The sequence below is a fragment of the Pelobates fuscus genome, chromosome 4 (genome assembly GCF_036172605.1).
Source record: "Pelobates fuscus isolate aPelFus1 chromosome 4, aPelFus1.pri, whole genome shotgun sequence".
Classification (NCBI taxonomy): Eukaryota; Metazoa; Chordata; class Amphibia; order Anura; family Pelobatidae; genus Pelobates; species Pelobates fuscus.
Genome location: NC_086320.1, coordinates 375,388,012 through 375,460,100, shown reverse-complemented (window position 1 = coordinate 375,460,100; position 72,089 = coordinate 375,388,012). Strand labels below are relative to the sequence as shown.

Genomic DNA, 72,089 nt, shown 5'->3' with positions numbered 1-72,089 from the left:
TGATAAAAGACAGCCGACTGACTTTGGTTTTTTTTTTTTTTTTCTTTGGATGAGAAGGCATTATAACATCGGCCCAGTACCCTCCCTGAAGGGAAATAAGACTGAGAAGGGAGTTGCAGCACTTGCAGGGGGGAAGGAAGGAAGGAAATCCTGATAAGAATAAAAAAAGGGAAAAGAAGAAAAAAGTGTCCCACTTAACTGAGGGGAAAAAAGGACTAGAGAAATGACGACAAGGAAAACGGCAGAGCAAAGACAAGACCCAAAGCTTCCCCCAAAAAAAGACCGTGAAAAGAAGGAAAAGCAAGAAAGGAGACTTTCACATTTTTTCAATGCAACAGGAGACAAAAGCTCAATAGAAAACTCCTCGGTATCAACGCCAAGCAAAATGATATTAAGTAAGCCAATGGGAGACCCTAATGAGAACGACCCACAGGAATGCTCAGAAGAACAAATGATAACCCCAGCGTATTTAAAAGAGTGTTTAAATCTACAGTTGGAACAAATAAAACTAGAAATGCAGGGGAGTTTTGCAAACTTAAAGCAAGACATAGCATCAATGGGTCAAAAGGTCACAGTCAACGAACAAAAAATAGAAAACCTGGAATTCCTCCTTCAGAAGCAAAAAGAGACCATGGAGAAACAACAAGCGATGTTAAACGATCTACAGGAGAGATCTACTAACTTGGAGGATAGAGGAAGAAGAAACAATCTAAGAATAAGAAATATCTCGGAATCTATTTCACAAGAAAATTTGGGAAATTACCTTATGGAGTTTTTTAAAGCTCTTAAAATTCATATTGATGATGAAATGGATTTCCTTGAGAGATCACATCGCCTATATAAACCAAGAACACTTCCGGATGATCTTCCAAGAGACATAATTATCGCCTGTCATTCTTACTCCTTCAGAGAAAAAATTCTAAAAGCAGCAAGACAAACAGAAAGAGAACAAGGAAAATTTAAGGACATAAAGGTTTTCCCAGATCTCTCTTTCCAGACAAGGAAAGCGAGGAAACTCTTTTTTCCAGCTACTTTACGTTTAAGAGAAAAAAATTTAAAATATAGATGGGGATTTCCCACCAAACTTATAGTCTCCAAAGACGGGATCACGCATACATTTGATTCACTTGAAAATGCAACTAATTGGTTGGAAAATATAGTTTAATTAGGGAGAGAATTGAAATCAGTTGGTAGACAAGGTCAATTCAGGATGGAGTTTGAAATGGTTTTTGTGAATCACAATGGGAAAAGAGTGCATAGGGTATGGGGGAAAAAGAACACAATATGGGGGAAAATTAAGTGGAAATTAAGTTAAAAGACACATTAATAATGACACTTATTCCTCACGGAGAATATATTAAAGTATTTAGGAATGGTTAATTTTGTAGGACGGAGTTGCACTTTAACAAAAAAGGGGAATAAGTGGGGGGAAAGGAAGGAAAGGAAAGGGAAAGGGAGGGGAAAAAAAAAAACTAAGAGAGAGTAACTAGGGATAGGCAGAGTAATAGATAAAATCACATTTACACAAGAGGATTAATTTTTGACGTGAGAACAAGGGGGGTAAAATTAATATGAATTAAATGGAAGAGACACTCACGTAACACTGGGCTAATTTAAAAGAGGAAGAGGCTATCCACAAGAATTTATTATTGAATAATATTAAAAATAAAATTTAGAGTACAAATATAGACAAGGGGTCCACAAGAAGATAAATTAGAATCGTAATTACATCTAGATAGTAGTAATAGTACTTTTTGTTAAGGGTGGTAGGGAACACGACAGAGGGTGGAGACTAAAGTGCGGGAGAGACTGATTTATAGATGGGGAATCCCAATCGGGAAGAACTAAAAATCGTGTAAAGTTTGTCTATCAGAGGGAAGTTGGGGTCACTGTTGAAGCATTTTAGAAGGTGGGAAAACGAAGTAGTATACGGGGACGATTACAGTTCAGCTCTTAATTTTTCCTTGTCTAGGAGTCATCCTGATGAGGACTAGATTCCATTCAGGTTTTTTTTCCTTTTTGGTTCTAAACCCAGAGGTTATTACCCAGGGTTATCAGTATGAATGCCCCTCAGATATGAGGGGAAGAGGTATGAATGGTGCTGTATGTGTGGTAGGGGCAGGGGCATGTTATCAGATAAGGATTGTTATTAAATTCAGCTCCAATAAGAATATAAACAATGGACTTGGGGCAGTGTACAAGAGGATAAAAAGAGAGAATGGTTAAATTTTTATCGTTAAATGCTCAGGGTTTAAACTCTCCCAATAAGAGAGCGATCTTGTTCGACTATATTAAGAAAGAAAAAGCTCAAATAATTTTCTTACAGGAGACGCATTGGAGAAGAGAGGATTGGATAAGATTTATCCCTCAAGGGTTTCCAATAGTGGCATGTGCCTCATTAGACAAGCAGAGGAAAAGAGGGGTAGCCATTATGTTAACTGAGGATATTGATGCTAAAATTATTTACCAAGAAAAAGATGAGGAAGCCAGATTTATTATAATGATAATTAAAATTCAAACAGAAATCTATACACTAGTTAATGTTTATGCGCCTAATAACCCCTCAAATAAGTACTTTTATGATCTTCTGGACAAAGTAGAAAAAATAAAACAGGGAAAATTACTTCTATCGGGGGATTTTAACCGTATATTAGATGTAAATCTTGACAGGAAATCATTAAATCCCGCTGGGCAAAATAAAGCTGCAATAGCTCAGGCAGCACAATTCCAAAAGATAATTAAAAAATATGGCCTACTGGATATTTGGCGGGTGTTCCATCCACTCCAGAGGGATTATACATGCTTCTCCAGATCATATCTCTCATATTCGAGAATTGATCTAATATTGGGCAATGACGCCCTGGCCAATAGCACTAATAAAGTCCTTATAGACGAAGTTACATGGTCAGACCATAACGCTATGATTTTGGAGGTGGATATAGGGAATAACAGGGAAAGAAGAACAAACTGGAGATTAAATGACAACATTCTCTCTAGTAAAGAAAATAGAAAATATATTGAGGAGATGTCAGATAAGTTTTTTCTCGAAAATGAGACTGGAGAGGTGTCGACCCCAGTGATATGGAACACATATAAATGTGTCATAAGAGGGTACTTAATTAAACTAGGTACAATCGAAAAAAAAAAAAAGGGGAAACCTCTGAGGGATCTTTATGTGGATTACTATAAACTATCCAGTGAAAACAAAATCTCTCCAACACAAGAGATCAGTGTAAAAATGCTGTCAGTGCAAAGCCGTATAAATGAACTATTATGGGAGGAGAAAACAAAAACTTTACATTCCTTAAAGATAGATTGGTATTATAAGAGCAATAGGGCAGACAGGCTGCTTACAAATAAATAAAAAAATAAAAAAATAATGAGGAGGATTTATAAAATCGAGACGGGTAAAGAAACGTTATTATGCCCCAAAAAGATAGGGTTAGCCTTTAATAATTATTATAGCCGATTATATAACTTAGACCCGGTGGGACAACAACTCCCCTCATCAGAATACTTTATAAAAAGGAAAATGCCAAAAATAACTAGAGAACATCTGAATGAGATAAATAAACCAATAACCTCAGAGGACATTATAGTAGCAATAAATAAGTTACAGATGAATAAAGCCCCTGGCCCTGATGGCTATTCAAATAAATTTTATAAGATATTTAGGGACACTCTATCGGTACGCCTCGCAGGGGTATTTAATTCGATAGTGGAAAATCGGGCTTTTCCCAGTGAGATGCTTCAAGCCAATATAGTCCCAATTCTGAAGCCAGATAAAGATCCAGCCAAATTAGAGAACTATCGACCTATATCTCTTCTGAATGGGGATGTAAAAATCTATGCCTCAATCATAGCAGACCGTTTAAAAATCTGCATTCCTGCTTTGATTCACCAAGACCAGGCTGGATTTATCTCTGGCAGAGCAGCCTCAGGCGGACTTAGGAGAATCTTGGATGTGCATGAAGTAGCGATCAAGAAGAAGGTCTCCCTCCTGACCCTGTCATTGGATGCTGAAAAAGCGTTTGACAGGGTCAGATGGGATTTTCTGGGAGATACACTGAAGTCGTTTGGTATAGTTGGGGCAGTATACGACGCCATAATGGCGTTATATGCAGCTCCCTCTGCCAGGACAATAGGTCCAGGAATAGAAGCAGACTGGTTTAACATTAAGAATGGTACTAGGCAGGGCTGCCCTCTGTCCCCGCTACTCTATGTCTTAACCATTGAGCCTCTGGCAGAAGATATAAGGCAGAACGCGCAGATTAAGGGTTTTTTGTTTAACAATATAGAGCATAAGATTAACCTATATGCGGACGATGTTCTGCTTATGTTGCAGAACCCTAGAACATCAGTCCCGAAATTGATAAAAATATTAGACCAATACAGTAAATATTCAAACTATAAAATTAACACTAATAAGACTACAATAATGGCAACAAATCTAGTAAAAGAGGACAAGGAATATATAAAAACATCTTATGATTTCATCTGGACAAAGAGATATATTTCGTTTCTTGGCATTAAAATACCAAGAAACATAAATAAAGTTATAGAGGTCAATTTTCTCCCTCTCATAAAAAATACTAATAAGATTCTAAAAGAATGGGTTAGCAGAGAGATTTCCTGGATCGGGCGTATAAATACCATCCGTTCATATATTTTGCCTAAGTGGAATTATCTATTTAGAATGGTACCAATACAGGTTCCAAATCCTTGGTTAAAAATGATACAGGCAGCTTTTTCGAAATTTATTTGGAAGGGAAAAAAACCGAGAATAAGCCTCCAGCTACTATCCAAGAAAAGAAAAGATGGGGGTCTAGCTGCCCCAAATATAATAGAATATCATAACGCCTGTATGTTGGCACACACGGTTAATACCCTAAGTACAGACCAAAAGGATCAAGCTTGGTACCAAATTGAGCAATCATTAGTAGAGATAAGTAGTCTGTCTGCTCTGTTCTGGTCAACTAGGAAAAAGGGGGAAAAAAAAAAATTAGTCCGTCCAGAAAACTCAAAGATTATTGATAGCATTTGGAGATTCTGGAATAAAACTAAGAAAAAATGCAAAATAGAATATAGATTATTCCCATTTTTACCTATAGAGGTGATTAAAAGTAACATTGATGACATTAATATTAATGGATGGACACAAAAGGGAATTAAGTATATACAAGAGCTTATTGACACAAAGGAAATAAAGCCATTTAACCAGTTACAATCAGAGTTTGGGATAGACAACAAGGAGATATTTACATATCTAAGAATTAAGTATTATCTGGCGAAATTTTTGGATTTCCAGCACAGTAGAAATATTAGTTCCCTTAAAAAGATTATGGAAAACTATAGCACTAAAGGTCACATCTCCAGATGCTATGAATTTTTAAGGGATTTACAGAAATCCTCGGACTGGAAAGCTAGGATTAAGTGGGAAAAAGATCTACATATTGGGATCCCTGAACAAGACATGATAAATGCCATAGTTAAAGTTAACAAATCGGTACATTGCTTAAATATAGTAGAAAACTTTTATAAACTCCTAAACAGATGGTATATGGTCCCAGTAAAATTGGCTAAAATGTATAAAGATCAGAAATCGGTATGTTGGCGATGTGAGGAAGGCTTGGGAGATTATCTCCATATCTGGTGGAACTGTAAATCTTTAAGTAACATATGGAAGTGTGTATCCCATCAGATTCAAAGTATGGGTCAGAAAGATATACCCTTTACACCACAAAGTTTTCTGCTGCATTTGGGATGGCCTGCTATGCCAAATGAGTTAAGTAAGCTGATAACGCACATTTTACTGGCAGTCAAGATAACAATAGCCAGATATTGGAAAAGTAATAAGGTATTAGAGTGGAGAGAAATTAAAACACAAGCTATATACCAATGCAAAATGGAAACGGGGATAATTCAAGGTAATTCTGTAGGTCTGAAGGAACCCAGCAAATGGGAAAAGTTAGTTGAGAAGTTTACTGCTAGTAAGGATAAGGTATAACGCAGAGTCTTCTAAACCTGCCCCGAAGAGTGTGTATGTTCCCGGAGGAATACCAGCTTTACCGTACTTAATAAAGAGGGTTGAGAACAACCGAAAGGCATTTGCCTGATTCCTCCGGCGGTGTGGATGAGCATGGGATGAGTTTTTATTAACTTCAATCTTTATTTTGGTGTTAAATGGGGACATGGTTTCCCAAACTAGTTTAACAATGGTAAAACTGCTAAATTTTGTTCGTTTTATCCTATTACTACGTTTTTTTAGTAAATTTTTGTAGGGAAACATACCCATCGATACAAAGAATAGAAATTGAGGTTATTGTATGTCTTGATAATTGTAATATAAAATTTTTTGAAGAAATAAAAATATATATAAAAAAAAAAAAAGGAAGAAACACACAACACTATGTGTGGTGAAAAAGAGGCACAGCACACCAACATCAAAACCTCATCCCAAATGTGAAGTATGGTGGTGGGGGCATCAAGGGTTGGGGCTGCTTTGCTGCGTCTGGGCCTGGACGGATTGCTATCATCGAAGGAAAAATTAATTCCCAAGTTTATCAAGACATTTTGCAGGAGGACTTAAGGCCATCTGTCTACCGGCTGAAGCTCAACAGAAGATGGGTGTTGCAACAGGGCAATGACCCAAAGTATAGACGTAAATCAACAACAGAGTGGCTTAAACAGAAGAAAATACACCTTCTGAAGTGGCCCAGTCAGAGTCCTGACCTCAAGCCGATTGAGATGCTGTGGCATGACCTCAAGAAAGCGATTCACACCAGACATCCCAAGAATATTGCTTAACCGAAACAGTTCTGTAAAGAGGAATAGTCAAGAATTACTCCTGACCATTGTGCACGTCTGATCTGCAACTACAGGAAACGTTTGGTTAAAGTTATTGCTGCCAAAGGAGGTTCAACCAGTTATTAAATCCAAGGGTTCACATACTTTTTCCACCTGCACTGTGAATGTTTACATGGTGTGTTCAATAAAAACATGGCAACATTTCATTCTGTGTGTGTTATTAGTTTAAGCAGACTGTGATTGTCTATTGTTGTGACTTAGATGATGATCAGATCTCATTTTATGACCAATTTGTGCAGAAATCCATATCATTCCAAAGGGTTCACATACTTTTTCTTGCAACTGTATATATATATATATATATATATATATATATATATATATATATATATATATATATATATATAAAAGTATATGCAAAATTTATGGAGATGCAATGGTTTTAGAAAATACACTGCTGGACTCAATGTAAAAAACATTCATTATATAAAATTGATATTTTAATAAAATATTTTATAAAAAATAAAATGTTCAAAATTGGATGCAGTGGTGTAGTAGCATTGAGGGTTCACGTAGGTGTGTGTTTGTGTTTCAGTGGTGTAGTAGCATTAACCGTAAAAGCAACACATGCGAAAACCGTATTATTATTTATTATATTAATGTAAATCCTCAATTCCTGTGTTTGTTTTATTTATTATTTAATTTAATATTGTCTCAGATGTATTGTACCTTTGTCTTTCTACTTTTACCAACTGTTACAATGTACAGCACTGCGGAATGCTCTGGTGCTTTATAAATAAAGTATAGTAATAATAAATATTTATCTGGAGCTTATTCACTTAACACCAAGACTTAGTAAATTTAAAGTCCAATTGCAAAATGCAAGGAAAACTCTCCAACTATTCTCTGCTATCAGATTTGTTACTTTATCCTAATTTTTAGAATTCATTGATTAGTGAATGATCCCTATCTGTCGTCCCCTCAACTACGAACTATACTTCCATAAAGATATATTGGTTCTGCAATTGGCAGTTCAGCCCAATTACTTTTATCTGTTTTGTCACAACATTTCTTGAATAAATTGCCAAACATATTTTCCACTAATACTTAAAGAATTGTTTTGAATTAAAACTTTATTTCCAGTCATTTGATGTTTTTTGCCCATTGCTTTTAATGCTGAGCTGGAATAACCGTTTAGTAGGAAACATTACATTTTTAGCTATTTTGCCCTTAAATTTGTTATTACCTTGTCATTTTCCCTAATTCCCAGTTTAGTGAACCATATTGTTTCCGGAAGTCCTCCTTTATTTTCTTCTTAGACGTATTCTTCTTTCTCCTCTGGCTTTGTCCCGGTAGATTTTAAAACCAGTCTGACTCGCCTGTCAGCGTCCGTAAGAAATATAGTCTTGTGGGTTTTAATATATGCTATGCATGCTTCTGGAAAATATTAAAATCAAAAGTTGTGACATTTAGACAGGTTCAAAGCTTGTTTTGGGGGTGGCCGTATAAGGGCCTGGCAATACTCCCTGAACATTTTAATAGAATTTAAGAGAGTTTAATTTGCACATGCAAAAAACCCCACTTTTTTTCTCTCTCTCTTTATTTTAAGCCATAGATAGAAATATATTTTCCGTACAACTTTTAAGAGCAAGTATTATAGTGTATTCTATAAAAAAATGCTGCAATGTTGGTTTGTCGCATGTTTCCAGCACGCAGTGCTTATAGTACCGTTTATGGTTGGTAACCTTCTCTTTAGTTTGGCAGACTAACTGATGATTATTTGATTGTAATGTGATTTAATAAACACCAAGTCCACTTAGCAGCGACACCAGAGATATTGGTCAGCTGGAAAAAAGTGTTGCCACAGGAAAGACGTCATGTTATGATATAGAAAGATTGCTTTTGGTCATGATAAAAGTACTACTGGACATCATAGAACACTGACATAATTCTGGCCCTGGACATCATAGAACACTGACATAATACTGAACCTGGACATCATAGAACGCTGACATAATACTGGACATGGACATCATAGAACACTGACATAATGCTGAACCTGGACATCATAGAACGCTGACATAACACTGGACATGGACATCATATAACACTGACATAATGCTGAACCTGGACATCATAGAACGCTGACATAATACTGGACATGGACATCATAGAACACTGACATAATGCTGAACCTGGACATCATAGAACGCTGACATAACACTGGACATGGACATCATATAACACTGACATAATGCTGAACCTGGACATCATAGAACGCTGACATAATACTGGACATGGACATCATAGAACACTGACATAATGCTGAACCTGGACATCATAGAACGCTGACATAATACTGGACATGGACATCATAGAACACTGACATAATGCTGAACCTGGACATCATAGAATACTGACATAATGCTGGACCTGGTCATCATAGAACACTGACATAATGCTGACCTGGACATCATAGAACGCTGACATAATGCTGGACCTGGACATCATAGAACACTGACATAATGCTGGACCTGGACATCATAGAACACTGACATAATGCATGACCTGGACATCATAGAACACTGACATAATGCTGGACCTAGACATCATAGAACGCTGACATAATACTGGACATGGACATCATAGAACACTGACATAATGCTGAACCTGGACATCATAGAACGCTGACATAACACTGGACATGGACATCATATAACACTGACATAATGCTGAACCTGGACATCATAGAACGCTGACATAATACTGGACATGGACATCATAGAACACTGACATAATGCTGAACCTGGACATCATAGAACGCTGACATAATACTGGACATGGACATCATAGAACACTGACATAATGCTGAACCTGGACATCATAGAATACTGACATAATGCTGGACCTGGACATCATAGAACACTGACATAATGCTGGACCTGGACATCATAGAACACTGACATAATGCTGACCTGGACATCATAGAACGCTGACATAATGCTGGACCTGGACATCATAGAACACTGACATAATGCTGGACCTGGACATCATAGAACACTGACATAATGCATGACCTGGACATCATAGAACACTGACATAATGCTGGACCTAGACATCATAGAACGCTGACATAATACTGGACATGGACATCATAGAACAATGACATAATGCTGAACCTGGACATCATAGAACGCTGACATAATACTGGACATGGACATCATAGAACACTGACATAATGCTGAACCTGGACATCATAGAATACTGACATAATGCTGGACCTGGTCATCATAGAACACTGACATAATGCTGACCTGGACATCATAGAACGCTGACATAATGCTGGACCTGGACATCATAGAACACTGACATAATGGTGGACCTGGACATCATAGAACACTGACATAATGCATGACCTGGACATCATAGAACACTGACATAATGCTGGACCTAGACATCATAGAACACTGACATAATGCTGGACCTGGACATCATAGAACACTGACATAATGCGAGACCTGGACATCATAGAACACTGACATAAAGCTGGACCTGGACATCATAGAACACTGACATAATGCATTACCTGGACATCATAGAACACTGACATAATGCTGGACCTAGACATCATAGAACACTGACATAATGCTGGACCTGGACATCATAGAACACTGACATAATGCGAGACCTGGACATCATAGAACACTGACATAATGCTGGACCTAGACATCATAGAACACTGACATAATGCTGGACCTGGACATCATAGAACACTGACATAATGCGAGACCTGGACATCATAGAACACTGACATAATGCGAGACCTGGACATCATAGAACACTGACATAATGCTGGACCTAGACATCATAGAACACTGACATAATGCCGGACCTGGACATCATAGAACACTGACATAATGCTGGACCTGGACATCATAGAACACTGACATAAAGCTGGACCTGGACATCATAGAACACTGACATAATGCATGACCTGGACATCATAGAACACTGACATAAAGCTGGACCTGGACATCATAGAACACTGACATAATGCATGACCTGAACATCATAGAACACTGACATAATGCTGGACCTAGACATCATAGAACACTGACATAATGCTGGACCTGGACATCATAGAACACTGACATAATGCGAGACCTGGACATCATAGAACACTGACATAATGCTGGACCTAGACATCATAGAACACTGACATAATGCTGGACCTGGACATCATAGAACACTGACATAATGCTGGACCTGGACATCATAGAACACTGACATAATGCGAGACCTGGACATCATAGAACACTGACATAATGCTGGACCTAGACATCATAGAACACTGACATAATGCCGGACCTGGACATCATAAAACACTGATATAATGCTGGACCTGGACATCATAGAACACTGACATAAAGCTTGACCTGGACATCATAGAACACTGACATAATGCATGACCTGGACATCATAGAACACTGACATAATGCTGGACCTAGACATCATAGAACACTGACATAATGCCGGACCTGGACATCATAGAACACTGACATAATGCTGGACCTGGACATCATAGAACACTGACATAAAGCTGGACCTGGACATCATAGAACACTGACATAATGCATGACCTGGACATCATAGAACACTGACATAATGTAACGAGTATATACCCCTACACGCAGGATCCAGCCAAACAGAAGACAGCACAGAGGAGAGATACGTCTACCGGACCTTAGAGTGGCCGGACTCGACGTAATAGGAGAAGTACAGAGTCAGGAACGATCCGAGGTCAAGGGCACAAAGAGACAGCGTAAACGAGAACTAGCCGGGGTCTGGTACACAGGAATCAGCAAGCCGGCAAACAGTACAGACAAGGAGAAAGCGAAAACGAAGTCAGAATACAAAGCCAAGGTCAAATACGGAGAAACACAACTGAACACAACAAGCACTAAAGGGAACTGTAGCAGAAACCACGATAGGGCAACGAACTAAGGGAAAAGGGTAAGTATAAGTAGCCTTAAAACTAATGTGATTGGCTCCTGTCACTTCCACACCCCCAAAAGGTAAGTGTATGGGTTGATTGGCATGACAGGAGCCAATGGGAGCCTTTTTGCAATTTAGGCTCCCACTGTCTCTTTAAGAGCGCGCCCGAGACTCGCGGCGCGCTCTTAGCTGCAGGCGGGACATGTGACCGCAACTCGCGGTCACTGCCCGTCTTCCTGTTAAGAGAGTCGGATGAGCCGCGCGCGGCTCGTGCAGCCGCAGGACCGCGCGCGGCTTGAGGAGAGGACCGCGGCCGGCCCCCGGATAAGGTAAGTAACGCTACACATAATGCTGGACCTAGACATCATAGACATCATAGAACACTGACATAATGATAAAGGAAGAATTTAGAGTATACAGTATGTATCGTATACGTGTCTCTGTAACAGTAGCTCTAGGACTTCAGTAGTGGCCTATTTGCTTGTCTAACATATTTCATGGAACTGTGGCAGCCAAGATTCTCAGCTTGATTACTTTCAATAAAGTATCCATGAATTATGAAATGTTTTCAGGGATAGGTTTTAGAATGAGCAAATAAAAAGCTCCTTGTGATATTAAGCTTTGATGACAGAGGAGGTTGTGGTCGGGTCTGTGGGTAATTATGCAGTGTCTACATCCTGGATTGTGTCCTGTATGATTTAGACAGTTTGTTTGTACAGACGCTCTGAGATGAGATCTTGACGCCATGTTCTTCTCCAGAAATGCACAGAACAGGTCATGAATTTATTACAGCAAGGCGTTTACCTAGACAACACTTTTAAACCAAGGAAATTAATGTAAACTATAAATATACCCAGCCCATGAGACAGTAATTGTGATATTCGTTGGTTCGCCATCTTCTTCCAGAAAACCCAGAACTCGTTGCTGGTACTTACTATGTAAACACTGTATTCCCAGGTCTATCGTGCACAGTCAGGATATTTCCTTTAATAATGCTGCAAAATAAACCTCAAAATTGGGGATATTTTTTTCCAGCTCAACCATATTGTTTTAAATTTCATAATCTGAGCTGAACTCTTCACAGTTAATTGTTTATTGAATAACTTCTAGAAACACATGACCATATCCAGTTCAAAATATTAACACATTAATTGAGAAACGTTCTCACAGTGAAATAGATAACTATATAACAAATTTTGCCATTCATGGCTAGTATTTTCGCCAGCTGTAATAGTTGGCAGCCCTGCGTGATGTATCTAGAATGTAGCTCGAACACTTGTTGGCTACAGCTGACACAGTGTCAGATTGTGCAAACGTAGCACAGTGTCCAGTGTCACTATAAGGTGTGTCAGAGGGACTTGGAGAGACCCAGCATTCCGACCAGGCGATACTAATAACATAATACTCACTCTGACTCCTCTACACTATTCTCACCTTGTACACAGATTAAGAATTTCATATTCTCATTAACGTGACACTCCACTGCAGCCAGCAGCAGTTTATAGAGATAATCCATCAAAATAGGAACTAAAGAACCATGTGAACACATGCCGAACAAGTTTCCTCTGAATAGCCATTTTGGTCTGAATATCTGACATTTTTTTTGAAGGATGAGGAAGTGGCTGGGCTTTTTCAATGGACATCTCCAGTACATATCTGCTGAGTAGAGGTGCATGATCTATGTAATTTAACAATCACTAGTAGTTTCATTCTTGAAAAGACATCAATGACATTACTACAGAAATAAATAGAAGCCGCAAAGTGCACATATTGTACAATTACTGTGTAGAAAGGAGGAACATGATTTCATCAGAATGCAGGGGGACAGGGACAGGAGAGCTTTTCTGTAAGGAAGTTCTTTTAAACTGGAGTAGCATTGATAAATAGCATTTTCTTTAAAGGAATACTCAAGCAGCCATAACTCCAACAGCTCTCTGTAGTTGTTTTGGTGCAAAGAGTGCCCTGGTGCCTCAATTGCATGTAGCCAAGCCAACTTAGACTCTTTTGACTAATTATCTGGGGTCTGCTCGGAACTGCACCCCACCTCCACTACTTCAGACGGAGAGCCAGAAACTCCTATATAAGAACTTCCATTAGCTCTCATTAGATATATATTCTCAGTGCACTGTGTAGGCTAGGTTATAGTTATACTGGGTGGGTTTATATTATTAAAGGGACACTCCAGGCTCCCACACACGTTAGGTGCACTGTGTAGGTTAGGTAACAGTTATTTACACTGGGTGGGGTTATATAATTAAAGGGACACTCCAGACTCCCACACGTTAGGTGCACTGTGTAGGCTAGGTTATAGTTATACTGGGTGGGTTTATATTATTAAAGGGACACTCCAGGCTCCCACACGTTAGGTGCACTGTGTAGGTTAGGTTACAGTTAGTTATGCTGGTGGGTTTATATTATTAAAGGGACACTCCAGGCTCCCACACACATTAGATGCACTGTGTAGGTTAGGTTACAGTTAGTTATACTGGGTGGGTTTATATTATTAAAGGGACACTCCAGGCTCCCACACACGTTAGATGCACTGTGTAGGTTAGGTTATAGTTATACTGGGTGGGTTTATATTATTAAAGGGACACTCCAGGCTCCCACACACGTTAGGTGCACTGTGTAGGCTAGGTTATAGTTATACTGGGTGGGTTTATATTATTAAAGGGACACTCCAGGCTCCCACACGTTAGGTGCACTGTGTAGGTTAGGTTACAGTTAGTTATGCTGGTGGGTTTATATTATTAAAGGGACACTCCAGGCTCCCACATACATTATATGCACTGTGTTGGTTAGGTTATAGTTATACTGGGTGGGTTTATATTATTAAAGGGACACTCCAGGCTCCCACACGTTAGATGCACTGTGTAGGTTAGGTTACAGTTAGTTATACTGGGTGGGTTTATAGCATTAAAGGGACACTCCAGGCTCCCACACACGTTAGGTGCACTGTGTAGGTTAGGTTACAGTTAGTTATACTGGGTGGGTTTATATTATTAAAGGGACACTCCAGGCTCCCACACACATTAGATGCACTGTGTAGGTTAGGTTACAGTTAGTTATACTGGGTGGGTTTATATTATTAAAGGGACACTCCAGGCTCCCACACACATTAGATGCACTGTGTAGGTTAGGTTACAGTTAGTTATACTGGGTGGGTTTATATTATTAAAGGGACACTCCAGGCTCCCACACACGTTAGGTGCACTGTGAAGGTTAGGTAACAGTTATTTACATTGGGTGGGTTTATATAATTAAAGGGACACTCCAGACTCCCACACGTTAGGTGCACTGTGTAGGTTAGGTTATAGTTATACTGGGTGGGTTTATATTATTAAAGGGACACTCCAGGCTCCCACATACATTATATGCACTGTGTTGGTTAGGTTATAGTTATACTGGGTGGGTTTATATTATTAAAGGGACACTCCAGGCTCCCACACGTTAGATGCACTGTGTAGGTTAGGTTACAGTTAGTTATACTGGGTGGGTTTATATTATTAAAGGGACACTCCAGGCTCCCACACACATTAGATGCACTGTGTAGGTTAGGTTACAGTTAGTTATACTGGGTGGGTTTATATTATTAAAGGGACACTCCAGGCTCCCACACACTTTAGGTGCACTGTGTAGGTTAGGTAACAGTTATTTACATTGGGTGGGTTTATATAATTAAAGGGACACTCCAGACTCCCACACGTTAGGTGCACTGTGTAGGTTAGGTTATAGTTATACTGGGTGGGTTTATATTATTAAAGGGACACTCCAGGCTCCCACATACATTATATGCACTGTGTTGGTTAGGTTATAGTTATACTGGGTGGGTTTATATTATTAAAGGGACACTCCAGGCTCCCACACGTTAGATGCACTGTGTAGGTTAGGTTACAGTTAGTTATACTGGGTGGGTTTATAGCATTAAAGGGACACTCCAGGCTCCCACACGTTAGGTTAGGTTACAGTTAGATATACTGGGTGGGTTTATATTATTAAAGGGACACTCCAGGCTCACACACACGTTAGATGCACTGTGTAGGTTAGGTTACAGTTAGTTATACTGGGTGGGTTTATATTATTAAAGGGACACTCCAGGCTCCCACACGTTAGATGCACTGTGTAGGTTAGGTTACAGTTAGTTATACTGGGTGGGTTTATATTATTAAAGGGACACTCCAGGCTCCCACACACGTTAGGTGCACTGTGTAGGTTAGGTTACAGTTAGTTATACTGGGTGGGTTTATAGCATTAAAGGGACACTCCAGGCTCCCACACGTTAGGTGCACTGTGTAGGTTAGGTTACAGTTAGTTATACTGGGTGGGTTTATATTATTAAAGGGACACTCCAGGCTCCCACACATGTTAGATACACTGTGTAGGTTAGGTTACAGTTAGTTATACTGGGTGGGTTTATATTATTAAAGGGACACTCCAGGCTCCCACACACTTTAGGTGCACTGTGTAGGTTAGGTTACAGTTAGTTATACTGGGTGGGTTTATATTATTAAAGGGACACTCCAGGCTCCCACACACATTAGATGCACTGTGTAGGTTAAGTTACAGTTAGTTATACTGGGTGGGTTTATATTATTAAAGGGACACTCCAGGCTCCCACACACTTTAGGTGCACTGTGTAGGTTAGGTAACAGTTATTTACATTGGGTGGGTTTATATAATTAAAGGGACACTCCAGACTCCCACACGTTAGGTGCACTGTGTAGGTTAGGTTACAGTTAGTTATACTGGGTGGGTTTATATTATTAAAGGGACACTCCAGGCTCCCACACACGTTAGGTGCACTGTGTAGGTTAGGTTACAGTTAGATATACTGGGTGGGTTTATATTATTAAAGGGACACTCCAGGCTCACACACACGTTAGATGCACTGTGTAGGTTAGGTTACAGTTAGTTATACTGGGTGGGTTTATATTATTAAAGGGACACTCCAGGCTCCCACACGTTAGATGCACTGTGTAGGTTAGGTTACAGTTAGTTATACTGGGTGGGTTTATATTAATAAAGGGACACTCCAGGCTCCCACACACGTTAGGTGCACTGTGTAGGTTAGGTTACAGTTAGCAGAGGCGGCTCTCTAATTAGGCGGTTTAGGCGGCCGCCTAAGGCCTCGCGCTGGCGGGGGCCTCGCGGCCGCCTAAACCGCCTGTTGGCAGAGTGTGTCAGGTCCTCGGTCAGTGACCGAGGACCTGACACCAGGAGGGGGCCCGGCGGCTTGCCCGTTATGCCGCCGGGTGCGAGGCCCCTCCTGGCTGCCCGGCCACCATCGCAGACACTGGTCTGCAGCTCCGCAGTGTGCAGAGCTGCAGACCATGTGACTCGCGAGAATTGGCCAATCAGAGCGTTGCCGCGGGTTACCACGGCAACGCTCTGAAATCTCGCGAGATTACACGGTCTGCAGCTCTGAGGAGCTGCAGACCGTGAGCAGTGGCCACCGGACCACCAGGGAGCCCACTGGACCACCAGGGAAAGGTAGGCTCTCCCACCCCCAGCTTCACCCCCCACCCCCCACCACCATCACCCCCACCACCCTCAGCCTCACCCCCACTACCACCATCACCCCCCACCACCATCACCCCCACCACCCTCAGCCTCACCCCTCCCCACCATCACCCCCCACCACCATCACCCCCACCACCCTCAGCCTCACCCCCACTACCACCATCACCCCCCACCACCATCACCCCCACCACCCTCAGCCTCACCCCCACTACCACCATCACCCCCCACCACCATCACCCCCACCACCCTCAGCCTCATCCCTCCCCACCATCACCCCCCACCACCATCACCCCCACCACCCTCAGCCTCACCCCCACCACCCTCAGCCTCACCCCCACCACCCTCAGCCTCACCCCCCCACCACCATCACCCCCACCACCCTCAGCTTCACCCCCCACCACCATCACTCCCACCACCCTCACCCCCACCACCATAACCCCCACCACCCTCAGCCTCACCCCCACTACCACCATCACCCCCCACCACCATCACCCCCACCACCCTCAGCCTCACCCCTCCCCACCATCACCCCCACCACCCTCAGCCTCACCCCCACTACCACCATCACCCCCCACCACCATCACCCCCACCACCCTCAGCCTCACCCCCACTACCACCATCACCCCCCACCACCATCACCCCCACCACCCTCAGCCTCACCCCTCCCCACCATCACCCCCCACCACCATCACCCCCACCACCCTCAGCCTCACCCCCACCACCCTCAGCCTCACCCCCCCACTACCATCACCCCCACCACCCTCAGCTTCACCCCCCACCACCATCACTCCCACCACCCTCACCCCCACCACCATAACCCCCACCACCCTCAGCCTCACCCCCCACCACCATCACCCCCCACCACCCTCAGCCTCACTCCCCACCACCATCACCCTCAGCTTTACCCCCCACCACCATCACCCCCACCACCCTCAGCCTCACCCCCACCACCATCACCCCTCCTCAGCCTCACCCCCACCACCATCACCCCTCCTCACCATCACCCCCCACCACCCTCAGCCTCACCCCCCACCACCCTCAGCCTCACCCCCACCACCATCACCCACCATCACCACCCTCAGCCTCACCACCATCACCCCCCACCACCCTCACCATCACCCCTCCCCACCATCACCCCTCCCCACCATCACCCCTCCCCACCCTCACCCCCACCACCCTCAGCTTCCCCCCACCACCCTCACCCCTCACCACCATCAGCCTCACCCCCCACCACCATCACCCCTCACCATCACCCCTCCCCACCATCACCCCCCACCACCCTCAGCCTCACCCTCACCACCCTCAGCTACACCCACCACCACAGTCACCATCACCCCCACCACCCTCAGCTTCACCCCCACCACCATCACCCCTCCCCACCCTCAGCCTCACCCCCACCACCCTCAGCCTCACCATCCCCCATAACCCCTCCCCACCCTCAGCCTCACCCCCACCACCCTCAGCCTCACCATCCCCCATAACCCCTCCCCACCTTCAGCCTCACCCCCACCACCCTCACCATTATCCCTTCACCCTCAGCCTCACCCCCACCACCCTCAGCCTCACCATCCCCCATAACCCCCCACCACCCTCAGCATCACCCCTCACCCCCCTCAGCTTCACCCCTCTCAGCATCACCCCTCTCAGCATCACCCCTCTCAGCATCACCCCTCTCAGCATCACCCCCTCAGCATCACCCCCCTCAGCATCACCCCCCACCACCCTCAGCATCACCACCCTCAGCATCGCCCCTCACCACCCTCAGCATCGCCCCTCACCACCCTCAGCATCGCCCCTCACCACCCTCAGCATTAATCCCCACCACCCTCAGCATCACCACCCTCAGCATAACCCTCTGTCACCACCCTCAGCCTCCCCCCACTCACCATCACCCCCTCCTTCTCACATCACCCCCTCCTTCTCACATCACCCCCCTCTCACTCTCACATTACCCACTCTCACATCACCCCCCTCTCACTCTCACATTACCCACTCTCACATTACCCTCTCACTCTCACATTACCCCCCCACTCTCACATTACCTCACTCTCACATTACCCCCTCTCACTCTCACATTACCCCCCTCTCACTCTCACATTACCCCCCTCTCACTCTCACATTACCCCCCTCTCACTCTCACATTACCCCCTCTCACTCTCACATTACCCCCCTCACTCTCACATTACCCCCTCTCACTCTCACATTACCCCCTCTCACTCTCACATTACCCCCTCTCACTCTCACATTACCCCCCTCTCACTCTCACATTACCCCCCTCTCACTCTCACATTACCCCCTCTCACTCTCACATTACTCCCTCTCACTCTCACATTACTATCACCCCCCGCTCCCTCTCACATTACCATCACCCCCCGCTCCCTCTCACATTACCATCACCCCCCGCTCCCTCTCACATTACCATCACCCCCCGCTCCCTCTCACATTACCATCAACCCCCTGCTCCCTTTCACCATCACACCCCCCGCTCCCTCTCACCATCACACCCCCCGCTCCCTCTCACCATCACACCCCCCGCTCCCTCTCACCATCACACCCCCCCGCTCCCTCTCACCATCACACCCCCCCGCTCCCTCTCACCATCACACCCCCCCGCTCCTTCTCACCATCACACCCCCCCGCTCCCTCTCACCATCACACCCCCCGCTCCCTCTCACCATCAGCTACCCCATACACATAGGGTCTCAGACAAAAACGCAAACATGCTCACAGAGACATACATTCGAACACACAAGGATACTCTCTGTCAGACACACTCTCAGGCACATACACAGGTAGACAGTGCATCAATGTGTATATGTGACACTTTTTTGTTAGTGGGGCCTCATGTTTGCGTTTCGCCTAAGGCCTCATAAAGTCTAGAGCCGCCTCTGACAGTTAGTTATACTGGGTGGGTTTATAGCATTAAAGGGACACTCCAGGCTCCCACACGTTAGGTGCACTGTGTAGGTTAGGTTACAGTTAGTTATACTGGGTGGGTTTATATTATTAAAGGGACACTCCAGGCTCCCACTCGTCAGGTGTAATGCACGGATTAGGTTAAAATATATAATTACAATAATTCTGAAAATGTTCTTTCTCGCTCCTAATTACCTCTTTGTACTCCGGTACGATTCTTTAGGAGAAAGTAAGAACTGTGCAATCCTCAGATACCCTGGCCATGTTATTGAAACACTGAACGGAACATGTAATTTTTTAAAATGTACTGTTTTTGCATCTTTCTTTTCAATGCATTGTGTAAATAATGCTTAAACAATAGCAGACAAATAAATATAAAAGGCAGGTCAACTCTGGCCCGGACTGCTCCGTTTAATATGTAATGCTTTGAAGATTTATAAAACGCTGAAATAGTAGTTTTTTCTTTATTGTGTGAGTGAGGGACAGTTTTGCGGTGCTGATAGTTGTCTGCATCATGCCTTCACATCATTACCGGACATACATTAGGAGGCGAGGAGCATAATATCTCTTGTCATTAACCTTGAATTGTGTACAATATATCATACTTTTATGGTTATAATATCGGGTATAAATGATCTATTTATTTTATCACGCGTTGTGTCACCTGCTGTATTTGAGATGTGTAAACTACAATGCATTTTAATTAAACCATGCTTCCAGTTTCGATACTCTGGTATTTAATTTAAAATGTACTTTAAATTCACATTGAATTAAATCACACAGAATTTACATTTTAGTACATAATTCTGCTGGTGTTACAAGGCGTGTGAGTGTCTGCAATATGGTCACTATAAATGAGCAATAACGTTTACGTAAGATATCTTTGCTATAAATGGCTGTGCTGAATTTACCAGTTTGTAATATATCTGGTTATCGTGCTTTTTATTTCATTCCATATTTAGTGTGCTGGTTTTTATTCAAGATGCTATATGTTGGCAAGGAGATGCTGGTAATTGGTAAAACGCTTGGAAATAACTTTCAGGGTTATGTAATAAATGGAGAGTTCAAGTGAATGCAAAGTTTAAGTCCAGAGCAGCCGAACTGAATTCATAGCTGATCTACAGAATATTTCCAGCTCGGCTATTTTGATCTTAAACTTGGATTTCACTTTGAATTCTCACTTTAGTGAATAATCCTGAATTCATTTTGTACTGACTGTTTCTTTTTATAAGGGATATAGGTACATCATTTATCAGGGATACTATGTGCTGTTACCAAGGCGACCACCGAGCTTATTTCATTTAATAAATGCACGTTTCGGAGCTGTAATCAATCAAATTTATTTTAACACAACCGGAAATATAGATATGCCATTATTTCTTAAAAAAAGATATTGAGGGCAACTAAAAACCTAATAACCCCTGGCTGTAATGAGTAAAATGTATATTGCTGTCTTCTTATAGTACAGACGATGTACTAACATTCCTATAATAATATATTGTTCCCTCAGCTTTGGACCAAGCTCCAATCCTCAGCCACATAGCATCCAGCTGCAAGCAGTGTTGCCCTTTGAAGACTACACTGGGTGTCACTGCCGCTTTAAGAGCAGTGCTGGGAGCTGAGCATGCTCAGAGTGCCAGGCCTGCATTGTGCTGGGATCCAGGCAGGGAGAAGCTGTCCATCAGGGCCATCACCAGCTCAGCCTCAGGACCTAGGACCTCACTGAATCTGTCTGTGCTGTGAGACAGTGTATCAATCATCTGATACAATGCATGCTGGGAGAGCAGCTCACACTGGCTGACCAGGTATACACTGTATCCCCAGCTGCTGAGAACTACAGCCCCCTTCATGCCATGCCACCCCCAAAGGCTGGCAAAGCATCATGGGAGATGCAGTCCTACAACAGATGGGGATCTCCCTTTTAGTCAGAGAGCTGATACACTCTATAGACATAGTAACATATGGCTGTATTTATCTATGGGGTATTAGCACATGTATCAGCCTGCAGGGAGGGAGCTGATAAAGGGACAGTCAGGAGAGGAATCACATCATTTCCTGTCATTTACAAACACAAAGAATTAGACTCCCTGCAATGGGGGAGAAGTCCAGGAAAGGCTTCTTGTTTCTGCCTATCTGAGGGTATAGATGGGGGGTTGACTGCTGGTATTAAAACGGGTCATGTTATCAGGGCAGTCATGGGCAACCTCTGGGCACCTGGCTGGAGGTGATGGGAGTTGCAGTCCACTGAAGTGAAATGAAACTATTTCTTATTTCTTCTTATTTTTTTCTATTTCTGCACTGTGTGCCAAGTATTGGGTAACACAGAGGTTCCCAATTAATTGTTCCCGTTGAACCCTTTGACGTAATGTGCTAACAACGTGTAACCCCCCAAATTGTTTGGCGCCCTAGCGCAGATAGTCAGGGCCGGTACAAGGATTTTTGCCACCCTAGGCAAAAACAAATCATTTGCCGATCCCACCCCCTACCCCGCATGTAGTGACATCACAATGTCCTACCCACATGATTCGGACATGTCATGACATCACGTATGTCCCATCCCTGAGGGACTGATTCTACAGCAGTCTGGACCACTGGCCAGTATTAAGGCTCTTTGCTTGTTCTGCCTGGGCAGCTCATTTGCCCAGACTCCAGTAGAGCCGCCACATGCTGCGCATATGCATGCGCAGCCCATTTTATTAGGGTGTGCACCAGGAAATTATTTCCTTGTGTTATTTTCTTATTGCTAGGTAAGTACCGTAAACATTTATTACAATGTTGGGTGGATGTTTGGTGTGGGTGTGTATCTTGTGCAGGGTTGCTGAACATGTTGTAGCTATGTGTGATGTGTATGTTGTGGCATTCTGTGCGTGTTGTATAACGCTGTGTAATGTGTGGGTAGCTGTGAGTGGTATTTGTAGCAGTGTGAGTAGCTGTGAGTGTCTGCGTGTGGGTAGCTGTGAGTGGTATTTGTAGCAGTGTGAGTAGCTGTGAGTGTCTGCCTGTGAGTAGCTGTGAGTGTCTGCGTGTGAGTAACTGTGAATGGTATTTGTAGCAGTGTGAGTAGCTGTGAGTGTCTGCGTGTGAGTAGCTGTGAGTGTCTGCGTGTGAGTAGCTGTGAGTGGTATTTGTAGCAGTGTGAATAGCTGTGAGTGTCTGCGTGTGAGTAGCTGTGAGTGGTATTTGTAGCAGTGTGAGTAGCTGTGAGTGTCTGTGTGTGAGTAGCTGTGAGTGTCTGCGTGTGAGTAGCGGTGAGTGGTATTTGTAGCAGTGTGAGTAGCTGTGAGTGGTATTTGTAGCAGTGTGAGTAGCTGTGAGTGTCTGCTTGTGGGTAGCTGTGAGTGGTATTTGTAGCAGTGTGCGTAGCTGTGAGTTTGGGCGGCGATGTACAGAAAATGTATGTGGGAAGTAGGGAAATTTCCATTTAGTACAGTGGCAGTATTGGAGGTCTGTGGCAGTATTGGGTAGTTAGGACCTGTAGTGGGGGGTCATGGGTTGTAGTGGGGTGCTAGTAGCATTGAGTGGTAAGGGACAATAGTAGGGGTTAGGGGCAATAGTGTGAGGTTAGAACCTGTAGTGGGGGGGGGTTAGGGGCAGTAATGAGGGTTTGTGGCAGTATTGGGTTAGGGGCAGAAGTAGGGGGTTGTGGCAGTATTGGGGGGGGGGGGGTTATGATCTATAATAGGGTGTTTGGGGCACTAGTGGGGGGTTAGGACTTTAAGGGATGTAGGGAGTTGAAAAGGGGATATGGGGAAGATTTTAAAATATATATTTTTTATCCAAAAATTAAACAAGAAAATTTAATTTTTCTCCCCCCTCCCTGAAACTTACCTTGGCCAAGGAGGGGAAATCAGGCTCCCTGTTTGTCCGGTGGGAAATGCAACTCCTTTCAGGAGGCGACAGGAAATGCATCAGAGCGTTGCCGCGGTAACCCACGGTAATGCTCTAATATAGCTTTGGCGGGCGGGGCGATACAGTGCCGGGCGGCTCAATACATTGACGCTCCCTCAATCGTTCTTTTCTGAGCGGCGTCGGTGCCTCTCTTATCAGTGCCGCGCGGCACAAACACATACACACACACACACACACTCATTGACAAACACACATACACACACTCACTGAGAAACACATACACTCTCAGTGACAAACACACATACATACACACTGACAAGCACATATGCACTCTCACTGACAAGAACACATGCACTCTCACTGACAAGCACACATTCACTCTCACTGACAAGCACACATGCACACTCACTGACAAACACACATACACACCCACTCACTGACAAACACACATGCAAACTCCTTAACAGACACACACACACACACACAATTATTATAATTTTTGTAAAATTTCTCTCCACCCCGCCTCTCTACCTTTTGGGAGTGCTGGCATGGATTCTCTATTTCTCTGGGGTCTTCTGGGCATGCAGTCCCTGGGGTTATTGTGGGGCTGCTGGGCTGAGCGTCTGGCGTGCGGTCCCTGGCATCCAGTGGAGCTGCTCGGCTGAGCGGCTGGCGTGCTGTCCCTGGGGTCCAGTGGGGCTGGCATGCGAGTGTACAGTGCTGGCGGCGAGGGAGCAGTGATCTTCCTGTTCAGCTCCCTCGCGCGCCTCTTAGTGATGCCGAAGTGATGTCATATTCCGGCTCCAGCATCACTGCGGTGTGAGCTGAGCAGGGGAGAGTGCTCCCTCGCCACCCATCTCAAGGATCAGTGGTGGCCATTTTTCCTCCCGAAATTGCGGTGAAACCCGATTTGTGTTCTTGCGGATCCCCAGGGTTCTGCAGAACACCGATTGGGAAACGCTGGGGTAACACAACCAATCTGTTATAATTCATCTTTTATCAGGGATACTTTGTGTTGTTACCAAGGCGACCGCATATCTTCATTCATGTAATAAATGCATGCTTCAGGACTGTAATCAGTCAAATGTACAATAAAAGCAAAGTAATATACATTATTTTAGAAACATCCCTGAATCAGTGATGTCTGGGGTTAGCACACAAAAAGTTATGGACTTCAATTCCCATAATGCTCCTGGTAAGCTTAGAACTGACAGCCTAAAATTGTGATGAATTTGGAAGCCTATATTACAATTTGAATGAAAGTTGCATTTATTTGTCCGAAATGATGGATCAGTTTTATTCCCACTAAAAGACTTCACTAAATACTAAATACGCCCACTCGTTTTAGTGACTTGGAGGTGAGACTAGGAGGCAGTAAGATCTGTTCTCAGAGTACATGTCACATTAGCAAAGTCCACTTGTATCTTCCACTCTTTAAACCTTTGACACACAGATACAATCAAACAGTTCATAAAAGTGCTGATAGGATTTGTAACACCGATCTAATACTTATTGGAAGGTAGTCATTAATTACAGAAGTTCTCTTGTTAATTATAATGTATGACTACAGGTAAAATTGTTTTTGGGGGTATTTTTTTTTTTTTTGTGTGCCAAATTTGATAAATCAATCATGTTGTTTTTTTTCCTTAATGTTCGTTACCTTTCTTATTTTTCTTTTATAGATTATGTCTATTTTGTTGTAATTATTACCATCCTTTTCGTTCCAGAAGAGATTTTATGATGAAACATTGAAGTGTAGAGGATTATGATCTTGCACTATTCACAAATTGGATGCCACGAGTCACAACCTGAGAAGCTCCTGAATTTGGTATCGTTTTAAAATACGTTTTTATTGTACTGTAATAGTTTGGAATCCTTTGTCTGTCAATTTCTAGAGATACATTTAAACTGGTCTGGATGTTTAGTGAATCTGAAAAAACACAGTTCGAATAAGTAATATATAATAATATATTAAAATTACTTTATTAAATGAGCGCTCTAAGTACTAAAACCACAACAAATCAATGTCATGTTTATGTTGCAAATAGACTTTAGGCTCTAACCCACATTTTTTGTCAAATTTTTGGATCAGTTTGAGAAAAGCAGGACATTTACCAGCGCCGTAGCCTGTTCCCTCTACAGCATTGATAATAGAGAATTGTTTTGTTTTGTGAATATTAATTCTGTCCAAACTCTATGCAGAGTTCTGAGAACTGCTTAACCCCTTAAGGACCAAACTTCTGGAATAAAAGGGAATCATGACATGTCACGCATGTCATGTGTCCTTAAGGGGTTAAAGGGGCACTATAGTCACCGAAACAACTACAGCTCATTGTATTTGTTCTGGTGAATAGAATCATTCCCTTCAGGCTTTTTACAGTAAACACTATTTTCATTACATTAGAGCCTGGAGATACCTCCACTGGCTTCTCCCCATTTGGCTGCTAGAGGTGCTTCCTGGGTCAGTGCTGCACAGTGTTACTGACATTCAGTGTCTCCACTCCCTGCATGCTGACACTGAACTTTCCTCATAGAGATTAATTGATTGAATGTAGGAGATGCTGATTGGCCAGGGCTGTGTTTGAATTGTGCTGGCTCTGCCCCTGATCTGCTTTCTTGACAGTGTCAGTCAATCCAATGCTTTCCTATGGGAAAGCACTGTGATTGGCTCAGACCACCACTTCTAATAATGTCAGCCAAGCAGGCAGATCAGGGGCAGAGCCAGCAACAGCAGACTGGAGAAAGGTAAGATTATACTATATTTACAGGGGGAAGGGGAGGAGGGGTGGCAGGCGGGCTAGATGCTGTTTGTGTTCCTGACCCTATAGTGTTCCTTTAACATTCTTTAATTCACACATTATAAAAGTACTGACAGGTCTAGAAATAATTAAATTCACATCTGGAATTATAAAGAAATAGGTCCCTTATTCAGAGACTCACATTTCTATAAGAACCTGAAAATAGTAAAATTTAATAAATGAAAGGAATGAAAAAAATCATCAGTTAAAACATCTACATTGGGATTGCTACAGTTTTAATATGCATACAAATACAGAGATTACAGTTACAAACTCCAAGGATGTGTCTGTGATAACGTAACACGTTTGTGGAAGCAGTTTCCACATGTTGCACAGAATGAATGTCTGTCAGTTTGATAGATTGTCTCCCAGAACCACGGTATCCATTAAACAGTCATATTCTCCAGGATTACCTTCTTCCATAGTGTTATATGTTTTATTACATGTATATATACACAGTGACAAATGAATGCCTTTACATGTAACAGAGCTCACAAAATGCACAATGTATGTAGCAGGGATAACCTGTCTGGATGCTGTGTCCCTCGGATCGACCTCAGATTTTTAACCCGGATGAAGAACCGAATGACTGGAGAGACGCTGAAGGATTAACCCGCTAGCTGTTTAAGTCCTGCAGACTGGACCCAACATTCACCGACACGTTTCACCCAACTAATAGTGATTTGTCAAGACGTAGCATGGCCCACTAATACTGAAATCAGACACTTTGTAGGAGTGAGTAACTTATATTAACACTGTTTTACTGAGGCAATTCCAATGTGGATGTTTTAACTGGAGTGAGGTGTTTTTTCTGGTTTAACTGCTAAATGTATTGCTGCCAATTTATATTTTTTATTAGTTACTCAGCTTTTTATATTTTATCTGCACTTGATTTGCACTTTCTTATTCTACTTATTTAAAATGATAAAACATTTCCTGCTCAGTCTGATGTTATGCAAGAGGGCCAGCACGGCTTTGGCAAATTACCAGTGGGTTTCTCATTGATGTGTATTTACCATTTTCTTTGCAAATATACACAAGGGAAGCATGTCTGAGGAGAGTTTACATTGGTAAACAAAAGGGACCTTTTAGATTAAATTTTCCGTAAATTACTGCCAGAACTGTCACCATCTGCGCCCAAATCTTCTGGCTTCACATTTTGGCAGCCGCATGGGCTCCGAGTTACATCATGGTCCATGTGACCCTTGTGTTCTCATCTTCACAGAATGATGCCTAACAAAAAAAATTAAAATCACAGAAACTGTCTCTATGAGATATCAATGCTGATGGACATTTTTGTTGACTGGCTTAAAATTGTGTCGCAAGAAAATGCAGATGAGGTCAGGGATTGATTGATATCAGTGGGAGAGTTTACCAGTTTGTATGCTGGTGATACTATGACATTTATTCACTAAAATGTGAATTGTCGGGAATTAATTCCAAATTTTTGGTCAATATAGCTGAATTGAAAGCATTGCTAAATTGGAAAAAAAAAAATTCTAGTTATATGATTGTGTCCTAAAATGTGAAATTCACTTTGAATCTGTGCAAATTCATACTTTTCTGAATAACCATATTTGTCATTTTGTCAAACTTATATTTTATTAATAACTTTAATACTGAACGAAATATTAAATAAATCCCAACATGACTCATCACCAGTTTGTAACACAGAATGTGTCTATTGTAAAATGAAAGCTACATGACTAACTAAGGAAACTGAACAATTTTCCATAAGAGGAATTGACAGTCACCAAGCTACGGATAATTCATTAGCGCCAATTGCACCATACCAAATCTACCACCTGGTGCTGACTTTGCGAGACAGCAAATGGATCTCGTATAAAAGATATCTTCTTCTGTACATAGTCAAACTAATCTCCACAAGTTAAGCATTCATTGTATGTAATATCATTTAAATTGGTTCATTAATAGAGAAAGTTATTGACTCCTCAAACACTACTCTGAATTTTGTTCCACCCTCTATTTTCTAAAATCAAATACAGAGTTTCTGTTAGGTGATGCTAATCATACATATTGATCTGACGGCTTATCAAGACGTGATCTTTGCTCCTTGTCAATCTAACAGAAACAATGTATTATGTGCCTTGTCGTGCCAGGACTGAACTGAATGATGATGTAATTTGCTGAATATTAAATATTTTATAAAACGTAAATGAAGCATCACATGAAAATAGGGAAAATGTATTTATACTTACCGTAATTTTATTTTCCTGGCTATTATTCATGGCAGTATTTAACATATGGGTTTAGCTCCTCCCTCTAACCCTCAGGACAGGAAACACAAACAATTAAGCATACCTTCCCCTGGTATAATAGGAACCCCATCAGCCATCACACCTCAGTCTTTTTTCCTGTCCTGATAGCCCTAGGACAGTTGTTATTTTTTATTTTTTTCCTCCCTGATCTAAGGGTTAAAGTTTTTTTCTTTATGCTCACCTGATCATGCTGCTATGATCTTCACCCTGTGGAGGTCAGCCTCCCTCCACAGGAAGCACAGGCACATGTAGCCCTTTCTATGTATGAGTTGGGAACCCCTGGGAGCCATGGTGGGTAGTCCCCCTGGCATCTGGAGCCTGTGTTCGCCAGGATTAAGCCTCCAGACCTCGATCAGACGATCATCCATCTGGTAAGACGCCCGCGCATGCGCAATGGCCACGGCCGGATTTTCAAAATCCAAGAGATTTCTTGAATGAGGGCAAATATGCCGAAAACCGGCCATGGCCATTGTGCATGCGCGGGTGTCTTATCGGATGGATGATCGTCTGATTGAGGTCTGGAGGCTTAATCCTGGCGAACACAGGCTCCAGATGACAGGGGAACTACCCACCATGGCTCCCAGGGGTTCCCAATTCCCGTAAAGAAAGGGCTACATTTGCCTGGGCTTCCTGTGGAGGGAGGCTGACCTCCACAGGGTGAAGATCATAGCAGCATGATCAGGTGAGCATAAACAAAAAAACTTTAACCCTTAGATCAGGGAGGAAAAAAAAAAACATAACAACTGTCCTAAGGCTATCAGGACAGGAAAAAAACTGAGGTGTGATGGCTGATGGGGTTCCTATTATACCAGGGGAAGGTAGGCTTAATTGTTTAATTGTTTGTGTTTCCTGTCCTGAGGGTTAGAGGGAGGAGCTAAACCCATATGTTAAATGCTGCCATGATTAGCCAGGAAAACAAGATTCACACACGTTATAGTTGATTTTTCAATGTTTTATTGAGTGGTGTGATAGTAGAGTGAAAGTTCCCTTTAAAATGCAGAACTTTGTGTTATTATCCATAGTGGATTCATTTTTCTCCTTTGTTTACTATGAAATATTCCCAATACAAAGCACTATTTCATTAACGTTAACAATTGTTAACACAAGATGCATTCTCTTTTTATAGGTCAAAGAAAATCTGGTGAATTTAAGAACTGTCTCCAGATTCATTGGCATACAGTGACTGCAGGCTGAAACTTGCTGAGCAGGGAGAAAGTCACTGGTTCTAGACAAGGCGTAATTTACAGACAAAGCAGGAGGATCTGAATCATTCAACGGCCTCGGTGCACCAGGTGAAATATATCCCTTCTTATGTTGGAACTGAGTGAATACAGTGAGACATTCCACTTCCTATAAATACAGTGTGATAGAATGCAGTGAGACATTCCACTTCCTATAAATGCAGTGTGATAGAATGCAGTGAGACATTCCACTTCCTATAAATACAGTGTGATGGAATGCAGTGAGACATTCCACTTCCTATAAATACAGTGTGATAGAATGCAGTGAGACATTCCACTTCCTATAAATACAGTGTGATGGAATGCAGTGAGACATTCCACTTCCTATAAATACAGTGTGATGGAATGCAGTGAGACATTCCACTTCCTATAAATACAGTGTGATAGAATGCAGTGAGACATTCCACTTCCTATAAATACAGTGTGATGGAATGCAGTGAGACATTCCACTTCCTATAAATACAGTGTGATAGAATGCAGTGAGACATTCCACTTCCTATAAATACAGTGTGATAGAATGCAGTGAGACATTCCACTTCCTATAAATACAGTGTGATAGAATGCAGTGAGACATTCCACTTCCTATAAATGCAGTGTGATAGAATGCAGTGAGACATTCCATTTCCTATAAATACAGTGTGATAGAATGCAGTGAGACATTCCACTTCCTATAAATGCAGTGTGATAGAATGCAGTGAGACATTCCACTTCCTATAAATACAGTGTGATGGAATGCAGTGAGACATTCCACTTCCTATAAATACAGTGTGATGGAATGCAGTGAGACATTCCACTTCCTATAAATACAGTGTGATAGAATGCAGTGAGACATTCCACTTCCTATAAATACAGTGTGATGGAATGCAGTGAGACATTCCACTTCCTATAAATACAGTGTGATAGAATGCAGTGAGACATTCCACTTCCTATAAATACAGTGTGATAGAATGCAGTGAGACATTCCACTTCCTATAAATACAGTGTGATGGAATGCAGTGAGACATTCCACTTCCTATAAATACAGTGTGATAGAATGCAGTGAGACATTCCACTTCCTATAAATACAGTGTGATGGAATGCAGTGAGACATTCCACTTCCTATAAATACAGTGTGATAGAATGCAGTGAGACATTCCACTTCCTATAAATACAGTGTGATAGAATGCAGTGAGACATTCCACTTCCTATAAATACAGTGTGATAGAATGCAGTGAGACATTCCACTTCCTATAAATGCAGTGTGATAGAATGCAGTGAGACATTCCATTTCCTATAAATACAGTGTGATAGAATGCAGTGAGACATTCCACTTCCTATAAATGCAGTGTGATAGAATGCAGTGAGACATTCCACTTCCTATAAATACAGTGTGATGGAATGCAGTGAGACATTCCACTTCCTATAAATACAGTGTGATGGAATGCAGTGAGACATTCCACTTCCTATAAATACAGTGTGATAGAATGCAGTGAGACATTCCACTTCCTATAAATACAGTGTGATGGAATGCAGTGAGACATTCCACTTCCTATAAATACAGTGTGATAGAATGCAGTGAGACATTCCACTTCCTATAAATACAGTGTGATAGAATGCAGTGAGACATTCCACTTCCTATAAATACAGTGTGATAGAATGCAGTGAGACATTCCACTTCCTATAAATGCAGTGTGATAGAATGCAGTGAGACATTCCATTTCCTATAAATGCAGTGTGCTGGAATGCAGTGATACATTCCACTTCCTATAAATGCAGTGTGATAGAATGCAGTGAGACATTCCACTTCCTATAAATACAGTGTGATAGAATGCACTGAGACATTCCACTTCCTATAAATGCAGTGTGATAGAATGCAGTGAGACATTCCACTTCCTATAAATGCAGTGATAGAATGCAGTGAGACATTCCATTTCCTATAAATGCAGTGTGATAGAATGCAGTGAGACATTCCACTTCCTATAAATGCAGTGTGATAGAATGCACTGAGACATTCCACTTCCTATAAATACAGTGTGATAGAATGCAGTGAGACATTCCACTTCCTATAAATACAGTGTGATAGAATGCAGTGAGGCATTCCACTTCCTATAAATGCAGTGTGATAGAATGCAGTGAGACATTCCATTTCCTATAAATGCAGTGTGATAGAATGCAGTGAAACATTCCACTGCCTATAAATGCAGTGTGATAGAATGCACCGAGGCATTCCACTTCCTATAAATGCAGTGTGATAGAATGCACTGAGACATTCCACTTCCTATAAATACAGTGATAGAATGCAGTGAGACATTCCACTTCCTATAAATGCAGTGTGATAGAATGCAGTGAGACATTCCACTTCCTATAAATACAGTGTGATAGAATGCAGTGAGACATTCCACTTCCTATAAATACAGTGTGATAGAATGCACTGAGACAGTCCACTTCCTATAAATACAGTGATAGAATGCAGTGAGACATTCCACTTCCTATAAATGCAGTGTGATAGAATGCACTGAGACATTCCACTTCCTATAAATACAGTGTGATAGAATGCAGTGAGACATTCCACTTCCTTTAAATACAGTGTGATAGAATGCAGTGAGACATTCCACTTCCTATAAATACAGTGTGATAGAATGCAGTGAGGCATTCCACTTCCTATAAATGCAGTGTGATAGAATGCAGTGAGACATTCCATTTCCTATAAATGCAGTGTGATAGAATGCAGTGAAACATTCCACTGCCTATAAATGCAGTGTGATAGAATGCACCGAGGCATTCCACTTCCTATAAATGCAGTGTGATAGAATGCAGTGAGACATTCCACTTCCTATAAATGCAGTGTGATAGAATGCAGTGAGACATTCCACTTCCTATAAATACAGTGTGATAGAATGCACTGAGACATTCCACTTCCTATAAATACAGTGATAGAATGCAGTGAGACATTCCACTTCCTATAAATGCAGTGTGATAGAATGCACTGAGACATTCCACTTCCTATAAATACAGTGTGATAGAATGCAGTGAGACATTCCACTTCCTTTAAATACAGTGTGATAGAATGCAGTGAGGCATTCCACTTCCTATAAATGCAGTGTGATAGAATGCAGTGAGACATTCCATTTCCTATAAATGCAGTGAAACATTCCACTGCCTGTAAATGCAGTGTGATAGAATGCACTGAGGCATTCCACTTCCTATAAATGCAGTGTGATAGAATGCACTGAGACATTCCACTTCCTATAAATACAGTGATAGAATGCAGTGAGACATTCCACTTCCTATAAATAGAGGGTGATAGAATGCAGTGAGACATTCCACTTCCTATAAATGCAGTGTGATAGAATGCAGTGAGACATTCCACTTCCTATAAATGCAGTGTGATAGAATGCAGTGAGACATTCCACTTCCTATAAATAGAGGGTGATAGAATGCAGTGAGACATTCCACTTCCTATAAATATAGGGTGATAGAATGCAGTGAGACATTCCACTTCCTAACAGTGTGATAGAATGCAGTGAGACATTCCACTTCCTATAGAGTGTTATAGAATGCAGTGAGACATTCCACTTCCTATAAATACAGTTTGATAGAATGCAGCGAGACATTCCACTTTTTATAAATACAGTGTGATAGAATGCAGCGAGACATTTCACTTCCTATAAATACAGTGTGATAGAATGCAGTGAGACATTCCACTTCCTACAAATACAGTGTGATAGAATGCAGTGAGACATTTCACTACCTATAAATACAGTGTGATAGAATGCTGTGTGGATATTCCACTTCCTATAAATACAGTGTGATAGAATGCAGTGAGACATTCCACTTCCTATAAATACAGTGTGATAGAATGCAGTGAGGCATTCCACTTCCTATAAATGCAGTGTGATAGAATGCAGTGAGACATTCCATTTCCTATAAATGCAGTGTGATAGAATGCAGTGAAACATTCCACTGCCTGTAAATGCAGTGTGATAGAATGCACCGAGGCATTCCACTTCCTATAAATGCAGTGTGATAGAATGCACTGAGACATTCCACTTCCTATAAATACAGTGATAGAATGCAGTGAGACATTCCACTTCCTATAAATGCAGTGTGATAGAATGCAGTGATACATTCCACTTCCTATAAATGCAGTGTGATAGAATGCAGTGAGACATTCCACTTCCTATAAATACAGTGTGATGGAATGCAGTGGGACATTCCACTTCCTATAAATACAGGGTGATAAAATGCAGTGAGACATTCCACTTCCTATAAATACAGTGTGATAGAATGCAGCGAGACATTCCACTTCCTATAAATACAGTGTGATAGAATGCAGTGAGACATTCCACTTCCTATAAATACAGTGTGATAGAATGCAGTGAGACATTCCACTTCCTATAAATACAGTGTGATAGAATGCAGTGAGACATTCCACTTCCTATAAATGCAGTGTGATAGAATGCAGTGAGACATTCCATTTCCTATAAATGCAGTGTGCTGGAATGCAGTGAGACATTCCACTTCCTATAAATGCAGTGTGATAGAATGCAGTGAGACATTCCACTTCCTATAAATACAGTGTGATAGAATGCAGTGAGACATTCCACTTCCTATAAATGCAGTGATAGAATGCAGTGAGACATTCCATTTCCTATAAATGCAGTGTGATAGAATGCAGTGAGACATTCCACTTCCTATAAATGCAGTGTGATAGAATGCAGTGAAACATTCCACTGCCTATAAATGCAGTGTGATAGAATGCAGTGAGACATTCCACTTCCTATAAATGCAGTGTGATAGAATGCAGTGAGACATTCCATTTCCTATAAATGCAGTGTGCTGGAATGCAGTGAGACATTCCACTTCCTATAAATGCAGTGTGATAGAATGCACTGAGACATTCCACTTCCTATAAATACAGTGTGATAGAATGCAGTGAGACATTCCACTTCCTATAAATACAGTGTGATAGAATGCAGTGAGGCATTCCACTTCCTATAAATGCAGTGTGATAGAATGCAGCGAGACATTCCATTTCCTATAAATGCAGTGTGATAGAATGCAGTGAAACATTCCACTGCCTATAAATGCAGTGTGATAGAATGCACCGAGGCATTCCACTTCCTATAAATGCAGTGTGATAGAATGCACTGAGACATTCCACTTCCTATAAATACAGTGATAGAATGCAGTGAGACATTCCACTTCCTATAAATGCAGTGTGATAGAATGCAGTGAGACATTCCACTTCCTATAAATGCAGTGTGATAGAATGCAGTGAGACATTCCACTTCCTATAAATGCAGTGTGATAGAATGCAGTGAGACATTCCACTTCCTATAAATACAGTGTGATAGAATGCACTGAGACATTCCACTTCCTATAAATACAGTGATAGAATGCAGTGAGACATTCCACTTCCTATAAATGCAGTGTGATAGAATGCACTGAGACATTCCACTTCCTATAAATACAGTGTGATAGAATGCAGTGAGACATTCCACTTCCTTTAAATACAGTGTGATAGAATGCAGTGAGACATTCCACTTCCTATAAATACAGTGTGATAGAATGCAGTGAGGCATTCCACTTCCTATAAATGCAGTGTGATAGAATGCAGTGAGACATTCCATTTCCTATAAATGCAGTGTGATAGAATGCAGTGAAACATTCCACTGCCTATAAATGCAGTGTGATAGAATGCACCGAGGCATTCCACTTCCTATAAGTGCAGTGTGATAGAATGCACTGAGACATTCCACTTCCTATAAATACAGTGTGATGGAATGCAGTGAGACATTCCACTTCCTATAAATACAGTGTGATGGAATGCAGTGAGACATTCCACTTCCTATAAATACAGTGTGATAGAATGCAGTGAGACATTCCACTTCCTATAAATACAGTGTGATGGAATGCAGTGAGACATTCCACTTCCTATAAATACAGTGTGATAGAATGCAGTGAGACATTCCACTTCCTATAAATACAGTGTGATAGAATGCAGTGAGACATTCCACTTCCTATAAATACAGTGTGATAGAATGCAGTGAGACATTCCACTTCCTATAAATGCAGTGTGATAGAATGCAGTGAGACATTCCATTTCCTATAAATACAGTGTGATAGAATGCAGTGAGACATTCCACTTCCTATAAATGCAGTGTGATAGAATGCAGTGAGACATTCCACTTCCTATAAATACAGTGTGATGGAATGCAGTGAGACATTCCACTTCCTATAAATACAGTGTGATGGAATGCAGTGAGACATTCCACTTCCTATAAATACAGTGTGATAGAATGCAGTGAGACATTCCACTTCCTATAAATACAGTGTGATGGAATGCAGTGAGACATTCCACTTCCTATAAATACAGTGTGATAGAATGCAGTGAGACATTCCACTTCCTATAAATACAGTGTGATAGAATGCAGTGAGACATTCCACTTCCTATAAATACAGTGTGATAGAATGCAGTGAGACATTCCACTTCCTATAAATGCAGTGTGATAGAATGCAGTGAGACATTCCATTTCCTATAAATGCAGTGTGCTGGAATGCAGTGATACATTCCACTTCCTATAAATGCAGTGTGATAGAATGCAGTGAGACATTCCACTTCCTATAAATACAGTGTGATAGAATGCAGTGAGACATTCCACTTCCTATAAATGCAGTGTGATAGAATGCACTGAGACATTCCACTTCCTATAAATACAGTGTGATAGAATGCAGTGAGACATTCCACTTCCTTTAAATACAGTGTGATAGAATGCAGTGAGACATTCCACTTCCTATAAATACAGTGTGATAGAATGCAGTGAGGCATTCCACTTCCTATAAATGCAGTGTGATAGAATGCAGTGAGACATTCCATTTCCTATAAATGCAGTGTGATAGAATGCAGTGAAACATTCCACTGCCTATAAATGCAGTGTGATAGAATGCACCGAGGCATTCCACTTCCTATAAATGCAGTGTGATAGAATGCAGTGAGACATTCCACTTCCTATAAATGCAGTGTGATAGAATGCAGTGAGACATTCCACTTCCTATAAATACAGTGTGATAGAATGCACTGAGACATTCCACTTCCTATAAATACAGTGATAGAATGCAGTGAGACATTCCACTTCCTATAAATGCAGTGTGATAGAATGCACTGAGACATTCCACTTCCTATAAATACAGTGTGATAGAATGCAGTGAGACATTCCACTTCCTTTAAATACAGTGTGATAGAATGCAGTGAGGCATTCCACTTCCTATAAATGCAGTGTGATAGAATGCAGTGAGACATTCCATTTCCTATAAATGCAGTGAAACATTCCACTGCCTGTAAATGCAGTGTGATAGAATGCACTGAGGCATTCCACTTCCTATAAATGCAGTGTGATAGAATGCACTGAGACATTCCACTTCCTATAAATACAGTGATAGAATGCAGTGAGACATTCCACTTCCTATAAATAGAGGGTGATAGAATGCAGTGAGACATTCCACTTCCTATAAATGCAGTGTGATAGAATGCAGTGAGACATTCCACTTCCTATAAATGCAGTGTGATAGAATGCAGTGAGACATTCCACTTCCTATAAATAGAGGGTGATAGAATGCAGTGAGACATCCCACTTCCTATAAATATAGGGTGATAGAATGCAGTGAGACATTCCACTTCCTAACAGTGTGATAGAATGCAGTGAGACATTCCACTTCCTATAGAGTGTTATAGAATGCAGTGAGACATTCCACTTCCTATAAATACAGTTTGATAGAATGCAGCGAGACATTCCACTTTTTATAAATACAGTGTGATAGAATGCAGCGAGACATTTCACTTCCTATAAATACAGTGTGATAGAATGCAGTGAGACATTCCACTTCCTACAAATACAGTGTGATAGAATGCAGTGAGACATTTCACTACCTATAAATACAGTGTGATAGAATGCTGTGTGGATATTCCACTTCCTATAAATACAGTGTGATAGAATGCAGTGAGACATTCCACTTCCTATAAATACAGTGTGATAGAATGCAGTGAGGCATTCCACTTCCTATAAATGCAGTGTGATAGAATGCAGTGAGACATTCCATTTCCTATAAATGCAGTGTGATAGAATGCAGTGAAACATTCCACTGCCTGTAAATGCAGTGTGATAGAATGCACCGAGGCATTCCACTTCCTATAAATGCAGTGTGATAGAATGCACTGAGACATTCCACTTCCTATAAATACAGTGATAGAATGCAGTGAGACATTCCACTTCCTATAAATGCAGTGTGATAGAATGCAGTGATACATTCCACTTCCTATAAATGCAGTGTGATAGAATGCAGTGAGACATTCCACTTCCTATAAATACAGTGTGATGGAATGCAGTGGGACATTCCACTTCCTATAAATACAGGGTGATAAAATGCAGTGAGACATTCCACTTCCTATAAATACAGTGTGATAGAATGCAGCGAGACATTCCACTTCCTATAAATACAGTGTGATAGAATGCAGTGAGACATTCCACTTCCTATAAATACAGTGTGATAGAATGCAGTGAGACATTCCACTTCCTATAAATACAGTGTGATAGAATGCAGTGAGACATTCCACTTCCTATAAATGCAGTGTGATAGAATGCAGTGAGACATTCCATTTCCTATAAATGCAGTGTGCTGGAATGCAGTGAGACATTCCACTTCCTATAAATGCAGTGTGATAGAATGCAGTGAGACATTCCACTTCCTATAAATACAGTGTGATAGAATGCAGTGAGACATTCCACTTCCTATAAATGCAGTGATAGAATGCAGTGAGACATTCCATTTCCTATAAATGCAGTGTGATAGAATGCAGTGAGACATTCCACTTCCTATAAATGCAGTGTGATAGAATGCACTGAGACATTCCACTTCCTATAAATACAGTGTGATAGAATGCAGTGAGACATTCCACTTCCTATAAATACAGTGTGATAGAATGCAGTGAGGCATTCCACTTCCTATAAATGCAGTGTGATAGAATGCAGCGAGACATTCCATTTCCTATAAATGCAGTGTGATAGAATGCAGTGAAACATTCCACTGCCTATAAATGCAGTGTGATAGAATGCACCGAGGCATTCCACTTCCTATAAATGCAGTGTGATAGAATGCACTGAGACATTCCACTTCCTATAAATACAGTGATAGAATGCAGTGAGACATTCCACTTCCTATAAATGCAGTGTGATAGAATGCAGTGAGACATTCCACTTCCTATAAATGCAGTGTGATAGAATGCAGTGAGACATTCCACTTCCTATAAATGCAGTGTGATAGAATGCAGTGAGACATTCCACTTCCTATAAATACAGTGTGATAGAATGCACTGAGACATTCCACTTCCTATAAATACAGTGATAGAATGCAGTGAGACATTCCACTTCCTATAAATGCAGTGTGATAGAATGCACTGAGACATTCCACTTCCTATAAATACAGTGTGATAGAATGCAGTGAGACATTCCACTTCCTTTAAATACAGTGTGATAGAATGCAGTGAGACATTCCACTTCCTATAAATACAGTGTGATAGAATGCAGTGAGGCATTCCACTTCCTATAAATGCAGTGTGATAGAATGCAGTGAGACATTCCATTTCCTATAAATGCAGTGTGATAGAATGCAGTGAAACATTCCACTGCCTATAAATGCAGTGTGATAGAATGCACCGAGGCATTCCACTTCCTATAAGTGCAGTGTGATAGAATGCACTGAGACATTCCACTTCCTATAAATACAGTGATAGAATGCAGTGAGACATTTCACTTCCTATAAATGCAGTGTGATAGAATGCAGTGAGACATTCCACTTCCTATAAATGCAGTGTGATAGAATGCAGTGAGACATTCCACTTCCTATAAATACAGTGTGATAGAATGCACTGAGACATTCCACTTCCTATAAATACAGTGATAGAATGCAGTGAGACATTCCACTTCCTATAAATGCAGTGTGATAGAATGCACTGAGACATTCCACTTCCTATAAATACAGTGTGATAGAATGCAGTGAGACATTCCACTTCCTTTAAATACAGTGTGATAGAATACAGTGAGGCATTCCACTTCCTATAAATGCAGTGTGATATAATGCAGTGAGACATTCCATTTCCTATAAATGCAGTGTGATAGAATGCAGTGAAACATTCCACTGCCTGTAAATGCAGTGTGATAGAATGCACCGAGGCATTCCACTTCCTATAAATGCAGTGTGATAGAATGCACTGAGACATTCCACTTCCTATAAATACAGTGATAGAATGCAGTGAGACATTCCACTTCCTATAAATGCAGTGTGATAGAATGCAGTGAGACATTCCACTTCCTATAAATGCAGTGAGACATTCCACTTCCTATACATACAGTGTGATGGAATACAGTGGGACATTCCACTTCCTATAAATACAGGGTGATAAAATGCAGTGAGACATTCCACTTCCTATAAATAGAGGGTGATAGAATGCAGTGAGACATTCCACTTCCTATAAATATAGGGTGATAGAATGCAGTGAGACATTCCACTTCCTAACAGTGTGATAGAATGCAGTGAGACATTCCACTTCCTATAGAGTGTTATAGAATGCAGTGAGACATTCCACTTCCTATAAATACAGTTTGATAGAATGCAGCGAGACATTCCACTTTTTATAAATACAGTGTGATAGAATGCAGCGAGACATTTCACTTCCTATAAATACAGTGTGATAGAATGCAGTGAGACATTCCACTTCCTACAAATACAGTGTGATAGAATGCAGTGAGACATTTCACTACCTATAAATACAGTGTGATAGAATGCTGTGTGGATATTCCACTTCCTATAAATACAGTGTGATAGAATGCAGTGAGACATTCCACTTCCTATAAATACAGTGTGATAGAATGCAGTGAGGCATTCCACTTCCTATAAATGCAGTGTGATAGAATGCATTGAGACATTCCATTTCCTATAAATGCAGTGTGATAGAATGCAGTGAAACATTCCACTGCCTGTAAATGCAGTGTGATAGAATGCACCGAGGCATTCCACTTCCTATAAATGCAGTGTGATAGAATGCACTGAGACATTCCACTTCCTATAAATACAGTGATAGAATGCAGTGAGACATTCCACTTCCTATAAATGCAGTGTGATAGAATGCAGTGAGACATTCCACTTCCTATAAATGCAGTGTGATAGAATGCAGTGAGACATTCCACTTCCTATAAATACAGTGTGATGGAATGCAGTGGGACATTCCACTTCCTATAAATACAGGGTGATAAAATGCAGTGAGACATTCCACTTCCTATAAATAGAGGGTGATAGAATGCAGTGAGACATTCCACTTCCTATAAATATAGGGTGATAGAATGCAGTGAGACATTCCACTTCCTAACAGTGTGATAGAATGCAGTGAGACATTCCACTTCCTATAGAGTGTTATAGAATGCAGTGAGACATTCCACTTCCTATAAATACAGTTTGATAGAATGCAGCGAGACATTCCACTTTCTATAAATACAGTGTGATAGAATGCAGCGAGACATTTCACTTACTATAAATACAGTGTGATAGAATGCAGTGAGACATTCCACTTCCTACAAATACAGTGTGATAGAATGCAGTGAGACATTTCACTACCTATAAATACAGTGTGATAGAATGCTGTGTGGATATTCCACTTCCTATAAATACAGTGTGATAGAATGCAGTGAGACATTCCACTTCCTATGAATACAGTGTGATAGAATGCAGTGAGATATTCCACTTCCTATAGACTGTGATAGAATGCAGTGAGACATTCCACTTCCTACAAATACAGAGTGATAGAATGCAGTGAGACATTCCACTTCCTATAAATACAGTGTGATAGAATGCAGCGAGACATTTCACTTCCTATAAATACAGTGTGATAGAATGCAGTAAGACATTCCACTTCCTATAAATACAGTGTGATAGAATGCAGTGTGGATATTCCACTTCCTATAAATACAGTGTGATAGAATACAGTTAGACAGTAAGACATTCCACTTTCTATAAATACAGAGTGATAGAATGCAGTGTGGGTATTCCACTTTCTATAAATACAGTGTGATAGAATACAGTGAGACATTCCACTTCCTATAAATGCAGTGTGATAGAATGCAGCGAGACATTTCCCTTCCTATAAATACAGTGTGATAGAATGCAGTGAGACATTCCACTTCCTATAAATACAGTGTGATAGAATGCAGTGTGGATATTCCACTTCCTATAAATACAGTGTGATAGAATGCACCGAGGCATTCCACTTCCTATAAATGCAGTGTGATAGAATGCACTGAGACATTCCACTTCCTATAAATACAGTGATAGAATGCACTGAGACATTCCACTTCCTATAAATACAGTGATAGAATGCAGTGAGACATTCCACTTCCTATAAATACAGTGTGATGGAATGCAGTGGGACATTCCACTTCCTATAAATACAGGGTGATAAAATGCAGTGAGACATTCCACTTCCTATAAATAGAGGGTGATAGAATGCAGTGAGACATTCCACTTCCTATAAATAGAGAGTGATAGAATGCAGTGAGACATTCCACTTCCTATAAATATAGGGTGATAGAATGCAGTGAGACATTCCACTTCCTATCAGTGTGATAGAATGCAGTGAGACATTCCACTTCCTATACAGTGTTATAGAATGCAGTGAGACATTCCACTTCCTATAAATACAGTTTGATTGAATGCAGCGAGACATTCCACTTTCTATAAATACAGTGTGATAGAATGCAGTGAGACATTCCACTTCCTACAAATACAGTGTGATAGAATGCAGTGAGACATTTCACTACCTATAAATACAGTGTGATAGAATGCTGTGTGGATATTCCACTTCCTATAAATACAGTGTGATAGAATGCAGTGAGACATTCCACTTCCTGTAAATACAGTGTGATAGAATGCAGTGAGATATTCCACTTCCTATAGACTGTGATAGAATGCAGTGAGACATTCCACTTCCTACAAATACAGAGTGATAGAATGCAGTGAGACATTCCACTTCCTATAAATACAGTGTGAGAAATTGCAGCGAGACATTTCACTTCCTATAAATACAGTGTGATAGAATGCAGTGAGACATTCCACTTCCTATAAATACAGTGTGATAGAATGCAGTGTGGATATTCCACTTCCTATAAATACAGTGTGATAGAATACAGTTAGACAGTAAGACATTCCACTTTCTATAAATACAGAGTGATAGAATGCAGTGTGGGTATTCCACTTTCTATAAATACAGTGTGATAGAATGCAGTGAGACATTCTACTTCCTACAAATACAGTGTGATAGAATGCAGCGAGACATTTCACTTCCTATAAATACAGTGTGATAGAATGCAGTGAGACATTCCACTTCCTATAAATACAGTGTGATAGAATGCAGTGTGGATATTCCACTTCCTATAAATACAGTGTGCTGGAATGCAGTGCGATATAATAAATACTGTGACCTGACGTGCCCAACCATGTGTCATTCCATTCATAGTATGTTACTCCACAATGTAACTCCAGTGATAGCATTTTGACCTGTAATCAGTCCTCGAAATTGCTGTGATTTGAACCAGACTCTCTTTATATCTATTTAGATGCAGACTTCATGAGTTCGATGTGGGAAAATACCCATGATCCTCTATGCTTGTGTGGTGCGGCTGCAAGACGGATTACCGCTCTCAGCCTCCATGGATTTCCACATGAGCAAGAATGTGTCTGACAGTAAGAGGAAACTCCGAGCTCTGTCTGTCACTCTGTGTCAGCGTCCAGAGAGAGGAACCGCAGAGCTCTGTGAACTCAGCATACAGTGAGTACGGCATACCTTACTGATTACTGTAGGGCAGCACAGAGCCTTCTGAACTCCGCATAGAGAGAGTATGGCATACCTTGCTGATTACTGTAGGGCTAACCTGGGCAGCACAGAGCTTTCTGAACTCCGCATAGAGAGAGTATGGCATACCTTGCTGATTACTGTAGGGCTAACCTGGGCAGCACAGAGCTTTCTGAACTCCGCATAGAGAGAGTATGGCATACCTTGCTGATTACTGTAGGGCTAACCTGGGCAGCGCAGAGCTTTCTGAACTCCGCATAGAGAGAGTATGGCATACCTTGCTGATTACTGTAGGGCTAACCTGGGCAATGCGGCTTCTTGAACAGTGAGTATACTTGTAAGTGTAGTTCTTAAGGGCCCCCTCCTCCTTCGATCTCTTTAAAAATATTTTTTAAATAAATTCTACTTATCCATATCCAGTGCCGGGCGAAGCTGCTGGCGCTGCTTTCCATCCTCCCTTCTCCTAGCGCAGCATTTGATTGGATCATTTGGCTGGCTCACAGTGCATGGGGAGAGGATAGGCAGGGAGTTAAGAAAACAAATTTTAAAAAAATGGCACAAAGAGATAGGGAGGTGGGAGGAAAGGAATGGGACACACAAGAATCACATTAAATCTGTCACCTGCGTGCAGTGCGCACTGATGACAGATATAAAATATTAGGCATTAGGCAATCAGGAACCGGGTTCTGTGCTGCCGATGTCACTGTGTGCTGGGATGCAACTACCAACCCCCCACCCGGCACAAAGGTTCTAGTTACTCTGGATGTGCAATGTTTCAAGCTGAAATACTGAACATCCAGACTCCTGCCTCCATCACATCTCTAAGAAGTGGGTATGGTGGATGTAGTAACCCTTGAAATTTCCGATAATGCTCACTTCATAAATCATAAATAACCCTACAGATATAAAGCAGAGAAGGGGTTAACACATTGTATCGTACATTACTTCTAATCGTCCTGCCTTTATCCTGACAGTACTTTCTTTGAAGTGCAGTTCCTCTTTCTAATTCTTTAATTAGTGTTTGATTAACAGTACATCGCACCGGCCATAGGATCACCGTCAGCCTCATTATAGTAAGTGACAGATATAATAAAAAGGTTTGTCAGACTCGCAGTGCGTCTTCCACCAATGGGTCCTAAAGGAATAGACATTTATTGTCTGTAGCGGTGAAGAGAATATGTTAGTTGAGCAGCAGATCATTAACCTCTCCCACCTTTGAATAGCAGGTATAGGTAGCCTTGGCACTCTAGATGCTTGTGACATATGTTACCCATGATGCTTAGTAATGCATAGTTTAGACATCTAGGGCTGCAATAGCTAACACAGTGCTGTTACAAAACACACAAGTCAACGTCTTTACTAATTGTCACCAATTTGTTTTCTGCTGAATGCCCCTCGGTCCCACAGCTTCTGCTCCTCAGGGGACATCGCCTCGCTGGCTCTCTGCTCCAGCAGTTACCCTCACAGCATGGCATTCTGCTTCTTGGATGAGATACTCTGGGAGTTTATGTCATCCTATAAGAACGTAGCGATCGCCCTGGCATCCAGGCCATATGCCTTCCGAGAGTTTGGTAAGTTTTACAACTAAAATCAATACTGAAAAATGACGTCTGTCGGTCTGAGGGGGTTTTAAGGCAATTACCAACAAAATATCTGTTTTTAAATATTTCTTGTAACTGTAAATATATTTGCGGACTGATGGAATATTACTATATGTAGTGATCCATTATTTAATAGATTATTCACAGTCAAGGTAAAAAAACAAGTTATAAAAGTAAACTGATAACTTTTTACAAAGGGAAAATCAGGACTAAGGAGCAGTTTGAGTGGAGCACATCATGGGTTAATAAATCATGTTACTGTTATACAGGTTACAGTGACCGGAACAGCCTGGGATTAGTTACAAATGATTAGTTACAAGAAAGCACAAGAGCGGAACGATAAATATCCATATGGCACAATAATAATTGTGACAACGCTCCCCAATGTATACAATAAATATGTGAAAATTAGCTCCTGATTGAAAAAATAAAAACAAGAGATCTTCAAAGTGAACACATTCATTCTGATTGAAGTCATAAAGTACGATGTGTGTACGGACAAATGGAGAACAGACAATGCTGCCGTCCTTTGTCCACATACCTCACTGCTAATGTCCCATAGAAACATAGAAACATAGAATGTGACGGCAGATAAGACTCATTCAGCCCATCTAGTCTGCCCAATTTTCTAAATACTTTCATTAGTCCCTGGCCTTATCTTATAGTTAGGATAGCCTTATGCCTATCCCACGCATGCTTAAACTCTTTTACTGTGTTAACCTCTACCACTTCAGCTGGAAGGCTATTCCATGCATCCACTACCCTCTCAGTAAAGTAATACTTCCTGATATTATTTTTAAACCTTTGTCCTTCTAATTTTAGACTATGTCCTCTGACTAATTTTAGACTATGTCCCCATCTTTATACAAAAACTCTACGAGCTACTGATCTACCAGTTATCAAACTTCAAATGATTTATTCTGTTAAGCAGATCCCTTTAAACCGTGCAGCTCAAACAATCTCAGCTTTACCCGCACCTCTCCTCTCTGCCCCTTGACCTCCAAAATACGTATCCCACAAATGTCTCCATGGACTCCTTCTTACATTCACACATTCTTACTCCTAGCCCCCTACTAGAACACATTCCAACTTCTATCCAAACAGCAAACTTCCTCAGTACTTTTCAGAAACTGCTGAAAAAACAACTTTTTTTACAAATACTTTCTTTAAAACCCCTTTAATTAAAATTTATTTTTGACCTCACCTGGCCTCTTCTTGCCCATCTCCCTTAATTCTAATAATCTGAGCCCCCATTACCTCTCCCCCATTTATTCTTTATCTTCCACCAGTGTTTCCATCACCAGGTCAGGGTCAGCTTGTCCTCTCCCCAGTTACCTCTATTGTCCCAGTTCAGTTCCATGTGATTGCAATGCTTGATGTGTGCTTTGATAATTGTATAATTAATGTGAATGTGTGTATTGTTACTGGGTAAAATGACTGTTTACCTTTTATTAGCAAAGTAGCCCAGGCACTCAAGGTCTTCATACATCAGCAGATTTATTGGAACAACGTGACAGATACAGCAACTTTTTGATCCCTTCAGGGATCTTTATCAAGCTTGAAGGGATCGAAACGTTGCTGTGTCTGTCATGTTGTTCCAATAAATTATGTATGAAGACATTGAGTGCTGGACTACTTTGCTGTTACTATATGGATTGGGGGTTTGCCAGCCCTAGGTACAGTGCACCGAGGTCTACAGGTGATGAGAGTGCAGATCCCTCCTTTTTTTGTTTACCTTTTGAGTCATTATGCACCACTTCCCTTAGTTGTTAGTCCACTTATTGTACTTTGCTTTGGAATATTTTGACACTTTATAAATAATTTTAATAAAAGTATAGAAAATTTTAAATAAATAGATGTTTTTGGACCTTATTAGCCATGATGTCCACTAGGTGGTGCTGATAAATCACGGTTTAAAATTACACCTACTTATTCCTGTGAAGTCTTGCCAAAGAGACTATTACATCACTGTCAGAGTAACCGTACACGCAGAGTACCATCATTGCCAGAGTACCATCATTGCCAGAGTACCATCATTGCCAGAGTACCATCACTGCCAGAGTACCATCACTGCCAGAGTACCATCACTGCCAGAGTACCATCACTGTCAGAGTAACATCACTGGCAGAGTGACATCACTGGCAGAGTGACATCACTGGCAGAGTGACATCACTGGCAGAGTGACATCACTGGCAGAGTAATGGCACTAATGGAGTAACTGCACTGGCAGGCTAGTGAAGAAGGGAAGCAGGACTTCTATATTAATTGGCGAGGTGATAGATAGACAGACAGACAGACAGAAATATGGGAAGATTGATTGATTAATTGATTGATATGGATAAATTGACCAATAGATTAGATGATCAATGAATCAGTGATACAGTTGTGAGCAGATTATCAATCTAGATCAGTGTAGCAGTGTAGATGACAGAATTACTGATCTCTTTTGTATGTATGTTTCATTAGCCCAACATTTTTGTGTCTCTGTACCAGACAGTGTGATCCAGAGAGTGAAACACAACTTTAACTTTGCTGCCAGTCCTCCTGTTCCCCTCGAATCATGTCCCCCTCCAGTCTGTGTGAAACTAGACGATATAGAAAAGGTTAATAACATCGCCAATGGATACCCGGCCTGCTCTGACCTGTCAGGTAGGATATATATACTGTGCGCTGATTATTACACATGGTGATAGGTGCCTGATTAAAGGAAATGTCACTTATCAAGATCTAGATTGGACGGTTCTCACATACTCGATATAAAACGCACACTTTAGAGTTTAGTGTCTAAACCCACAATTGATAAGAATTCGCCAGGGAATTAGAATTCTCAGAACCTTTAGGTAAAAAAAAGAAAAAGGAAAATGGTTGGATTGGAAAATAAATGATCTGGATAGTTTTTCTAGTTTGGATATTTTGGCCCAACATTTGGAATCTTGCTGAATCCCCCACAATTCCCAGGTAAGCCAGTAAAGTCGGGAGCTGGATGAGACGGTGGAAGGGGCGACATGTGACCATCCGGCACAGCTTGTGATAGATTGATGAAGTGTTGTTAATAGACGTGCAATGTGTTCAGCTAGTTTTTTGTTTTCTTTTTCCTTTTTTTCCTGCTTTGTCAGACTTTTTCTAGGAGTTCAAAACTTTATTGTAATTATAAACATTCAGAAAATTAAGCCCTGCACTGAAACTCCCACTTCTCCTGGGTGGCAGCAATGACTACAGTCTATAGGTGAATTGTTAGTGTAGGACTCACCATGACATGGCAGGTGAGCTTACACTTTAGTGGCCATTGGAGTGACACTAAAAACCTCCAGTTATTTCATTGTGCAGACGGATATGGGATAGTGCGCAGGTAACGTTTTTCTTTGGCTTTTTCTAATTATGCATGAACTTTAGTGGCTGTTACCATATGTATCCTAATAAATGATCACTTTTCGCTGAGTTTTCTTACTTTTTTTGGATACCAGATGAGTGCGGTGAAAATCTTTTGTTACAAAAGATTTCCAATTGAAAGCCATGTATTTCAGCTGACACATAAGATCATTATTGCAGAGTTATCACACGAAGAAGAGTCCTCTTTCTGAAGGTGTCTTTCCATTATAATAGGATATTAGGATTCTTCTTCTCTTTCTATAGATACTAAAACACTTGTTTCATAGAACAGACTTGCAGGCCTCTAGTAACCATCCCAGTAGTTACATTGCAGCTGTGTGATGTTACAATGTGAACGTGCCCAGCACACCCAGGCGATGCACATTGACCAGAAAGTCACTTTCATCAGTATTCCTTTTAATTGTACGAAGGTCTTTATAGCCGACTGACGCCAGTAACCAGCATTGGACTCCTCTCGCTAACTCTGAACATCATGTGCAGCGCTCTGAGCCTCATTCGTGGAGCCCATCTGGCTGAGCATTCGTTTCAGGTAAGTGGGACTACTGTAGGTATTTGGTGTATTTAGTTGATGGGGCAGGATGTACATGCACCTTATGCCCACTCTGAGCCTGTTGAGTTTCCTGCTGTATTTACCATTAAGGCTGTTTCATGTTTCTACCACGTTTTGAGTAAAATTTGGTGAAATCTATTCCTTAAATCTAAATCTCAAACAATCAGTACTGTCTGTTAGCAGGGAAACTGTCACCAGTTAATCAGACATGATTCATGCGTGTGTGTGATGGCTGCGCAATGTGTAACGTGTGGTATATTCTGTGCACACCATCATGTTTTTCTTGAAACCGCTTATACATTTTGCAGAGTTAGAAAATACATATCGGCTTGGTACCTGATGTGTCTGAAAAGCTGTTTGCTTTTGTTTATATTATGATCATTAAAGACTTCTACAACAATAGCAAAAGTACAGTTTGCTAGAGGTTTTAAAACTGAAGACACAACGCCTTACATCAAACCTAAAGTTAGCAAATGAACAAGGTATATTAAAGAGCTTTCACATCAGTCCTATGACACATTGATACATTCATTTGTGAAAAAGTGGACTGATATAGGCCTAGATTTAATATTTTTAGATAAACTCTTAAAATGATTTGATTTTTTCAAAATATTAGCATACAAAAAAGATTTCCCACATATAAAAAACAAATATATGTATAAAAAAATATTAAACCATTACAATTATTTTAAAAGGTTATCCGAACATATAAAATCAATTTTATTTTAAATCGAAGCTGTTCATTTTTACTTCCTATCAAAACATAAACAACTCTTTATTTCTGTGTTTTTTATTTTTTTTTATTTAGTACAGTTTTTCAGATAGTTTATTCTAGAGTCAATGCCGATTTTCACAAATCTCTGGATTTAATGATTTAAGGAAATCATTATTATAAGAAATGAAAGAATGCTAGGAAAAGAATGATATTATAAGAAATTAAAGAATGATAGGAAAATGGAGCATGCAGAGAAAAGATTGTTATGGTACTTTTTCAGTAAACCAAAATGTTTAAGTGTCTATCTGTTCCTGTCCAAATTAAAGAGAATTGAATTGAGTATATACGCTGAAGTAATTCAGTCTGACACACGGAGTTCAGGTTAAAATAACTTCGAGGAAATTTATTGGCAAGTGCAGAATCAGCGGGCGCGCAGGCCCTTTTAAGAGACATTTTCGTCATCATTGATTATCAAGATATCAGTGAATAAACATCATTAATTGGATTAATTGTTAAGTGTCTGGGTTAGTGTCCACCTATCAATATAATTAATTGGATCAAAAGCTAAGTGGTTAGTCCCGTGTCCACCCACCAAGAGGTGGTACTTTTTCGGACACGGGTGGGGGACAAGGGGTCTTGAGCGTCATTTTACTCGGTCGGTGATGTCAAATCTCGTGGTTAGGTGCAAGGTCTCTTATGAATAGAACATTTCATTACTACTGTGTTCTCATGGCCTTTAAATTATACTATGTTGCGAGTTAGGGGAAATTCAACAGTTCCTGGGTTAGTCATATCCTTATGGAGAATACAGTCCTTGTCTATTGTATTAGATGTGCTGAGAAATACTGTCATGTAATGTAGTTTTCATATGAAGAAGTCAGGTTATGAGGACAAAATGGAGGATTTGTCACAGTATCAGGTTAATACAGAGTTAGAGCAGCAATTCAATATAAATACAATAAGATTTTTTTTAATAATTCTACATCAGTCCCCCCTATGAAATGTTAGATTCTAAGAGATAAAAACTTTATTTGTTAATACCAGAAGACGTGTTAGCCCAAAGGCACAGAAACCCCGTGGCCGCTAGCTAGGTGTTAATGCAAAGTGCAAGTCTGTCCCTATTTTCTGACCCTACTAGGCTAGCTCATCTGTCAGTATGGCTCTCGAACACTTCACACCCAAGGGTATCCCATGGCAGCTAACCCACCACTTCTCCACATGGGGCCTTTACCATTCACCGACAGATGCTGTCCCTAAGGTGGTCCCTTCCTAGAACTCTCGCACTTTATCATCAAAAGGGATGGATTGCAGCGGCAAACAGGGTGAGTTGAGATCCTGGAAATCTTGGTCATCAACATCAAGTAGTGTGAAAGTGGGTGCCGCTTGGTCAATAGTCTTCGTGAGAGCTTTCCTCAGGCAGGGGAAGACACAACAAAAGAGAAGAGCAAAGATAAAAAAAGAAATTAGTATTGCCATACCAATATGCATTAAAGCCTTTTTCCAACCCGTCATCCAACCAAACCATCTGTCCCAGGGATCTTTTATCCCGGAATTCCTTTTTAATTCTTCTGAGAGGTCATTTAATTTTGCTATGGCTAATGTAACTTTACCATTAGGACCTGTGTTTTCTGGGATGTAGGTACAACATGTCATGGTGTCGGGCAAAATTTTACATACCCCTCCTTTTTCGGCTAGGATCATATCCAGGGCTATTCTATTTTGGAAGGCCATTTGGGATGTTGCCTGCAATTGTTCGGCTAATCCCTGGAGGGCATCTCTGGTGTAATTAACGAAACGCTGTTGATTGTAATAAATGTAGTTTATCCAATTTAAGTTCTTGTTTGCAGTAACTATGGTAAAAATTGATTCAAATCCTGCAGCAACTTCATCTCTTGCTTTAAATTCATTGGGTACCCCCCTAGGCACCCCAATGGCATCAATGTAAATGTGAGGGTCAAAACTTCCTTTTACTGGGGCTTCACGCTTGGCCTTAGTGTGGCTGGACTCATGGGTGTTGGTGTGTGTGTCAGAAATAATGTGTATAGGCATAATGGCCTTGGCCAATGTACACTCCCCCCACCACTCTGTGTCCATTCTGGATCTTAACTGTAAATCCCCACACAACCAGTAAATATCTCCCAGTGACCTAGTGTGCTGCTGCAGCAAACGTACAGGAACAGTTCTATATGTAGTACAATAACCTGCGGGAAAGTTACCCACAAATTTACCAATCCCATCATGTTTGACATAGCAAGTGTAATTACCTTTATATACGGTAACACCATGAGGAGGTCTTACATTTTTGGCTATAAGAGGATACTCCGCTGTCCATGCTTGACATTGAGACCTGTTGAAATTATATTGGTAGGCAAAAAGACTTAAAATGCATTTTTCTTCATCTACTGGCAGGGTTAAAGGTACAGTGCCCAGATGAGGCCGGGCACCACCACACACATAGCATGCGGTTCGGTTATGTTTGTTGGCATTATATTTCATCCATTCTAACCATAGGTTAACATCATTAAAACCTGTTTCAGCGGCCATAGTATCTTCAAAGGTGGGGTTAGCAATGGCCATCATGTCCTTAAAGGACTGGATGTGTGGTTTTAATGGGTTTGTGACCATATGAGTAGCTCCTTGCCACTCAGGGGAATTACACATATCTTTAAGGTAGAAATGCCCTAATTTAGTATAGGAACCCTTTTTCCAGTACATTCCCAATACATACTGGTCTGCATCTGTTGGGCTTGGATGCTCAACATTAAGAATTAATTTCATTGGTGTGCCTCCTCCAGGCTTTCTCAGAGTCATTCTTTGAAGGAGGGACCTACCATGATCATCTACTTTAGATAAGGCACTTTTTGGCTTGTAGCCCCAGGAAGGTCCGGCATTCCATCCCGCCGCCCCCCAATGGCCACAATTATGCCCCCATTGTTTGTCAACTACACAAACATATGGATCTTTTACATGAGGGATATCTCTATAGATATTCTGGATTTGTGTTGTAGTGAATGGGCATTCTACGATGTCACAATAATCAAAGGTATAGGTAGCCACACGGGTACATGATGAATTATACCAGAAGGTGTACCCACTAGCATCTTTAGTGATGGCTACTTGCTGGGCCTTAATTAAACTAATTAAGGAGACAATGTACCAGAGGTACATGGTTGTGCGGTATCTGCTTCCTCTGGGGCAGGAGACTTCTTGCAGTGGGAAGCGTGGATCCAATGTGGCCTGCCGGCCAATTTGACGGAAGTTGCGGTGATCAGGAGAACTTGGAATGGCCCGTCAAATCTTGGTTCCAGGGTGCTTTTCCGCACGAACTTCTTAACCAGAACCCAATCTCCGGGAAGCAGGTTATGGGTACCTGTGTTCAGATCAGGATCTGGAATTGAAGAGAAAACTTGGGCATGTATTTTGTTCAAGGCACTTGCAAGTTCAGTTACATAGTCTACTAAAACATCTGATTGAAGCTGTAACTGCTGTGGATAATAACAACCTAGCCTGGGTGCTGTCCCAAATAGAATTTCATATGGGGATAACGAGTGTTTCCCTCTAGGTGTGTGCCTAACGCTGAACAAAGCTATTGACAGACTTTCTGGCCAGGGCATTTTTGTTTCTTGTGACATTTTTAACATTCTGGCTTTTAGAGTGCCATTCATGCGCTCTACTTTACCACTACTTTGTGGGTGGTAAGGGGTGTGGAAGGCTAGGGTCACTCCCAGAGCAGTCCAAATTTCTTTAGTCACTGTTGCTGTAAAGGCTGGGCCTTGATCACTTTCAATGACTTCTGGAAGTCCAAATCTACATACAATGTCTGTAAGTAGGCGTCTTGCGGTTGTTTTTGCAGTGATATTGGCTACAGGGTAGGCTTCTGGCCATCCTGAGAACATATCCACCATTACTAGTGCATATTCATGAGACCCACTCTTGGGCATTTGGATATGATCAATTTGAATTCTCTGGAATGGGTACGTGGGTTTTGCTAGGTGCTTTGCAGGCACCTTGATTGGTCTTCCTGGATTACATTTTGCACAAATGACACAGGCCCTGCAGAAGCTGTTGATCAGGGTTGTGATTCCAGGTGCTTCATAATATTTTTGAATGAGGGCGGCCATTAGGTCTTTTGACAGATGTGCAGGCCCATGGGCCCATTGGACAACTGCTGGGTATAAGCTTCTTGGAAGGCAAAATTTAGAATTGTTGTAGTAAATTCCGTCCTTTAGGACAGCTCCTTTCTTCTTCCATTTCTGGATTTCTTCAGGGGTAATTATAGCTTGTTGTTCTCGTAGAATTCTTAGGTCAGTAGGAAGAGTTTGTAAGGTAAAGATAGGAACTTCTTCTTCTTGACCGGACACTTCTTCATCCACTTCCTGCAAATCTCTGGCTGCTTGCTTAGCAGCCTGATCGGCCAAATGGTTGCCCTTTGCTTCATCTGAATCCAATTTCCCATGTGCCTTTACTTTCAAAACGGCCACTTCTTCAGGGAGTAGGAGGGCATCCATTAGTTCCTTGATTGCAGAACTGTGTTTGACTGGTGTACCGGCAGTGGTAAGAAATCCTCTTGTCTTCCAAATGAGGCCGAAGTCATGTGCCACACCCAGAGCATATCTTGAATCTGTATAGATGTTGGCACGCTTTCCCTTGGAAATCTTGCATGCTGAAGTCAGGGCTTGCAATTCAGCTTCTTGCGCAGACATTGCTGGCGGTAGAGGTGATGACTTGAGAACTTCCCCTGTTGTGGTTACGGCATATCCTGTATGGTATTTTCCTTCTTCATCAGCATACCTTGAACCGTCCACAAACAGAGTAAAATCCGGATCCGGTAATGGATTCTCATGCACAGTTGGTAAGTGTACTGTTTCCATTTTCATCTGTTCGAAACAGTCATGAGGAGTTTCTGGGTCATAGTCATTTGTTATAACTAGGTCTTTAAATTCTTTTTCCAGGAAATGTCGTGGCCATGCTTCAAGAAGGTCAGTTGCTGGGTATTTGGCAATGCCATTTTCCTGTAGTTGTGATTCATCCATGGTGGCCCATAATTTTGCCATGGGCCCAAGGTCATTCCATGATCTTGTCTTTAACTTGGTAACAGGAATATGTGGAATAGCAGTATCCCAATGATGGTATAGGTAATTGAGTTCTGGGGGCAGTTGGATCAGGACCATGCTGTTGCCTTCCGAGTCACAATAGAAATCTTGGGCAGTGAGCTTTACTTCAAACCAGTGGTAGAGCTCATCTTCATAGCAAGGTTCAGGAGTAATGTCTGGCTTGTACCACATGGTACAGAAGGCGTAATCTGGACCTTCACAGAGAGGTGTCTTGTCCTCGTGAAAAGTTAAATGTGGATGCATTTTCTTGATACATCCACAGAGAAGGTAAATGTAGGTTTCATCTGTGACAAACCCATAGTAGATACCCCCCTCAGGGAGTGGAAGAAGAGTGGATGGGTTAAGAACTTGACACCTTTGTATAGAAATGTTGTCAGGCAGAAGAAGATGACATTGCAGACGTAGGTGTCTAGCGGGAGACACGTGCTTGAGCTGGACTTGGTTGATAATGGCAGAGATGTCATGAGGGGCCAAAACAACCAACGGGTGGCCAAGGACCAGGTCTGAAGTTCTTTCAATAAGTTCTCTTGCAGCAAAAACAGCCCTAAGGCAGGAAGGGGTCCCTCTAGCCACAATGTCCAGTTGGCATGAAAAGTATCCAATAGGCCTCTGGCGGCCTTTTAAGTCATTAGTTTGGGTAAGAACTCCTGTAGCATGACCTAGTCTTTCAGAGACAAATAATTTGAAAGGCTTGGTATAGTCTGGTAGGCCCAAGGCAGGAGCAGAGACAATGGCACGTTTAAGAGATTTGAAATTGTCCAGAGCTTCGTTGGTCAGGCCGAATGGATCTGACTTGAGTGCATCGTAGAGAGGTTGCATAAGCAGAGAGGCCTCTGGGATCCATGCTCTGCAGTAGGAAATGAGGCCTAAGAAGGCATGAAGAGATTTTGAAGTCCTTGGGGGTTGAATGTCCAGAATTGTTCTGACTCGGTCCCGAGTGAGATGTCTGGTACCTTGAGATAGGCAATGTCCAAGGAAAATCACAGAGGGTTGACAGAATTGCAGCTTGAGAAGCGAAGCTTTACATCCTTGTTCTGCCAAATAGCAAAGCAGACTAATTGAACATTTTTCAGTAGTGGGTATATCATCTCCACAGAGCAACAAATCATCCACATACTGGAGTAAAACAACTTCTGGGTGTTCAGCTTGCCATGGGTCAAGAATAGTACACATGGCTTTGGCAAATTGACTTGGAGAATTTTGTGCCCCTTGGGGCATGACAGTCCATGTATATTGTTGCATTTCATGGGTGAAAGCGAACAGGTATTGACAGGATGGATCTAGTGGAACACTGAAAAAGGCATTAGCTAGATCAATGACTGTGAAATACTTTGCAGAAGGTGGGACGCCAGAGAGCAGGGTATGGGGGTTTGGTACAAGAGGGGTGTCCAGGACAGTGGCTTCATTGACCGCACGGAGATCCTGAACCATCCTGTACTTTACTGGCTCACCTTTAGAGTCTTCTTCTTCACAGGAAATAATGGAGTATTACATTCTGATTTACACTCCACTAAAGCACCCTTTTCCAGGAGCGCTTTGATGTGAATAGAAATGGCTGCAGCCTGTGCTGGTTTTAGAGGATATTGTGGTTTCCTTGGTAACTTAGCTCCTGGGATAAGCTTAACCACCACAGGTGGGACATTTAGATGACCTATATCCTCTGGGCCTGAGGACCATAACTTAGCAGGCACCTGAGTTTTTAACTCATCTGGGAAATTGGACCTAGGTTCTGCTGCTTGCTCATTGGGTATATCTAATTGCAGCATCAAAGGTAAGGAGCATAGGGCTGAAGTGTCAGAAACAGATAGAGGTGTAGACATTTCTACCTGTCCATCTGGAGTGAAGGTTATAGACGCCTGCAGGCGTGAAAGGACATCAGCGCCTAACAGGTTAATTGGGCATGTGGAGGAAACTACAAAACGAGCAAGTAAGCTTGTGCCAACCCGCAGAGGGGTTGTTAGAGGACTGTGTCTCGGTTGGCCATCCACTCCAACACAGGAGACATCAATACTTGACAAGAAAGATGGGTCTGGCAGGTCTTGTTCTCTGAGAACACTTCGGGCTGCGCCTGTGTCGATAAGAAATGTGGTAGGTTGGCCTTCAATGGGTAAAGTCACTGTGGCAAGTGGCCCCCCCCCCTTATCCCCTGTAAACACTGCCATGACAGGGGTTAATGACACAGGTTTGCCAATTTCCTAATCATCATCTGGTTCCTCAACAATTGGAACCGTTTTCATGGTCTTAGGGACCGGGGCAGGCTTGGGAAACTTTTTGGGCTCCCCTGTAGGAAACTTTTTGGGCTCCCCCGGTTCCCTTTTGGGTTCTGGACAGTCACTTCTGTAGTGTCCCTTAGCCCCACAATTAAAACATGTTACGTCCTCTAACTTGACACCCTTGGTGCCAGGGGTGATGGGGGTGGCACGGGCCACCATGAGAGGAGCTGAATTGGGTCTTCTGGGGGTTTGGGCAGATTCCAAACCTCTAGCAACTAGGAGTAACGTATCTAGGGGAACAACCTTGTATTCAGGGCGTGCAGCAATGATTCCCTTGCGTATGGAATCTTTAACACCTTGGACAAACGCACCTGATAGCATTTGTGAATGAATTTTGTCAGTGAGATCAAATCCCAAATCTGTAAACATTTGATATAATCTTGCATGAAACCTTTCCACTGATTCTCCTTTGTCTTGCACAACATCAGTAAGGCCAGCAGCTTGATCTGCAAGTTTATCCTTAGCCCAATCTCTCAATTGATTGCAAAAGGTTACTCCGGAGGGATAATCAACATCACTTGTAAGCAGATCTGTACTGAGGTGGCGGGCCATGCTGGGCCAATATGCATCCCCTGCTTTAATAGCACAAATGCTCAGTAGGTCACGCCAGGCGGCGGAATAAGTCTTTTGTATCTGAACTATCCCTCGGTAAAAAGGCATAGGCTGTTTCTCTGGGTCAGGGAGAGATTTCATTAAAGCACTAGCTTGTGTGGGGTTAAAAGCGACATATTTAGGAGGGGCCTGTTCTCCCCGACCCTGATGGCCGAAGGGATCTTCAATAGAACGGTGGGCTCTCGCAGCCTCCATTGAACCCTGGGACAGCCTGTCATCCTCTTCCTCATCTAGCTCTATTATCTGGGACCTTCTGCGTGAGGGGAACACCTGAGGAGACAGGGCCGGGGGATAGGAGGGAGCTCCGGAGGCGGGAGTTGCCATTGGGTCATAACCTTGGGACCGGTAATCACCGGGAAGCACCGGCATCAGGGGTGCTGAATGGCTGGGGGCCGCCATATTGGAGGTGGGGAAGGAAGTTGCATTGGGGTTAAGGGAAGACGTGGCGGCCATGTTGGATGTGGGCACATCCGGGGCAGACTGAACCGGACTGGGCATGACCGGAACCTGGGGAGTGACTTGGGGAAAGGGGTATGGCCAGTGAGGATAGGGGTATGGGAAGGGGTATGGCCAGGCCATTTGGGTGGGAGTTGGGGCGGAACCTGGAGTGGGCAGTGAGGTTGGGGAGGGATTAGCAGAGGGGGTGGGAAACTGGGCTGTGGTCGGGGCGGGCGAGGGAGAGGGTGGGGAAGAGTCAGTAAAGGTGCCTGAAGGAGGAGGAGCCGGAGTGGGATCAGCAAGATTGACAGTGGCAGGAGAGGAGGGGTTAGTGAACTGGGCAGATGCAGATGGGAGGGTAGGATTATCTACGGAGACAAAGTGTGAGGAAGGAATGGCAGATGAGATGTTAGCATTAGACTCAGAAGGTGGCTTGGGGATGGATGAGGATGATGGGAATGTTAGGGAGGGAGAAGGGGAAAAGTAGGATCCATCAGAATTTAGGACCGGGCAAACGGGAGAGGTGACGGGATGGGGATTGGGAGGATTAATCAGCTGGCAATCTCCCATTACTGACTGGATCTTTGGGATAGACATCCCCCGGGCGCCATTTTGGGGCGCTGGCTGAGGAAGAGCCCCAGCAACACAATTATTATGGTACACAAACATTTTCACACCCTTGTGAATTATTTCTTCTTCAACCCAACCTTCTTGCTGAATAGCCTTTGCTACTCTGTACCATGCTTCAGCTGTTTTTAATAAATCATAATTTGCAAGCTTGCCTTTCTTTTCCATCAACAATCTACGCCAACTTTCTGGTTGTAATCTACCACATGTCGGCACAGCTATTTTACAAACTTTTGCAATCTTTTCAACACCTTTAACCATCTCCTCACCCTCTCTGTCATCAACTAAATCACATGCTAACCAGCCCTTACTGGGCTTACTTAAATCCTGCCCCATGATCCCTTCTCCCCTACACCAGCGTCCCAGATATAGGGAAAGATAAGGAAAATTGAACCGGAACGTCTACAATGCTCGACTGCCACCTGAGAATCGTGGGTCTTTCTCAAGTGCGTCTTCCCAAAACGTAGACTAGTCACTGAATCCGCCTACCCGGGGTGGTAGACACGGATTGGAGCGAGGTGAGAAGTGTGTGACCAATCACTTCTCTATTAAGAGGAATGGGAGTGGATAGTATAATAGTACAGGAAGTGTAGAAAAGGTAAAGAGTAAGGGAAGAAAAATCCTTAGAGACAGATACAGGAGTTTAAATGACTCCACATTAAACAAACAAGACAACAATACAGTTGAAATACAGTGCATGCATCACAGTTCAAATGAAATCAACAGTAATCCCTTTCCTTCTACATGTGCTTACTCCAAAGTCACCTTTCTCAACCTCGTAGTGTCCCCGCTCGGAGAATGACTTCCTCAAGTCTCACTACCAGCGGCCAAGGATAACAGCTAACACCGGTCCGAAATCCTTTCTAGCCTCCCTCGTTACAGCAGTCCACTTAAAGTGGCCACGCCACCCTCACTCCCGTAGTGCCCTTATAAAACCCACTCTATAAGTCTCACTACCACGTGATGCGGAAAACAAGCAATGCCTGCCTGAATCCCCCCAGGAAACTGAGTCCCCTGCCACAAGGCTAAGTCTCCTACCACAGTTAAAATAATCAGTGGACCTTCAACTCAACTAGAGCCGAAGGGTCCGGGTCAGGACGTCCCCAACTCAACTAGAGCTGGATGGTCCGGGTCAGGACGTCCCCAACTCAACTAGAGCTGGATGGTCCGAAAGCGCACAGTGAAGCTAGCTAGGCTATCAAAGTGACACAAAATTGGATCACAGGAAACTATGATTCTACACAGATCCCACAATTCCACAAACTTCTTTTTCCTTACAGCCACAGCCACGAGGCTCCTAAAAGAAGTAAACAGGCAAAGAAGACCCCCAGGAACACATCCACAGGTCAACCCCCCTTTTTCCCTACAGCCACAAACACGTGGCTCCTAAAAGGAGTAAAACAGGCAACAGGACTCCAGGCAAATCTCCCGGGTCCACCCCCCCCTTTATCCCAAAAAGGGGAAAACAGACAAACACAGGACCCTCAAGCAAACTACCACTGGTCCACCCCCCCCCTTTATCCCATAAAGGGGAAACAAATAAACATTCAGCCCGGGCAACCAAACTAGACACACCCAGGCAACAGATAGACTAAATGCAGGTAACAAATGGGTAATAAGACTCCGGGCAAGATATTACCTGTCTTTGATGTCCTCCCGGGAAGCAGTCACAGACACGTGGACGGGTCAATCAAAGGGGCCGGAACATACCGGTGGCTCTGCAGAAGTCTCTACCGTGTACCTGGAGGTGATCAGTCTCCCTTCCTTCCCCCTGGATTCCTCCGTCCACTCTTGTCTTCCTTAGGACGGCTCACCGGCCAGACATAGCCCGGAGTCCCTGTTCGGGCGCCAAAGTTGTTATGGTACTTTTTCAGTAAACCAAAATGTTTAAGTGTCTATCTGTTCCTGTCCAAATTAAAGAGAATTGAATTGCGGATATACGCTGAAGTAATTCAGTCTGACACACGGAGTTCAGGTTAAAATAACTTCGAGGAAATTTATTGGCAAGTGCAGAATCAGCGGGCGCGCAGGCCCTTTTAAGAGACATTTTCGTCATCATTGATTATCAAGATATCAGTGAATAAACATCATTAATTGGATTAATTGTTAAGTGTCTGGGTTAGTGTCCACCTATCAATATAATTAATTGGATCAAAAGCTAAGTGGTTAGTCCCGTGTCCACCCACCAAGAGGTGGTACTTTTTCGGACACGGGTGGGGGACAAGGGGTCTTGAGCGTCATTTTACTCGGTCGGTGATGTCAAATCTCGTGGTTAGGTGCAAGGTCTCTTATGAATAGAACATTTCATTACTACTGTGTTCTCATGGCCTTTAAATTATACTATGTTGCGAGTTAGGGGAAATTCAACAGTTCCTGGGTTAGTCATATCCTTATGGAGAATACAGTCCTTGTCTATTGTATTAGATGTGCTGAGAAATACTGTCATGTAATGTAGTTTTCATATGAAGAAGTCAGGTTATGAGGACAAAATGGAGGATTTGTCACAGTATCAGGTTAATACAGAGTTAGAGCAGCAATTCAATATAAATACAATAAGATTTTTTTTAATAATTCTACATCAAGATGAATGGGTAATGAATTTAGGTAAAAGAATGGGGCAAATTCAGGGAGACGAACAATCTTGCACACTAACAAACTTTACCAGTCATGGGTACCACAATATCCCAAAACCTGCGATGGTGACAAGGAGCTTCTCGGCATTGACTTTAAAGAGCACTATAGGGTTAAAACCACTATCTAGCCCCCCTGGTCCCCTATTGCTTCTCTAAATATAGTAAAGTCTTACTTGTATTCAAGTCTGCAGCTCCTGGCTCTGCCCCTGTTTGCCTGTGAGCTGCCTGTGTCTGCTGACATCATCAGAAATGGTTATCTGAGCCAGTCACAATGCTTCCCAATAGGATTGGCTGAGACTGAACGAGGCAGATCAGGGGCAGAGCCAACACAAGCCAAACACAGCCCTGGCCAATCAGAATTTCCTCATAGAGATGAATTGAAACAATGCATCTCTATGAGTAAAGTTCAGTGTCTGCATGCAGAGGGTGGAGACACTGAATGGCAGTCACACTGTGCAGCACTGCCCTAATAAGCACCTCTAGCAGCCATCTGAGGAGTGGTCAGTGGAGGTATCACTAGGCTGTAATGTCAACACTGCCTTCTCTCTGAAAAGACAGTGTTTACTGCAAAAAGCCTGTCAGGAATGATTCTACTCACCAGAACAAATACAATAAGCTGTAGTTGTTTTGGTGACTATAATGTCCCTTTAAAAGTCAAGAATCATTAGTTATCTTTACAGTTTGATAAACTGCTTTTAACAGAACCGTATAAGTTTTAAAATAGTGATTTTTTTTTACCAGGGCAAACAGAGCTTGCAATAGTATTTATTCATTAATCGTGGAATCATAGTCAATTGAATTATAGTATTAAAATATCTTAGCTGTGACTAAAACAAAATTAAATAATTTTTCTAAAAAAAAAAGCCATTTCCAGCCATTGGAAGATTGGAACAGTAACTAATAAGACATTTATAACACATTTCATAATATCTCTGCACATATGATAAATCTGAAGATTTCTGAATTCCTGTTATTTAATATCAAATGATTTCATTAAGAAAGGTACAGTTAGCTTTCGCCGGTCTCTGAATTCATCGCAGACTGCATTATTCACTAAAGTGAGAATTAAAAGTGAATTTCAAATTTAAGGTAAAAAGAGCCAACATGAAAAAAACAATTCCAAGTCACCTATGCTTTCAGTTAGTTTATGCTGGGCTTAATTTTAAAATTCACTTTGCATTCTGACCCTTAGTGAATAACCCAGACTGTTTATCCTCACACAAGGATACTTCGGGATTCTCTGATGTCATCAACCAATCATAACCTGACATTACCTGATAACCCGACTATCTTCCAGAATTCTGTCAGCTGGGGAGAGGATATGGAATGCACCCATTGCAACTAAGTAACCGTTACAGACCGTATTAATCAGAAATATGTTTTCAGTCACAATGCAGACTTTAACCCCTTAAGGACCAAACTTCTGGAATAAAAGGGAATCATGACATGTCACACATGTCATGTGTCCTTAAGGGGTTAAACATATCAACATATCGTTTTTTATCCATTTTTTTCCCATTATCATTGTAACAATAATTATTAGTGAAACCTGCATTGTTACTGAGTTATTAATGTTTCTTGTGTTGTTTTTCTTTTTCCCCCCTTATAGAATGGCTACGAAGATGCAGGGAGAATCGCAGCGTTTTGTACAGCATTTTGTGCCAACATATTTCAGGTGGGCTTTTATCTTTCTATGTTATGCTATTTCTACGGTTTGAATAAATTACTTTGATAATTTGATGGATTTCCCGTTACATGTGAAATATCCAATTTTAACTTCACAGGGAGAAGAAAATGACAGTAACTACGAATACCTTTTCCATTTTAATTAAAAGAAAGGATTAGAGGAATCTAGTCACTGAAACACACATTTAGGAAATAAATCCTCCATTTTTTTCTTACAGGGTTAATTACTAAAGTGAGAACTCTAAGACACTTTCAAATTTCAGGCAAGATTAGCTAAACTAAAGGCATAGCTTAATTAGAGAGTTTCTCTTCATTTAGCTATTTTGACCTTAAATTTGACTTTTCATTTACTTCGAATTCTCACTGTAGTAAGTAACCCTGCAAATCCTTTTTTTTGATTGGGCCCCATGAGTATTATTTGCAGCAAGTTAAAGGGGGAAAGATTTCTTCAAATGTAGTTATTTGTTATACACTGATCAGCCACAACAGTAAAAGCACTGACAGGTGACGTGAATAAGATTAATGATATCATAACAATGGCACCTGTCAATGGGTGGGATATATGTATTAGAACAGTCAGGTCTTAGAAACATAGACTGTGACGGCAGATAAGAACCATTCGGCCTATCTGGTCTAAATTACTTGAATTTCAAGTGCTGGGAGCAGGAAACAATCTTAGTGACTTTAACAAGGGTCAAATAGTGATGGTTGACGACTGGGTCAGAGCATCTCCAAAACAGAAAGTCTTGTGGGGTGTTCCCAGTGGTGCAAGGAAGGACAACCAGTGAACCAGGGTCCGGGTCATGGGCACTCTCGGCTCATTGATGCACTTGGGGATCAAAGGCTAGCCCGTCTGGTCTGACCACACGGAAGAGTTACTGTAGCTCAAATTGCTGAAAAATGGAATGTTGACCATGATAGAAAGGTGTCAGAGCACAAAGTGCATTACAGTTTGCTGCATATTGGTGTTCTCCAAGGAAGTCGATGCCTACTTCTGTACTTGCTTATATTACCTAATTTAATCTCAGCTCTTCCAATTGGATAAGCACAAAAACTGAGTGCAGAGAAAATCTTGGGATCCGAATAAGACTGCACGTAAAAGCCAAACAAATAATGAAAACACGCAAAAAAAATTGCTCACCAATTTACCAGTAGTGGAGCCCGGAATCCAAAAACAGGGATGGTCAGTCCCCGTAATTTGAATACAGGACAAACGTAGATATGTCTGCTAACACTGACGCAAAAAATGTTCTTAATGAGAATTATCCATAGATTGTCAATGCAGTAATACGTAAAGTTTATTTAAAAATGTGTAAAAAAAAATAACAAATGTGGACATAGCAAACCAATCAATAAGAAAAGAAAAAGAAAAAAGTAAAAAAACATATTCCTAGATGGCACTTAATCGTAGGCATGATGTGTTCAAATACTGCCGGGATATTTAAACATTCATCTTAAGGGTTAATTGGGGTGAAATATTAACCCTCTATAAACAAGTATAGGGGAGAGAGAGAATGGAATGCCCCAAACAAATCACAGCACATGAGAATCAAATTACGAAAAAAATGATAATCAAGAAAAAAAGGAAAAAAAATTATGAATATTACATAATTAAATTATTGAATGATTAAATAATAATAAATGTTAATGACATAATAGTGAGTAAAAATAATCAGCGCAATGAAAAGGCACACCTGGGAAAGTACTCAATGGAAAAAAGACGTAACATTGACTGAACAGTGAATTGAATGTAATAATTAAGAAATAAACACACATCGTTGCATATAACTACATACACAAATTAAGATCTTATGGAAAAGCTTGTTGTAATCACATATTGGAAACCACTGTAACAGGGAAAAAAGACAACATTAATAGATTACAAATATAACAATTGTCAAATGAAATAGACTCATTTATTGTAAACTGCAACAAGTGGATATGCACTTTATTGGTTTAGTCTTAATTGATTAAAAGTACAACGAGTATTCATTATTGTGTATATATAAACGACGACCCTACAAGCAACATATCTTTTTATGGAATTTTGAAAATGTAATTAAAAAAATAAAAAAATGATTAGGTACATCAAACTCGCTATTGAGGCCAGAGGGTCTATGAGTTTGTAACTTGAAATCCATTTACCCGCACAATAGTCCAATCTGGTCCTACAATTCCCATCCCTGTATGGTTTGACAATTTGTCAATACCTTGTACAGAGAGCTGCGAGGCATCTGAATTATTACAGGTAAAAAAATGATGTGCTATCTGGGTATTAACATAATTCTTTTGATGACTTTAATATGTTCCTATATTCTGTTTGTTAGTGGTCTCGTAGTTTGACCAACATATTGACTGGAACAAGACTGGCATGTTAATAAATAGATGACGAAAGAGGTCCTGTAATTAATGTACTGTCTAATAAAAGTTCCTTTTGGTTAACATTGAATGTACTCTTCCAACGGGCCCTTAAAAGGGCACTCCAGACCCACAAAGGGCTTTAGTTTGTTGCAGTACTCTATCTGTGATTGGACAGACACAGCAAGTCTGGGCGGGGTTAGAAGAGGAGGGCTTGCAAAAGCAGCAGACAAGAGAACTGCAGCTTTTGAAAGCTGTTTTTAGATACACCTCGATTGGGAAAATGCAGAATTAAATGCTTGCTTGTTTTAATTGGGCTATATCTACTAAAAAGAGATTTCTTAAAAAATTTGGTCAGCAGAGTGTTCCTTTAATTGCCGCCTGTCTTCTTTTAATTTCTTCACTTAACTATTCCCCCTGTCCTTACCCTCTTGTTAATTTACTACTTTTCCCTATCTCGCTCTCGTTCGTCAAGCCTTGTTTTATATCCTCTTCCCTTCATGCAGTGCGCTGTGATTGGTTACATATTTTTGCTTATCACAGTTAATTAACGGGAACATTGTTATAGATTTTCAGATTCTACGTTATTTTATTCTACGTTATTTTATTTTATCTTATTTTGATTTCCATTTGACGCATTGCTTTATATTTATTGATGGAATTTATCTTTGCTGTTAAGTATGTGGACGTTACAATTTTCTTTTTATACTTAGTGGAATTTTACTATGACTTTCTATTTTGTACGTTTTCGGATGCATCCTTACTATGTTTCTTATGTTGACACTTTGAAAGCCATTTTCTTTATAATAGATTGTTTAATAAAAATTGAACGGTAAATAAATAAAGGGACAGTCTAAGCACCATAACCACTACGCTAACAGTACCTCGTGTCAGAATCACCTGATTTTAAACAATATAATCCTTTTCTAAATACCCTGGATGCCTGCTGTCCATCATTTCCACTCCTGCATTACCGATATTCATTTCTTACCTATCTGGATAGAATTTATCGATGCTTTCAGCGTATGAAATTGGTCCAAACAGTAGGAGCTACCACTTCACTTATGGTCAAAGAGGTAGCCAAAGCAAAGACACCAGGGCGCCCAGATATATGTAAGACTGTTCAAAAACAGTTTGACTCTTACCTCAGGGATGGCGCCAGGGGGACTCATCATGCTGTAGTGGTTATGGTGCTCAGGCTGCCCCTTTAAGCATTACTACTCCTTTAAACAGAAGGAAGAAAGAACTTTTATTGCAATAGAATTTGTTAGGCTGTAAATGGAAGTGCTGATGGAGGGTATATAGTGAAATAGCTAACCCTATCTCATCTTCCACAGTGTCACTTGTATTTCTTTCACTGCTCTGCGCGGACGCGAAAGACCTGCGGACTGCTGGCTGTCATTTGCTTCTGCAACATTTATTTATACGGAGAGCGCAACGTGTGGCTGATTCTCTTCCATATCGGGGTCGCTGTACTTTTTACCCTACAAATTTTGATGAGGAAACCTGTAGACAGACGCAGGACATTTGGGAAGTGAAGTAAACGATCCCGTAATTTGGAGGTGGGGGCGGGACCGCATTGAATGGTGGAGGAAGTTTGAGGAAGAAGAAACATGTTTACTCCACCCAGTAAATAAACTAAATAGGCAGGACCTTCAATGCACTTATTGACAGAGTAACATGTTGCTGAGCAATTTGTTACTTGCCTTCTGGCGCACAAAGTGTTAACACTTTTTTTCTACATTAGCCAATTTTTTAGGCATTGAGAGTCCTAGACTTCCTGCGATTATATATAGCGTGTCATTATATCAATCCATATAATGAGTTGTTTTTTGTGCAGTTATATGTGTAAATGCAGAGGAGAATGCAGAATTATTTTGGTGGCAAACCATCGCATTATTTATATAGAGCAATTTCTAGTGCAAAGATTTAAAGGACAACGGTCACATCAAAACAATTTTTACTACAATAATCTTTTCGTCAAGTTTCAAAAAGAAAGAATTACTATTAATTATTTATTTTTTTAAATGAAGTATATGTAAAAGAAAAATGAGAAACTCATGAAAGGATCCTTCATCCATATACATAGACCTTGGGTCAGACAGTGTTTGAACACCGACAGTTAGTCTCTATGGTCTTCCTTGTTTCTGTGCAGAGAGTGAAGCCGGGAAGACCATAGAGACTAACTGTCAGCCAAGGTGTATGTATATGGCTGAAGGATCCTGTCGTATAGAAAAGGTAAGGATGCGTTTTTATCATTTTTCTTTTTAACATATACTTAGTTTAAAAAAAATATATTCCTTTCAAAACTTCACGAAAGGATTACTGTGCTAAAAATTATTTGGAAGTGCCAGTTGTCCCTTTAACAGCGAAGCAATTGCCATGGAAACCAGTAAAATGCACTAAAATAATTGTCCTTTGTTTACAAATGATCAGCTGCAACAATAAAACCATCACGTAGGTACCCCTCATGCTGCTAAAACAGCTCTTACGTGTCCAGGCATGGATCCCACACGACCTCTGAACGTGTTCCGTGGTATCTGGCACCAAGACATTAGCAGCAGATCCTTTAAGGCCTGCAAGTTGCGAGGTGGGGCCTCCGTGGATGCAGGTATTTTATGCCCGCTCATGCCATTGAAAACATTTGTTTGTATAGGTAAGAGTATAATTGGTTTTAATTGGCTTAATCAGTTTTCTCAGCGAGCAGGACAGGGCACCAATGAAATGCACCCACACTTCTAAAGTGCTGTGCCAAATACCTGCGGAATTTCTAAATATCATGCTGTACTCAACTACCAAAACTGCATTAATACAAATATCATTTATCACTCCCAGCACATAGCACTAGCAGAATGAAAAGAAACAGTTAATTTTCTAATTTATATTGGATGATATTTACTGCAATTTTTAATTCGCTGTCACATGCTTGTTGACTCCATTTGGCAGCAAAGTCCTTGTTTGGTTTCTTGAGATCAAAGGAAGCATTTCTGCCCTGTGAAAGGAAACTTCTATCCTAAGTGACTCGGTCCAACTTAGGCGTTCTCTGGTCTCCGTTGCCGGCTGAATTCAGGGAAGAACGATGGAGCAAATAATGACACGTGCACACAGTTTGCTTTCCAAGGATCTTCAAATGTATTATGGAATGCTTGTCATATTTATACAGTATTGATTATGAACTTTGACATACAAAATATGCAATAAATGGTTACACAGGATACAGGTTTATGCTAAAAGCAGACATAACTGATCTTGCACAAGAACTACATATGCCTCGTGGTCAATCATGCTTTATCTTGCGAGATTCTTTCCTAGGAATCAGGCGGTCAAACTTAGTTTGCGGATGTGTCTGTTAGGTCAAAAGCAGAAGCTATAAATCAAAAATAACCTGTGGTTAATCTGGTTTTTAGCTCTTGTGTAAATCATAAGAAAGAGATTATTTTATCTGAATTTGATAGATGAGATTATAGATGAGGTCCATTAACTCTTTCTATTCCTTCACCCTGGATATAACACAATTGAATAAAACATTTAAAATCACCTCCAACTTGTGTTAACTCTTTTCTTTTTTTCAGTCCAATCACATCACTTTGAGCGAGATTTATCAAAGTGTCTGTGTATAATCTTCTCTGCTCTTTCCTGGGAAATGATTGTGGAGGGGCAAAGATCTGTCAGAATATCTAAATGAGAAAGGTGACACTTTTCAGGCTACTTCTAAAACACTTTAATACATTGGAACAGATTATCGAACCCCTTCAAAAAGAATACTTTGATAAATCTCCCCCATTTTTCTTAACTCACCTCTCCCACATAATGTGTTCAGTGACAGAAAAGAACAGAACTTATAGCAATGACTGTCAGCAAGCGAGGTTACAGGCCTTTAGGACAGAGCTAAATACAATGTTATAGATTTCAATGTTTCATTTTATTAAGACCTCAATTTTTTAAAAATACATATTTGTTTAATGAAGGGGATATGTAAACAAAATATGAACCATACTGTGGTTACGTTCTGGATGATATAGTTACCCTAGCCCATGCTTGCTAGAGGTGAATAGGAATGGATTGAGTAATGTCACTCTGTTGCATAGATGCAAACAATCCTAAATTTACCAGAACAGTCTCCAACAAAAATAGGTTCTGTGCACCTGTCCCACATTTTGAAGTCTGCCTTCAGATTCCAAAAGGCAGAAGCGGACTTGACACTGGGACCAATGCACAGATCACTTCCGTCGTGGTCTTCTTGAAGGGTCAGGCTCTTAGTCAAACTTTGAGAAACAAATGTTAGTGATCTCATTGTACAAAGTCAGAGTCACTTGGTACTTAAGAAAAAAAAAAGAAAACTTGTAATAATAAAACTGAGATTTATTACTGAGGAAGATGTAAATGCCATTTCTAATTTGTATTGAACGCGCAGGTTGTTTGTGAGCTGTGTCTGTCCCATTTTACTGCTGTGCATGGAAAGTTTTTTTTTTTTAGTAAACAGATATTTAATTTGTTTTATGAGAAGGCTTTTAGACGTGTCATAAACTGGGAGCGTCCCGGTTAACGAAGGTATGATCTTAAATCAAATCGAATGTTCTTGCTGATTCACTTTGTGATAAACACATTTTGACTGAGGGCGCAGTAATTTAATAGAAAACAAACTAAAAAGTCAACTAAACTCCTTCGACGGGAGAAATCAATTCAAAGAACCTTTTCAAATTAACCCCATCCGTTCACCAAAGTGCTTCAGTGTCTGACCACTTCTTTACTTGTTCGGTGAACCTATTCTAAATGCGTTTTAAATGTGGGGCCTATTCACTAAACAGCACGTTTTGGTAGCTTGAGAGGAGACTAACTATGTCTAGGACAATATAGCTAATATGGATAACATTTCTTTTTGGATAAGATAGCTAATTTTCATATCACTGCAATTCATTCAACAAAAATATATAAATACACACGTGAAACCAAAAAGGCTCTCTCTCGATAGAGAGAATGGGTTCAACATCTAAAACAGCCTTCATAAGCATCATGTTACTACTGAGTACACCGCTCTACTGATGTAGGGTCCGGCACTGTGCCCTGTTATATGGATTTAAGGGTGTTTAGCGTGTGGCAGCTTAGGATAATGAGATGTTAAGGAGTACCAGCATTTATGGTGTACATTTTTACTGTAACTCCTATCAATCATTTTCTCCTTCCTCACTCAACCCCATTCTTCCCTATCCCTCTCACTTACAGAGTTAGTCACAAAATTGTAGGCTCAAGTAACAAAAATGAAAAATGCTTTTTTTGTTTCATTATTTGGAATTTGAAGTTAACTCTGAATTCAGAAATAAAAAGAGGAATTCAGCCCTTTAGTAGTTACTGATATAGTCCCATTTGGCAGCTTAACAACCAAGTCCGATGTCTCTCTCTCCAGTTAGGTAACAAACGGTAGAACAGGGATTAGGTGGAGTACCTGCGTTGTCCTTAGAAGTTTATGTAACGATAGAAAGGAGAAAAATTATATCTAATAGTACAGCGAGTCGTAAGATGATAAAAGGTAAGAGACACAAAGTGCACTTTGACTTTTCTGGAGCTTTAATCCAGCTCTCACTTCAGCGCGTGGGCTGAATATAGTGTAGTTTTATCTGGTGGTTATCCCTTGTAGATAATGATGAAGGATCTTGTATGCACAAAATGAGAACAGGATAAAATAATATAGTGTAGTACATTTAGTATAAAATTCAAAAGGTAAGTAAGTATATAGGATTACACTCACATGTACTAGAGCCCAGCAGTGGCTCCTAGGGTATTGCGTGGATTGGTATGATCCCCACTCTGGGG

The 72,089-nt window shown here is 41.3% G+C and overlaps 1 protein-coding gene across 3 annotated transcripts; it reads left to right on the top strand.

Annotated features, from left to right (window-relative positions):
• Nucleotides 1-21,886: 21,886 nt before the first annotated feature.
• Nucleotides 21,887-68,257, top strand: SEC22C (SEC22 homolog C, vesicle trafficking protein). 3 transcript variants are annotated; one of them, XM_063452800.1, is made up of 9 exons: nt 21,887-22,043; nt 25,818-25,915; nt 30,291-30,456; nt 44,046-44,257; nt 45,689-45,852; nt 48,376-48,531; nt 49,683-49,801; nt 63,844-63,909; nt 67,616-68,257. In XM_063452800.1, the coding sequence occupies exons 4-9, from the start codon at nt 44,082-44,084 to the stop codon at nt 67,814-67,816; spliced, it is 882 nt and encodes a 293-aa protein (XP_063308870.1). In that variant the 5' UTR covers nt 21,887-22,043; nt 25,818-25,915; nt 30,291-30,456; nt 44,046-44,081; the 3' UTR covers nt 67,817-68,257. The 3 variants fall into 3 exon arrangements, with proteins under 3 accessions (XP_063308870.1, XP_063308869.1, XP_063308871.1); XM_063452799.1 differs by having other exon boundaries at nt 25,815-25,915; XM_063452801.1 differs by lacking the exons at nt 21,887-22,043; nt 25,818-25,915 and adding an exon at nt 27,473-27,620.
• The last annotated feature ends 3,832 nt before the right edge of the window (nt 68,258-72,089 follow it).

What these genes read in the sequence shown, in the direction of transcription:
- SEC22C (XM_063452800.1), top strand. Translation starts at nt 44,082, where the DNA reads ATGATCCTCTATGCTTGTGTGGTGCGGCTGCAAGACGGATTACCGCTC. An exon ending in ATATGCCTTCCGAGAGTTTG is followed by an intron (nt 45,853 to 48,375) that starts GTAAGTTTTACA and finishes TCTCTGTACCAG; the next exon opens with ACAGTGTGATCCAGAGAGTG. An exon ending in TGGCTGAGCATTCGTTTCAG is followed by an intron (nt 49,802 to 63,843) that starts GTAAGTGGGACT and finishes CCCCCCTTATAG; the next exon opens with AATGGCTACGAAGATGCAGG.